General features: G+C 41.0%; 1 protein-coding gene across 1 annotated transcript; it reads right to left on the bottom strand.

The window, feature by feature from the left end:
- Positions 1–35506: 35506 nt before the first annotated feature.
- Positions 35507–58273, bottom strand: LOC147635608 (uncharacterized). The gene is made up of 13 exons (XM_086802977.1): positions 58121–58273; positions 56729–57041; positions 56347–56566; positions 41229–41429; positions 41075–41145; positions 38583–38745; positions 37799–38392; positions 36835–37215; positions 36667–36742; positions 36523–36586; positions 36236–36371; positions 36016–36129; positions 35507–35896 (listed from the first exon to the last, which is right to left on the bottom strand). Exons 1-13 carry the CDS (start codon positions 58161–58163, stop codon positions 35831–35833), a joined length of 2442 nt encoding a protein of 813 aa, XP_086659103.1. The 5' UTR covers positions 58164–58273; the 3' UTR covers positions 35507–35830.
- Between the last annotated feature and the right edge of the window lie 13816 nt (positions 58274–72089).

The raw sequence follows: 72089 nt of genomic DNA, 5'->3' as shown, positions 1-72089 counted from the left end.
GAGACTGTGTAAATAGAATGAAGCAGTACATTAATCGTTGCCCAGAAGATGAGAAGCCCACCCAAAGTCGATTAATTTCTCTCTTCTTAAAAGGCCTCAAAAATTCGACACTGCATACACATCTCTATGCGAAGAAGCATACAAGTTTCAATGAGTGTTGCCATGATGCTATGGATTTCACCGATAACTTCAAATTCCAAGATGGTTCTGGCCCTGAGGTGAAACCTAGAGATCCGTGGGGTGATGACCAAAGATCAGGGTCCAGCACGCTAGTAAATCCAGACCAGATAGCTAACCTAGTACTAAGGAGATTGGGACAGACCTATCGTCCACCCATGCAGCCACAACAACAGCAGCAGAGAATGAGGAGTGTACTTCCTACAGGCCCTCATCTTTGTGGAGCATGTGGCGGTGACCATAAAACAGAGGACTGTAATACCTTTTCTCCTCTAGTCACAAACCAACCCACAAAGAAGTGGTGCCAAGCCTGTGCTTGGAACTTTACTCATACCACACAGGAATGCACTCGCATTGCGAGAATGAGACAGGAACGTGAGCAGCCAAGAGGTGGAGTGGCTCCACAAATGTATCAACAATATACTAATTTTGAACGTAAGCCACCGATGGCACAAGAGCAAGCACGACCTGTTCTTGGTGCTCAACCTCCTGCTCCAGGGACTGCTCCTGTGAGGGTTGTCGACTACGACAATTCAAATATGTGTAGAGACTTGGTAAACCCAGGCTATGTGGAGGAAGAATATGTATCATATTCATCCAAAGAAAATATCTTTGAAAGTCCCGCATACCCAAGCCCAGCACTAGACGTTCAACCAGGGGAACAAAACTCTTTAATGTTGCTAGGCGGCTACCAACCTAGGACTCCAGGCCCCTCAGGTCAATGGCAGCCAAGGAAAGTAGAGGCCAAACCAATGGGCCCCTGTTATGAGTGCGGAGAACCCCATTGGGCTCGTGATTGTCCACATCGCTCAAGGCAAGCATCTCGGTCCAATACAACAGTACAACAGTTTCCACCAATTGAAAGATATTGTCTAGGGTGTTGTGTAGAACACTTCCCAAAAGACTGTCTGCTGAAACCACATGAGGAAGGCACCTCTCAACCAAAGGTCTCACTCAACCTTGTAGGCACAGTTCCATCACCACCTTCATCTGAGAATGAGGATGTTGTGCCACTTAGAGTCATGACTAGATCACAGACACGAAACGCCGAAATACAGACTGATGAGACACCTCGAACTAGGGATGCAAAAACAAATCTAGTGGATAAGACCCTACAGTCCAGTAGAAAAAAAACCACTCGGAGGAAGAAGAACCGAAGCAAACAAACTAAAAGTGCATCCACTAGTTCTCAGGAAACCTCTAAACAAAACATAAGGGATAAAACTTTTACATCCCAGGAAGTGCGTGAGGAACATCAACCTCAACCTGGGCCTAGTGTTAAACAAGATGAGGCTAGTATGACTGAGGTTAGTTCTGGGGGTTCTGTTTTTGTGGATAAAGTGAATGAGACTCTAGAGGCCATCATTGATGCTCATAGAAGTCGCATTGCAGCTTTATCTGAGCTACCCAAGAAGCTTCAAGAATACCCAAACCCTCGTGAGGAGAAGATCAATCTAGCTGTACATCAGCAACTCATTAGGGAAGCTCAGTCAATACTTGAGGGACCACCACCACCTATTCCTCGGGGCCCAGCCTCTCTTAAGCCAACATTAGAAACCATACCAGAAGGGTCATCAAGTCGGGAAATGAAAAGTGAGCTCATTTCACAAGCTCAGAGCGAAAGGTCTGCACCAATTGACACTCCATTGAAAGATGACATTCTGCCATCACCTAGCCTTGTCTTCCCATGCAATGATGAAGTTATTGATGCTAATGAGGACATGGCAAATGACATGTGGGCCGCAGTTCATGAGAAAGTTAATGAGAACATGTCTTCTATTAGTTTGCCTCCATTCTCTGAGGTGGATTTTACCAGAGACTCGGAAAACAACTTTGGACGCCCAAGCACCCAAGAGGAAGGTCAAACAATTGTTTCTCCTAGAAGTAAGTATACAATGAAAACATTACCATCATATCTGGGAGAATATGAGAACTGTTCTCAAACCTTGAGGATACCCTCCATGCATAAAAGGTTGACAAAGGAGAAAGATATGAGTATGGTGCAAGCTATTTTGTCAGCACCAGTGGCTTGTACCTTACCTTTGCTTGATTTGATAAAAATTCGACCTGAGTTGTGGAATGATATTGCCACATGTTTGTCAGAGCAGGTATTGCTACAAAAGGGTCACCATGAGTGTACTATACACCCTGAGACAAAGCATGTAATGCCAGTTCCTATCAACAAAGTAGGAAAATTTTGTGAAGACGATCAGGGAAATGCTACCCTCCCATTAGAAGTGCAAAAAGTATCTTCAACTGCAATACTTGATAGTGGCGCAGGAGTGGGCATTGTGACAAGGTCCATTTGGGAAAAGTGGGGCAAACCAGCTATTAGGAGTACAAGGATGCACTTGCAGCTAGCAGATGGAAGCTTAGAACATCCCCTTGGGTTGCTTGAGAACATATTGGTCACCACATGTGGGATTGAATATGAGCATACCTTTGCAGTAGTGGATTTTGGAAAACATCCAAACTATGAAGTGATATTGGGTAGACCATTCATGCGACAATTTCAAATGATTCAAGATTGGGGATACAATTACTTGTACCTCCGACATGATTCTGTCATCACCAGGGTCAACCTAAGAAATCACTCATATCGTGATGTAACAAGGTCTCCAATAGATGAGTTTGATTCTGCTTCATCCGAGGGCTCAAAAATTACATTGTCCGATGGGCAAGAAGATCTATGGATGTGCAGAGCCTCATGTAGGGATTTCAACACTGAGAGACTTAAGGGTAATCGAAGTGTATCAGACGAGGCATACATTCCACAACCCTTCCCTGAGCATTTAATTGATCCATTAGAATGGAGTCATGTCCTTACAACATTATCGACATGTGCTTTACCGAAGCCAATTCAATTTTGTGACTCAGATGGATATGATATTATTCCTATACGAATGGTACAACCACGTAATCTTCTAGATGATTTGTACTATAGGAATGCATCCACAACAGCACTGTATGTAGAGAAAGTCTCTGCTACTCAACAAGCTTTATCATGTCAAAAGGGCGGTGTTTCTACCCTACACAACCCACTTTCAAAATCTGCTCTTGAAGCTCCAAAACAAATGATGTGGATAATTGATGAGTACTCAAGTAAGGGCCATGGCTGGCATGTTCCAATTACTCTAGTGCTGCTCAAAGAAGGCCAGGTAAGAAGGAATTATCAATGTGGCTACCCAAAGATGCGTACAAACTTGTACCATCTAGTCCAGTTGCCAAAACTCCTATAAAGAACATCATTTCCAAGCCTAAACCTCGGATTGTTAATCGATGGGTTCCAAAACATGTTCTCAAAGCACAAGGCTATTATGAGGGTGCAACAGCAATTTGGCTTCCAAAATGCCATGCTTTGCTAGGGGTAATAGAGTCTTTCAGAAAGATTCCAAATACCACCCTTGATTTTCCAGATCAGTGGGTGCAAAAGAAATCAACACAAACTCTTCAAGAAAGGAAAGGTGGCTGTGATAGCACCTACAAATCTACTTGTGTTGATCTTCCCAAAACAAGTAATGAATCACCGGTTGTCCCGATTTCTCCTTGTTACACAATTCAACCATCAACTTGTGTACCTAAGACAAGTACAAAGGAGTCTCATTTGAGCATAGATTCTGGTACTTCAATGCCTAAATCCTCTTATCTTGCTCAAATTCCAAGACAATTGATAAAATTTCCACCCAAGAAGGACATACCTAAAACCAAAGATAAGGCATTAACACTACAAATGAAGCTCTTTGGTAGATCAATGTTTGAATAGTGTGGTTCCTTATGCCTTTTGAGAATTATGTTCTTTTTGAGATGATCTCCACCACCAGCGCAAGGGTAAGTTCAACGACTCTATAATAAGATCGACAAGCCAGGGCACTTTTCTCCCATTGGGTTTTTCCCCTCGGCTATATTCGGTGTTTGGCACCAATGGCAAATTTTATTTTTTTCTTTTCTTTTCTTGTTTGTTAATAAAAATTTTGCAGAGATCTTCGCTAAAACAAGAGCATCAAACACGCCCCACTAGTCCACCTACCTTGCACACAAATTAGGAAGGGGGGAGACATGCTACGCTTACAAAGATCAAGGAGGAGCAATCTGCACAAAATCAGCAATTCATCAATGCAAACGAACGACATCAACAGGGCACTACAACAGGTGTATTCAACTCTTAATCTTTATTTCTTTATGTGCTCTTATCTTTCGAATATATGGTTTGCATGTTCACACAATGTTGGCTGGTTTAAGTTTTTAATTAGTTGTTAAAATATGGTGAGTAAATTCTAGAGTCTTAGGGGACTTAGTAAAAGATATTTCTATCTAAAGACAGTGTAGGATATATACCAATGGAGTATGCCAAGTACTTATGCTTTCAAGGTATATTAGTTATCCCTAGTGGTAGCTACCTCTTAGATATGAGCTAGGTGCTAGGAGTAATAATAATTTATAAAAAAAATTATGCCCTAAAAAAAAAATATGTACAAAGTGAATTGAGACATGAAGTGTCTACCGCCATGTGAAATGCTTGGTAGGACCTAGGGTTGTCTTAGCACCTTGGGGCCGATGCCTTGGTTTCCATGGGGTGAACACTGATGTCTAAAAGCTTCAGAAAAAGACCTTTGAGGAATCTATCGCCTTGATAGATGTTGGTAGGACTCTGGGGTACACTATGGGCCCTCGAGACTGATGCCCTCATCTTCATGGGGTACTCCTTAGGTCATAAAAGAAAGAAAAAGGGTCTGTCGCCCTTGAGATACTTAGCGGTCTTTAGATTCTCTTGGCGGAGGTCTCTTGGCCATTGCTTGGGTCTCTTTGGGATGGAACCTTAATCTTTATCAACTTCTACACACATATCAAAAAAAAAAACAAGAGTTCCAATCACCTTTGCTCATATTTAGGAGTAGGCATGCCATTTAGGAGTAACTTACATACTGGTAGGACATTGAGACTACGGTCATAACCGGCGGTGTACAAAGCACACTTGCCTTTGCATAGCATTATCTACCATTTAAGTCTCATTTGGACTAGTCTTTACTCACCTATTTTAGTACTCATTAAAACTTTAATCAGTCTTGCACTTGTATGCTCACGTGTGAAATTATCATTGCTGGTTTTTCTTTTCTTTTCTTTTTTTCAATAAAGAACTTTACTTGTATCCATTGTTTTTTTTGTTGCAGCTCTTGCTACTACCGCGCTCGAGGACGTGCGCAAAATAGGAAGGGGGGAGTGTTGCATGACAAATGAAGATCAATACAAGGATGCAACAAAAAAGACACTTAGGGCTCTTGAAAAGAGTTCAAAGTTGTAGATGAATGTGGGAGGGGGCTTGACAATAATCCCACATGGGAACTTTTGGGAGTTCTAGAATTTTTGTATAAAAGGTGGCCCATTTGAGAGAGGGAGACACTTTTTGGTCATTTGGTTGAGAGGCTCATAGAGAGAGCTTGCTCCATAGCTCCTTCTCAAGTGCTCTCCCAAGGCTCTCCATCTCCATTCTTGTTTCAATCATGTACTTTCTATTCTTTACATTTTCAATGATATGAGGTTTTGGTCTACACTCTTGCTAATCTAGATTTCTTAATGATGTTTTGATTTGTGAGTTATAGAGTGCTTGTGATGAAGCTTGTGCTTGAAATAATGTGTAGTTGAGGCTTGTGTGATAGCTCTTTGCATATTAGGTTCCTTGCATAAGTTGCATTTGTGTGCTTAAGTGTAGCCTAATCTTGATGCTTTGATTATGTAAGATTGATTGCTTGAGTGTTGAGAAGGATTGAGTAGGACTAGAGGTCATTAGTGTGTGGTTAACTCTTCTTCTCCCATTCGGGATAGCCTCTATGCGCTAACCGGGTTGCATTCACGGATTGACAAGTGTGTGGGTTGGAGTGTAGCCTCCGCTATGCTATGATGTCCCAAACAGTGTGTTTATTGGGTATTTCCTTGAGAGAAAAAGGGATATAGCTGTTATAATCCTGCTACACGTGAATTGAAGGTAAGCAGGGATGTTGTATTTGATGACATGAGTAGCTGGTATGCTGCTGAAAAAGATGTTGTTAGGGCTAATGTAAGTGGAAATGTGGTTGTACAGAATGCAAGTCAACAATCATAGTCATTGAGTGGACCAGGAGAGTCCTCATGCAACGGTTGTGTTGATAAATCATAGAGTGGTGGGCTGCTTCATAATACTTGCATTGTATGGAAATGAGACTTGTGATTTGATGCCATTTCTTGAAGGCAAGAAATCTATTGGATGTAAGTGGGTGTATAGGGTGAAACATAACAATGATGGTAGCATAAGCAGATACAAGGCTAGATTGGTAGCCAAAGGATATGCGCAGACACATGGGATTGATTATGAGCAGATAATTGCCTCGGTTGCAAAGATGGCACTGTGACAGCTGTGATTGCGGTGGCTGCTAGGTAAAGGGTAGTTTTTACATCAAATGGATGTAAAAAATGCTAGGTAAAGGGTAGTTTTTACATCAAATGGATGTAAAAAATGTGTTCTTGCATAGTGACTTGCAAGAAGAAGTGTATATGGATCAACCACCTAGTTTTTAGGATACAGGTCACTCAGAGCATATATATAAGCTTCGTAAGGCCTTGTATGGGCTGAAGAAAGCTCCACAAGTATGGCATGACAAGCTTCGTAAGGCCTTGTATGGGCTGAAGAAAGCTCCACAAGTATGGCATGACAAGATTGTTGAGTATCTTGTCACTATTGGTTTTCATATGGCTGATGTAGATCACTCTTTGTATGTGTGCAAGAGTGATAAAGGTATTGTGATCATCACCATCTATGTAGATGATCTTATTGTTGGGGGTGACAACTTGGAAGAGATTAAGCATGTGAAAAGTCTTCTCAAAAGGAAGTTTGACATGAAGAATTTGGGGGATCTACGCTACTTTTTGGGCATTGAGGTCATTCACACACCTGATGGTATTTGACTATCACAAAGACAGTATGTATTGGACATGTCTAAGAATGGGATGGCTGGCTACTGCTGTAAGCCAATCTCAATGCCATTAGATCAAAATAGCAAGCTCCGTGCAAATGCACATTATGTGTTGGAGGACCCCACTATGTGTACAGGAAGACTGTGGGGAGTTTGATCTATGTCACGATCAGTAGGCCAGATTTGAGTTACATTGTTAGCTTAGAGAGCCAGTTTATGCAAGTTCCACACAAACCACATCTTGACAGTGTGCAATGCACACTTTGATATTTGAGGGCCACCATTTATTATGCATTGTTTTATGGTGTACCATAGGAGCTTTATGGGTACATACATCCAGATTGGGGAGGTAGCATCTCAGACAAGAGATCTACTAGTAGATTTATGTTTTCATTGGGGAGTGCTGCTGTGACATGGAGCAGCAAGAAGTAGCCCACAATTGCCTTGTCGAGTACATAGGCAGAGTACAGAGGAGTTGAGGTGGCAGCATGTGAGGTAGCTTGGTTAAGCAAGCTACTTTTGCTGATTTGAGGTTGCATGTGGAGAGAAAGGTTGTCATATATTGTGACAATCTTAGCAATATACAGTTGGCCAGGAACCCAGTTTTCCATTCGTCTCGCTGACGAAACACATTAAGGTACATTACCACTTCATCTCAAGGAGAGAGTCTTGGCAGGCAACATGGACTTGGCCTCCTATGTCAACACACAGGATCAGGTGGCTGACATCTTCATGAAGGCCTTGGGAGCTGAGAAGCTCCATAGATTTCAAGATACACTTGGAGTTCACGAGCTGGAGTTGAGCTTGAGGGGGAGTGTTGAGATGTCAAGCTCAACATGATCTGACACTCACGAGGCGCCTGCATAACTGTTCCGACATTTACATCACTGGCAAGTTTGGTAGGTGGCACTGACATATCTTTGCCAGAGATTCTACAGCTTGACTACACCGACTAGTCCACATCTACCCACTCCACTTTATCGTGTTCAAATTATGGACCACTTGTATACACTCTAGTATGTGTGTTAGTCACTTTATCTTTTTTGTGGACCTCTTTTGTTGAAGAAGAAGAACAACAATTTTCAGCCTCTCACCTTGTGTGTTCTCTACTAGGGTTTGTGAGAGTGTGTTTGTACTTGCAAGAGCTCAAGCTCCCTTCTCCTCTACATCTTTTCAATAACCATGGAGTACACATGTACACATGTACACATGAGGATGGAGTACGAGGCATGGATGTTATGGCTCACCCTAACCCTCCTTGAAACACATCCAACAAGAGATTACCTGGTGAACCGCAACTGTCATGAGGATCTTTCCAATGGCCGAGCTCATAACTCTTGAGGTCTCCAAGCTCCACAACTCCTTAAGAAGAAATTCCACCATGCCTCCCATCTCGCGATGAGCGTTGGTTACACTACGGGTACTCATCCCTCCTCTCACCTCACTTCATTCACACACACTCACACTAGCATGCATTAGGGAGAGAGATAATCAAGAGGATTAGCAAGAGCAAGACTCAATTGCATAATGGGAGAGTATATTGCATTATGAGAGATATTCACTTATATGCATGGCCATAAGTGTTCACACTCACTTAAACTATGGCCGGCCGGGTACTTTAGACTCATAAGAATCCTAATGCTATTACAATGACTACACTCATAATATATCCATGAAGTACATCACTTAGGACTTCATCCTTCCTTGCTACCACATGCTCTTGAAGTGGAAAGAATCGCCACATAAATACTCTGTCACACCATTACAGGCGCCCGTCTAAGTTGTAGCTTTGGACACTATTGCTTCATATCTTGAATATATGACCCTTTATTGTATCTATCGTGACTCCTTGATGTAAGATAATGGCAGTAGATCTTGTTAACCCTAGGAATGGGTTAACATTTCCCCCTTCCTCATGGCGATTACGTCCTCGTGTCACATTGAAGACCTTTGTGTACAAGCTTTGTCGATAGCTTTGATGTTAATGATGCTCAATGGTCTTAGTTTCTCTGGAAGAAATGAGAAAGGTCAGTTAGTGAATGAAAAGGTTAGTGGTTTGGGAATTCTTAATGGGGTGGGGGGGGTTTTTTGCGAGTGATTGCATTTTTTATATTTGTGTGAGCATGTTTTTTATTTTTTGCTCACTTTGTTTTTGGCAATCATAAGAAAGGTTACATGTGATTTGTGTGTTAGTGGGGATACTAAGAGATGTTAATAATGGGAGACAAGAGAAGGAAGGATCTGAAGGAACATAGACATAATCATCAGAACGAGATGGTGATTCTCACTTCCTCATTTGATTCATTGAATTCATTTGAAGAATTTGGCGATAAGATGATGTCCTTTTGTGTGGCAAGATTCTTGTCAAATGTTGTTGAGTAGGACCTGTTCTTCCTACATGCTTCTGCCCATGTGCTTTTTATGTTTTTATGTATGCTTAAGTGCTCTTATGAAGTAGATATACATGAAGTACAAGAAGTAAGTCATATAGACTCTTATTGAACTGCTCTATGTTGAAATAGCGACTTGTTGGCGAGGATTGAAAGAATTACGTCGACTTGCGAGACTAATATAGATATCTTCACTAAGGATTGAAGATCATTGATTTGTGAAGATGGTAGCATCGTTTGGAGAGGTTTGTATTTTGAAGGAAAATTCCAGGCGATGGGTCATACCATTGACTAGGCTTTTGCCCACCATGGCCCCTCCATCGAAAGATGCACCTAGAAGTTGTCGATGGTGAGGCTTTGGCACAAATGTCCTCCAGTGCATGAGTATGGATATATACTCATGGAGTAGCTATTACATTATCAGAGCCAAAATAAAAGTAAGCTATAATATTAATATAATGGCTACTTAAGATACTTTTTGGGAGTTGTTTGATAGGCCATATGTGTGACTCCCTTGCATTTGTGGGTGTGTTTTTTTTTTGTTACCACCTTGCGAGCAACAGGTTCTTGTGGCTACTCTCCTTTTTAAGAGAATAGGTCCGTATGTCTACCGCGTAGCTTCTACACTTATGCTTCACATCCAGAGGGGTGAAAAGAGCATTGTGAGTTTGTCTTTGATGCGCTCATAAGTCTCTGTTGTAGACGTGGGAAGTGATTCTTGAATTTTTGTCTCAAATGTTATCGAGGCAGTAGGTAAGACTGCTGGTTGGTTACCATTGGGGTTGTTCAAACACACAAGCTCTTGTGTAGGTGTTGAATACATGAGAGTGGTTGAGTGACTTGCTTGGTGTTGCTTGGGCCTCCATTCTTATCAAACTTAGGTGAAGCTGTTGGGGTTAAAGTCAGTGGTGGTGAGGCTTTCTTCACGTTGTTTGATTTTGGCAACCATATGATGGGATTACCATCATAGTATCCTTGTTGTTGAAGCACAGGCATAGGCATCCATCATTGATGAACATTATAAATTGGTGTGGCTGATGCACTTGGTGTTGTGGTTTCCTTCTTTGTGCATGCTTAGGGGGTTTTGTTATGTGCTTTGGGAATCCAAGTTTTGGTATTACTTTGGTAGTACCCTTGTGCTTGCAGTAATCTTTTTGATACCACACTTGCTAACTTGGTGGAGTTCTTTGAGGAACTCGCATAGGCTTTTATGGATGGTGTTGTGGAGTACTTTTCTTTTTGCTTGACCTCTAAGTGCTGCATTGAGGAAGAGGCTTTAACTGTCGAGGCACCCAAATTTAAATGGCACCTTCATAAAGTAGCCTTGAGCTAGAAGTAGTTGTTTCTCCACCCACATTTTGATACCATTAAGATACCTTAATGTGTTGTCTTGGTGGATTTTTCTTTTTGGTGGAAGTGGAAGGTTTTGGGATCTCCTTCACATTGGGTAGCGCTGAGACTACAGGTTTGAGACTTATGGGTAAATTTGACGATGATGAGGCGAGTCTCTTGTGGAGTGGCTGTCGATGTTGAGGCTTTCGAGCATGCGGTTGTCTTCTTTGGTGGGGTTTGTCGATGAAGAGGTAGAGGCTCTGGGGCTTTTCCTTTGAGTTCCTTGTTAGAGATAGATGGTTGCGCTGTGGGAACTTCTTCAGGAATAGCTGGTGATTGCAAGGTATTGGCATCTAACTTTGTTGGTGAGGATGGGGTTGAAGGAGTAGATGCTTTATCGGAGTCGGTCTCGTTGACGCAAATGGTAAGTTATTGTGTAGAGGGGCTTCTATGGAAGAGTCTTGTAACCTTTTGCATTCAACATCATAGAAATCCATTAAAGTTGGATCCTCTTCCTTGCAGTATGGTATTGTCAACATTTTGTTGTGTTGACCATCATGACTCTATTCACTAGCAAAGCACAATGGTGCTTGGGCAGCAATAGTCCATTTATGCCCCAATATCAAATCTACTTCCAACACATAACCACAAAAAACTTACAAGTAAGGGGGTTAGTTTCAATATACATTGTATGTTCAAAGTACCCCAAACATGGGATGTTCAAGTCTTGTGTAAACAGAATTCTTTCAGGATGAGCCGTGAGTGTTAGTTCACCTAACAAATCCCATAACTCGGGGGTTATGAGATTGTATTCTCATATTGGATAAATATATGCTTGAGCTATGGTGATTTTATTAGAAAGTTCCAATCCAACCAAAATCCTAGGGATCTTTTTAGTAAGATATGTTGGAAGATCTAGCTCCTCCAAGGTCTCTTCCTCCCGTAATAGCAATTATACAATGTCTGCAGGAGTGTTCAAGGTGACTGTTTGCATGGAATCATCTATTGAATATAATGAGTCACGTATCCAAGTTCCACTAAGGATGACATCATACTCAAGGGAATCTAGGGTAACATGGAATGTAAATTCCACATCTCCACCGATTGTTTGAGTAGCATAGCTAAAGTAAATGGAAACTTTAATGTTTTGTCCATTAGTTCCTCTTGCAAGACCATTTTATGTAGGGATAAGTTTAGGTTGTCCCAATGACACCCGTGTCTATTGTCATGATGTTATGACTAGCTTGAGGGGGCTAATCAATGCACGTTTGCGCTTAACATCATTACCTGTAGGGAAATCTAACCATACTATGAGAGAATATTCCAAAACCATGGATGTTTCATTTTTTTATTTTAGCTTCAGATCTCGTTTCTGTTTCATATTCCCATTCACTTTCATCCTCTTTTTTTGGCTCTCAACTTTTTCAAGAGTAGCCAATGTGTACACTGGTACACTTGGTCCCCTGATAATTCTAACTGAGTTCTATTTGGAAACTTGTGAATCCTTACAATCCTGTTCTATGGAGTTCTTTGTGTCTCAGTATAACTCATGTTGAGCTCTTAAAGGTGCAAATGCTGATGTTATGATGGTTTCACCACCATGAGAGAAGAGCATTTCTCCAAATGAGGTTTTGAGAGACTTCTTAAATTTTGTAAGAGAATTATTGAATTCCTCACATGCTTTCTCAATTGCACAATTCGTGCAATCTGTCGAATGACTCTTCTATAGAGAGTATGTCTTCCTCTTGAAAGTGGAAGCGGTACTCCTCTGGGCTTTGTATTTTGGTTGCTTTTTTAGGATTGGCATTATGAGGCTCAATCACAACCGATGATCTTGTAAGACATTCAACCATGCTAAGCATGCTCTCCTGAGCTTGCTTTTTGCGTTTCGCATGTCATATGATCATGATTTTCAATTCGGGGTGGCTGGGTGGGTTCTAGTTTCTTGATTGGTCTATGAGGTGCACTGAGTGAAGAGTCAAAACTTGTTTCATCCTCACTAAGTGACGTATTAGAACTTGTTTCATCTTCTGACTTTCTTTGGATCGTCAGGTTTTCTTTATGTTTTCCCATGCGACGAGATCAAATTTTCTTTTGGGCTTTTTTATCTTGTGTCACACATACGGGTTTTGTGGTTTGTGTAGTGGCCTTTGAGGTGGATGCTTATGCATCATGTGTAGCTTTCAGCTCTTTTGGGTTTATGTCCTCCATAGGCTCCTTTTCCCTGTCCTTTACTTTAACCTTGGTTTCGATAGTTTGTTGTCCCTTGTTTTTCTTGGATTTAGAAGGTTTTGTTTTCTGTTTTAGGTTCTACTTTAAAGCATGTTCTTCTATCCATGTTGAGGTATTATCTTTTGCGTTCTTTTTTACCGTCTCTAGTGCCTTGGCTTATAAGCGTGTAAGCACACTCAAGGGTACCATGGACAATTGGCCATTTTGTACACTTAAGATGTTAAGAGTTGTATTTTGGTAAGCACATTCAACGGTACCGTTCGACAATTGCCTGTTTTGTACACTTAAGATGTTAAGAGTTGTATTTTGTGAGACAAGTTGCATTGAAGCAACTCGTCTTGGTGGGCAATCTTGGAACACGTGATCAATGCCACATCGTTCACACAGGGATCGCAAAATGTCAATGACTATGGACATGGAAGCATTCCAAACTGTGTAGTCTGCCACTTTGTGAGGTCCACGACAATAGAAATACTGAAGTGTTCGATTAACTGCTGCTTCCTGAGCAGTTTCTACCCTTTGGACTATTTTTGTTTGGTGCATGGGACATGGGGGTTTTGAGTCAATTGTTAATGAATTAAGACACTTTTTTGTATCGTAATCAAAGGATTTACAATATATGTAGTACAGAAAACAGGTGCCTTGTATGCACAATGTGGATTGGGATGGTTGTAGTGATTGCACTAGACACAAGGCATTTCACTCCTCACTTGTAGAGGCATTAAAGATGGTTGATTTTGAAGGATCTCATCCTCTCTTAGAGATGTTGGTTGTAAGCTTTTAAGCAAGGCTGCATAGAATTTAGGGAATGACAATTCCGAGATCAGTCTTTCTTTTGCCATTGCTTCACTTGGTTTAGATGAGGAACATCTCGTAGCATGATCATCTTCCAACATGTTTTCATCTAAACGTACTGCTTATTTACAACATTGATCAAATGTTTTCGGGTTGGATATAATGATCAAGTTATGTAAGCTGTTTTTCTTTAATCCCATCATGAAACATCTCTTCAATTGAGAATCGTTTAATTTCTCCCATGACTCACATTGTGAGTCCAAGAGTTTAATCTGAAGGATAAAGTCTCTAATGGCTTCGTTTGGGTTACGCTCAATTGAATAGAGTTCTTTTGCCGCACTCCACCGATCACGTTGTCTTGAAAAAACGTGGATAAAGGTTGTTTTCAAGGTTCTGAAGTTGGTCTTGATCGCCGGCAGCATCAATTGGATGAACCATCGACTAGCCTTGCCCTCTAAGCATAAGTTCAACGCATGTACCTTGGTGGGACAGTTGGGATTTCCAAAGGCTTCGCAGCTCTATTTAAACATTTGAATGAATTGAACAAGGTCTGTTGTTCCATCGTATTTGCCCATAATTTTGAAAATTTGTACGACCGTATTTCTGTATGAGTCACTGAGGCCGTATGTGAGTACTCTTGTTGGGATAGACTCACTCAGTCCTTGGGCAACCCCCCTTCCTACACTAATCAGTATATATCTAAGGTGTAGGCATCTAGGGGTCGAAAAGGATTAGTACCTATAAGATTGGTGGGAATGTTAGGTAAGGGACAAAAGCCCGGTGCAATTGAAGTGACAGGCGGTGTAAAACCCAATGACACGCTTGTTATAGGCATGGCCAATGGTATTAGGAGGTGCATTTGTGGCATAGATCTTAATGCCTCGAAGATGTCAGCCATTGGGTTCAGTCCTTGTGTGATCCCTGGCAATCCCTCTATCGTTGCCATGTCTGATTGCCTAATTACTCCTTAATGAGCAAGCACACGTGTTTTTTTTTCTTTTTATATTTTCTCATAGCTTGTTACAGCCTCAACAAACAGGCCTGGCATTCTCTTCCTTGGGTCAAACGAGTGTCCCCATTCGCACCTAATTAGCTTAGGTGCTATATGCACGTGAACGACCTCTTAGAGATAATTCTCCAAAAAAAGTGCATGCTAGTAACTTCCAAGATAGAAGAGGAGGTTCTAAAACCTATTTTCCATCACTGTCTCAAGACGAAAAGAAATTCCATGATTTTTTTTCCTATTTCGTAGCACATTTTTTACGGTGTTCCAAAAGGAATTTTGAAAAACTCTAGCCGGAGGCCAAAACTATTGATTTTGACTTCGGACAACCAAGACCAAAGTTGAAGAGCTCAATGTCAGCTTTTCGGTGAGCTCTAGAGCACCTTCGTCGGATATATGGTTTAGGAGATACGAGTCTCCAAACAGGGATATTTTCTAGAATCTTTTTTTTGTGGCGTGAGGTCTTACGGCGTGAGACTCTTAATCCGTGAAAGGTTAGCTCATGAAATGGTTTAAACCCATGAAAGGTAATTCCGTGAAATAGTTTAAACCCATGAAAGGCTTAGCTGTGAAATGGTTAAACTCGTGAAAGATAATTCTGTGAAATGGTTTAAACCCGCGTGAAAGGTAATCCCGTTAAATGGCTTAGAACCGTGAAAGGTAATTCCATGAAATGGTTTAAACCCGTGAAATGGCTTAGAATCATGAAGAGTAATCCCGTGAAATGGCTTAGAACCGTGAAGGGTAATCATGTGAAATGGCTTGGAGCTGTGAAATGCGTGGACGTAAAACGCTTGCCGTGAAAGGCTTGGCTGTGAAACTCTTGGCCGTGAAAGACTTGTCTCATGTGTTTTTTCAATTTTTTTATAGTCTAATGGAAAATATGAATTTTCTTTTTTGGAGGGAGATTTTTTTGAATTTAAATTTAAGGAGATATTGGCATTTTTCTAAAAAGGTAAATGGGAATCAAAAAAGTCAACCTTTTTATGACACCCCTTACACCCTTCATAAATGACTCCCAAAATAAACAATTTGACAACTCATGAGCATCTACTCATTGAATGCTCATTAGCCTTAATGAATTATGTAAAATGGTAATAAAAACTAATCAAAGATTAATCCTTTCATTAATCTTTCTCTCTTTTACACTAATCAAGACCTCTAATTAACCACTGATTCCTAATTAATTCACACTTGAGAACATCATTGGATAGAGCAAGGAAATGCTAAGCTAGGTGCATCAACAAATGTGTAAATTAATCTAAAATAAGAGATTAATTAGACTCTTAATTTTGGTCTCTTCTTTTTTAAGGCAAAATTAAGCAAAGTCAAATTCCTTCAATTTGATGAAGAAATTGATATAATTAGGTGTTTTGATGCATCTAGATGCTCTCAAAACACTCAAAAACACTAATTTTGACTACTCACATGATCAACTTAGACTCCAAATAACACATTTTCTATATTTTTGGTCTCTTGAAGTGAATTAATTACTCTTAATGGTAAAAACCAGTCCATTAAGAGAAATTAGTTGAATTCAAGGGTTTTTTTATGGTTTTCAGATTTTTTTGAAATATTAAGCTACTCCTAATGCTTACTAACACTCTAATGCAAACAATTCCAACAAAAAACACATAATCAAGCTAAAATTAATGATTTTAGTTCCATGTTTAACACTAAAGAGAGCTAACATTCACTAAAAATTGCATTCTATTGCATTGTTTGATGCAATGGATACAAACTAAGCCTAATATAACCTATGTGCAAGCCCTAAGAATATGAAAAACCACAACAAAAACAACAAATTAAGCTAAAAATTAAGCAAAAAACATTCTTTACAAACAATCACACACAAATCACCATCAAATCCAAATCTTTTTCATGGAAAACCATTAATAAAGATAATGGGCAATGGGTAATGCGTAGATTAGAGGAAAAACAATGGAAAAAGCCAAGGGATGGCTCCCCGATATAGCGGCGCCAAAAATGTTATGGCTCACCCTAACCCTCCTTGAAACACATCCAATAAGAGATTACCTTGTGAACCGCAACTGTCGCGAGGATCTTTCCAATGGCCGAGCTCATAACCCTTGAGGTTTCCAAGCTCTAAAACTCTTTGAGAAAGCAATTTCACCGTGTCTCCCATGAGCATTGTCACACCGTCGTGTTGCACTACAGGTACTCGTCCCTCCTCTCACCTCACTTTACTCACACACACTCACTAGCATGCATTAGGGAGAGAGATTAGCAAGAGCAAGACTCAATTGTACAATAATGGGAGAGTATCTTGTATTATGAGAGATATTCACTTATATACATGACCATAAGTGTTCACACTCACTTAAACTATGGTCGGTCGGGCACTTTAGGCTCATAAGAGACCTAATGCTATTACAATGACTACTCTCGTAATATATCCATGAGTACATCACTTAGAACTTCATCCTTCCTTACTACCACACGCTCTTGAAGCGAGAATTGCCATAAATACTCCGTCACACCATTATGGGCGCCCGTCCAAGTTGTAGCTTTGGACACTATTGCTTCATATCTTGAATATATGACCCTTTGGTGTATCTATCGTGACTCCTTAATGTAAGATAATGGCAGTAGATCTTGTTAACTCTAGGAATGGGTTAACAATGGATCAAGAATAAGATAAAAGACACAAGATATACATACAAGCATAACAACATAACATCATAGTGTATTCCATATCCATGTATTAAATATTGTGTGTATTAGAATCATGTACATAAAATAGTCATCTCATATCATATATGTTCAATTTTCATATAAGAGGGGCTTTATATATCCATCCAACCACGTGACTCTTGGGATACCCATGTGACTATTGGGCTCCCATAACCTCCACAAGATCCTAACTCCCCACTAGCCCTCTTATAACCACTTCTTGATATGACATCTTGTAATAACCAAATCCCACAAGTCATTAGTCCAAGCTAATGCCAAAAATGCTAGGGGGTGTGCACACACATTAGCAGCTTGGAGATGTAATGTGAGCTTGGAGATGTAATGTGAGCTTGGACATGTGAACCTGCACACATGAGCTTGGACACATGAATCTAGAGGCAAGAATCTAGAGATGTAAGCCAAATAAAAATAAAAAATAAAAAAACTAACTCAAAACTTAAAAATTTAAAACTTTTAAAAAAACTATTTGTGTTACAAAAAAAAGAAACCTTTTTTGTAGCTTGAGCAAAACATATGTGTTTGAAATCAATGGCAGACCTACTTTAGGAAGCACTACCGAGACTAAAACCACGGTGAAAATGCTATAATTAGCTTGGCTTTTCATTGAGAATATCTATCGACTCTATGGGCTGCCCTAATATAGTCAATGATAGAGATCATAAGTTTAATAGTCACTTCTAGCAAGCAGTGTTCAAAAGGTTTGACACAATGCTCACTATGAGCACTGTTGACCACCCCTAGAGTGATGGTCAGAACGAAGGGGTCAACCAAGTACTCGAGGATATGCTAAGGGCATATGTGAGTAAATGACAAACCAATTGGAAAGATTACTTACAATTTTAGAATTTGCCTCTAATAGTGCGAAGCATGCTGCTACGAGCTTTAGTCCTTTCATGCTTATGTATGGTTTTCAACCTCAATCCCTAGTAGCTATGGAGTTAGCTACTGAAAAAATTCAAAAGGTTAAAGATTTTCTACAAGATCATAATGATATGCTGAAGATCGCTAAGGAAAATGTTAAACGGGCCCAAGATCATTACAAGCATTATGTGGACGAAGACCGTAGAGTGGTCACATTTAAAAATGGTAACCAAGTATTTCTCAAGGTTCCCCTGAGTTCGGAACCTTTGAGGAGGACGGGCAAAGTGCCCAAGTTGTCGCCTAGGTATTGTGGACCTTTTCATAATACTTAAGCGTGTAGCTGAAGTTACCTACAAGTTAGCTCTACCAGAACATTCCAAGTTTCACCTAGTTTTTCATGTTAGTCGTCTATGAAAACAACTAGGCAAAGATGCCAATGTGGTGGATACATGTGTTCTTGTAGATTTAATTGAGCCTCCGGTTTTACCACATGACCCAGAGCATATCTTGGATTTTCAAGAGAAGCAAACTCGTCATAGCATTAGGCAACAGTGTCTAGTTATGGAAGAAGGTTCAACTTGGGAGGACATTAGTACTCCCAAGTCCCAATACCCTACCTTTGTTTTTAGGACGAAAACTCTTCCAAAAGGGGGGAGTAATGTCAGGACAAGGGTAAGGCTAGGGGGAGTTGGGTGGTTTAGGGGAGTCCGAACTAATGTGGACGGCCACCCCACAACTATAGTTAGCCAGCTAGCATCTATATCCGGCGGTGGAGAGTTGCCCTATTCTCTTCTAGGAGGTCTCATATAGGTGATGTATCATCCAAAGCCTCAATAGCTAAGGAATCCCAAGCAACACCAACTAGAGTCCTAGTCAAGAACATGAGCGCACGAATGAGTTGGCAGAAAACTTTCTCTCATCATACAGTTTTTCTTAATGCCATCACGAGGCACCAAACTAAGACAAGGGCAATTACCAAGGAAACTTCCAAGGCAGCTAAGAAGTAGAAAGCTCGAGCTTTAATCTCGAAGCCAACAACCAAAGAGCGAGGCATAAGTCCCAAAGGAAATCCCTAAAGGCTACACATCCCCTAAAAATTCGAAACCAAAAAGAACAAAACATCGAAAAGCATGTGTGAAAATGTAACACACAATCAGTTATACATCATGACCATTGAAAGTGGTTCGAATGATAGCTCCGAAGTTGCCTCCTTCATGGAGATAACAATTGATTTCTCACTCAAATTAGCGATCTCTCACTCAAACCAACTCTTTTCAAAGAGAATAAACCCATTGACTACACAAACCTTATAAAGAAACTCAAAGAGTACCCTAACCCCGTGTTGGAGAAGGAGTGAATGAAACAAGTCCAAGTGTTTTGTAAGGAAGGTGTAGGGTAAACTAAAGCCAGTACTTAATTAAGTGGTCGAGTACAAACCTCTCACCTAAGCCTATCTCAGACCCTATTTTTAAGGTGTAGGTTGAACTAGAGCTAGTACTTAAGGTGTAGAGTGAACTAGAGCCAGTACTGAAGTAAGTGGTCAAGTACAAACCTCTAACTCTACCTAAGTATATCTCAGACCCTATTCTAGATTCAATCATACAACCATTACAGGAACCTCAGCACGTGCCACCATTTTTAAGAACCTATGGCCATTCTTCTTAAGAACCCATGATCATTCTTAAGAAGCTAAAAAGAGAAAGTTCCAAGGCCTCTATCTCCAAAACCAATCCAACCAAATTCCCCATTACTAGGTTTAGTGAAGGAGAGCTCAATGAAGTTAGCCTTCCGTGGGTCATTTCATAGCTACCATAATATTTCTCTGATGTGATAGATGAGGTCTTCATTTCAAAACCATCAAAGGCACTACCTATATTAGTGCACATCTTCTACACACAGTTCATCATAGTGAAGGAAGACTCATTGAAGTTAGCCTTTCATGGGTCATCATAATCATCATAATATTTTCTCTGCTGCGCTGCTGAACGAATTCATTTCAACCCCATCAAAGGCACCACCTGACATAAGTGCACATCCCCTACACATTGGTAGGTCCAAGCCCAAAACTTTGAGTGATATCCAAGTGAACATGAGTATAAGCCAAGCGAGCATGAATATTGCATGAGCCCTCACAGCCTTCTTATCCTCAGAAGTTTGAGTCCCAATAGGTTTTCTTCTTTTACAAGGAAAATCTCAACTTTAGAGAGACTTATCTGACTCTTGAATGCCAGTTCTTAAGCACATTAGCATAGCTGACATTTTGTTGGGTCGTCCCAAGAAGCACAAGGTGCACACACTTCCATGGCACCATCTCGCCGATGAGCAACCCCAAGTCTCAAAAAGATCGACCTCATTACACACGTGTGTGCCATGCTACAACATCAACTCCCCAGCTAGAACTGGAAAGGTGAAGCTCAATCAAGTGTGCCCACAAAGCCGACGACAACAGTGGCGTCAATGCTTTTGTCATGGATGGGCAAGTGACTCTCCGCCTTTGCTCAATGATGAGGCTACACGATAAGCCAAAACCATTATACATATTTAACGTAGCACTTCCTATTGATTGTACATATATATATATATATATATATATATATATATATATATATATATATATATATATATATATACATACATACATATATATATATATATATATATATATACATACATATATATATATATATATATATATATATATATATATATATATATATATATATATATACATACATACATATATATATATATATACATACATATATATATATATATATATATATACATACATACATATATATATATACTCAAGAATAATTAAAAATTTGAAACCCAAAATAAAACTAAAATCAACCAAAATTTAAAGGCATGCACACACAGTACATATGCACACCCATTATTGCACATGCATACTCTCTACACATGGTAACAAATGCACACACACACACACACACACACACACACACACACACACACAACCCTTCTCTAAAACCCACCCCCTTGAAAAATTACCCTCATAGGTCCTTTTTTCTTCCCCATAAATTTTCGAAACACCCCCTTCCTTCCAGAAAAATTCCCCACACCTCCATGCGCGTACATAAACACAAATTAGGGTTACATATGCCACATGGTAAAGAGCCCAATGGTGCCACAACATCACTATTTTAAAAGAAATCTTGAGAATATTTATTTATTTATCTATCTATTTGTACACACACACGCACACACACACACGTGTGTGTGTGTGTGTGTGTGTGTGTGTGTGTGTGTGTGTGTGTGTGTGTGTGTGTGTACTTTCCTTTCTCGCGTATGGATACCGTTGATGACAGATAGGCCCGTAAAGGTGAAAGACTAGATTTCTGGCAAGATTTTGAATGGGCCGAATAACCCAAAACATTCAATTTTCTTTCATTCAAGTTTGTGGCATATCTGGTTAACTACTAGGAATGCCTTTATATTTGATGCAACAGTTGGTATTATAGCTCATATAGGTCATATAAAAGGGCTACGATTGTGGCAAGTCTCTTCCTCTTGCAGTCAGCTCATTTGGTGGAGAGTGACACAGCTATATATTGGATGAGGGTACTCTGAGCTACACCTGTGGTTCGGAGTAATTAGTGAGGGAAAGCTAGTACATCACATGGCGGCCATGTGGCCATTTGTAAAGTAATTTTGGTAATATATCTTCTATTACGAGAGAGAGAGAGAGAGAAAGAGAGAGAGAGAGAGAGAGAGAGAGCATTAAAACCTCCCGTAAGAAGAGAACCTATCAAGGAGAAGAGTCGACAACCCAACCAAAGCGAACAAAAGCCCAAGATTCAACTTGGTGCATCTCTCTCCATAGCGCAAAACACTTCTCCAACCATGCTAAAATCAAGAAATACGCAACTCCATTCAACCATGTGTGATAAGCATAGCTGGTAGCTTACCAACGTACATGCCATACAGGGTGTCCTAAATTCTTCCATTCTCATGGACAACCTAGCCTTATTCCCACCTACCTTATCGGTAAACCTCATTACACATCAACACTCATTTCCCCATGTGTAAGATTTAAAGAAAGGAGACAAATAAGTGTCGAAGAAAGCAGTGTGTTGGAGTCTTCATCAGAAGGAGCTTCTACACTGGCACACCTTTTGCCCCATACCTATGCACACGGGCTCTACATGTAGTAGACACATGAATAGGCACCGATATCTCAAGAACCTCCATTAAGACTCATCATTAGCAGCCACATTTCTAGATAGGGGACCATGGCCGCGACTGTGGCCCATGGTATAACCCATCACCTTGACCTTCCTCAATTCAGCAAGGACTTCCATAGCCTCTTCTTCGACTCCACCACCCATTGATCCACAATACCTCTATCCCTAATGCTGTATAATGCTAAAACCCTCGAGCTACAGAGGTCGCCCCAATGGGCAAACTGGTGTGCCTAAAACAATGTAATAATCTTGACTCCCTAAGAAAAGGGATGTCAAGGAAAGCAATAAAGAGAGTTGAAGAAAGCAATGAGTTTGAGAAAATCTTCAAGTTTGGAGGAGTACAGACACACGGCACACCTTTTGCCTATTTCCCATGCACATCACCTGCATATTTTCCTATGGGTATCACGTTTTTTCCCAATTCTCAGCACACACAAGCATATCCACCTGCAACTAACCTCGTCAACACCATATCTCTCTAGATGGTGGGACCATGGCAAGCACAAGCTTGGTCAATGTTAATGACCCATTATGTAGAGCAGGTTCCTCCAAAGAGTTTGAATGCATGCAACCCTCATTCCTGCAAACACAGGGTGAGGACTGCTTCTATCAACTACCTAATTTTGAAGGCTTCCAGCCTTTTCCACAACAAAAGGAGGCCTCGCATGAACTTCTACATCGCCTATACCTTTCATGCTACCTCGACAAGTTGCCTCCAAGGCTACCCAAATCTTATCACTAATAATCAGGGAAAAAAACTAATAAAATAGTATAAGTATAGAAGGGTTGGTGTGAATGTTTTTATATGTAAACCTAAAACTTTAAAAACTTGGGAATCTTTGAAATTTTCCATCTTATATGGTAGTATGTATACTTTGGCGAATTTGTCTCCACCAGAAACCACTAAAAACTAGAAAATTTTGATGATTTTTCCTTTAAATAGCCCAACAATATCAAAGACCCCTCTAAAATAGCCCTTGGGCTAAAAATAGACCCTAGTTTTTTACTTGTCACCAATATGCCCTGCAGATTGGTCCCGAACTATGCCACTTAATCTCGCACACCAAGTTCATGTCATATCATGGACTCTCCACACATTTCCACTCCGGCAACTCAACTTCACCACCATTGACTTAGGTGATGCGAGAACGCGATCACCATTATAAAGGGGGGTATGTAACCACTCCATAGGTTAACATGGTTTCACCTGCCCAACCTACAGTAAGGCCCTTTGCCATCCTTACCCGCCTTGAATGGACACTTACCTTTTGTAAGGCAACACTTGAACATATAAAGTGGCCTTTTCTTGAGCTTTACATCAAATAGGGAAACTCTAAGGACATTGTGTATATACTTGCTTAAGACTAGTAATAGAGGTCGTACCATTTTTAAGTTTGTTCGGCCTAGTGCAAAAATGATTCACTTGTATCTAAGTCATTTTTTACACTAAGCAATACACAATCATTCCCTTGCAACAAAATACTTATGAGCTCTTCTCTATGGTACACCTTGCTCTATAAAGGCCCTCATACAACCATGCTTCCTCATACTGTAGAAATTGCAAATGTCCTTTCTCCCTATAACACACAAGTTGCGATGGAAAACTTTTACACTCAATCACTAGGAAACTAATGCTCAAACTATCCATTAGTCATTCAAGAACTAAAAATCATTTTAAGTCAATCCATGGGCACGCAATTAGATTTCTTTGAAAGTTCCCTTCCTCCTCCGCACAACGAATTCAGGGGTGCTAGCAGCGAAAGTAGCACTTCTTGCGCAGGAGGGCAGAGCCTCTCGCTTGGGGCCTCGCCCACGGATATCCGGACAAGAGACTAATCCCTCGGTTCTTCCAAAGCCAAACCCGAAAAAACTTCCCTCATCCCAGAAAGCACGGGCGATTCCTCCAGGATATTTTATTCAAACGTAGTCAAGGTCTTTTCACTAATCCGACCGAACTCGTAAGTCTCATGGTCAGATCAAGGAAGAGACTTGCACTTGGATCATAGAGTCCAACGCTTTTTTCCTCAAAGAGACACAGCCGTTAATTCTTTTCCATAGAACAAGGGTTATCCAGGGTTTACTTCAACTATCGTAACTTAACAAAATTGAGTCTCATTTTAGGGATCTATCAGTCCAGCCTAACCCCATCCAATCCCATGGGTTAACCAACCGCCCAACCACTGTAGTGATAGGATCCATTTAGGAATTTGGTTATGTTTTTTCCTAGGTGTACCAGGGAAAAGAGTCCCAGGGCCCCTAGCCAGCGCTTCAAACAAACTTCAAGATAGTCACACCACTTACACACCCAATATGAAATTGCCTGTTTCACAGATTCTGTTATCTTTAAAACAATCTTTTTAATGAAACCATAGTATCATTGATCATAATCCTACAAAATATCTAGCTTGAATTCTAATTTTCAATCATTCCTTCATCGGTGTACATATGGCATCATTGGCACAACCAAAACGCTCACCACCTGTCCACTCAAGGGCCTTTTCAATAGTTCCTAGCTCATAGTATCCAGAAATATATTCACTTAAGAAAATCCATATGGATTCTCTGCTTGAAGATCAGCAAGATCAACCAACAGATCCATATAAAAGAACCATGGACTCATCCGTTGAGAACCAGCAAGGCCAATCAACCAGATCCATGCCCGAGTTCAGAACAACTCTAACACCTTGTTCCATTTTCTTCCCCGATGCACGCGTGGATATCTTCGGCGACCCAGAACCCGAGCACCGTATGGTCAACACCCTCTAGGCTCCTTCTTCGCAGGTCACCTAGCGCTTCACTCCCAGGCCGCTTCCTTAGTCCCTCATCCACTGTACCGGAAGCTCACCATTTAAATCGAACCTAGGCTGGTCAAGACCTCGGCCGACCTTGCTACGCGAGATGTCCTCCATTGGCTCTCCATTAGTTGTTGCAACTTTATCACTTAGGTCTCCACGATCTCATTTACAAGATGGTTAAAATTCTTCTCCAGCATTCTTGACATAATACAGTCATTTAAAAACAAGTTTCATAAATACAGTTTCTAACGAACTCTCATCTTTCCACATTGTTCCACATCATTTCTCGTTATTCCACATTCTTCTACATCAGTTCACATTGCTTATTCCACATCTAGTCATATGTATTCCCATCGTCCTTCATCCATTCTTATCCAATCACATCATATTACATCTCACCACATCTATCCTCATCACATCACATCACAACATGTCCACATCACATCTCATCCATTCATATCACATCACACCCATCTACATTCATTCAGATCCACATCACATCCACATATCGTTACATTATGTTCACATCTATTTACATCACTTCACATCCATTCACATTTACCCAAGTCCACATCACATCACATCTCATCTATCCATATCATCTCATCCATTCATATCTAACCACATCCACATCACATCACATCCATTCACATCTCATTATATCACATTCATATCTCACCATATCTCACCACATCCACTCACATCTCATCACATCCATTGCTCATTCACATCTCATCACATCTATCCTCATCTTATCACATCTCGTTCACATCCATCCACATCACATCTCATTCATTCCATCTACATTACATCACATCCACATCTATCCATATCACACCACATCCATTCGCAGCTCATCACATTCATCCACATCCATTCGTTCATTTACATTCACATCTATCCACATCCATTCATTCATTCACATGCATATCTATCACATCACATCTCATTCTCATCCATTTACATCACATCACATCCTTTCACATATCATCACATCTCATCACATTCACATCCACATCCATTTACATCACTTCACATTCTATCCACATCTCATCACATCCACTCACATCTTATTACATCTTATCTCATCGCATTCACATTTAGTACCGTTTTCTACTTTCGTTACCGATGGAACTTTTCTAAGTTTCTGCCAATTGCTTAGCCTAAAACCTACTTAAAGATACTTTTTTTCGATGGATATTTTCATATTCTTTCTCAAATTTCTCAAGTGAAATATATTCAATATTCTTCTTTTTTATTAAAAGATTCATGGATTTACAAAAATCAATTCTACCCATATTTTCTAATAAAATTAAAAATGCTCAAAATTTCACTTTTGATAAATACTCATAATTTGAATTATGCCAAAAATTTCTCTTTTACCATTTAATTACTGGAATCTCAAATATCATGAAAATTTTTATTTTTGTATAAAAAGAAATTTACCAATAATTTCTCTTTTATAAATAAATTTACCAAAAAAACCTCTTTTTGCATAAAAATAAATTTACTAAAAATTTTTCTTTTTACATAAAAATAAATTTATCAAAAATTCTTCTTTTACCATTTAATTACTTGGATCTCAAATATCATGGGAATTCCTCTTTTTGCATAGAAGTAAATTTATCAAAATTTACTCTTTTCTCATAATCAATTAATTATGCATAATTACAAAAGAATTATTTCTCATGAATATAATAAAAATCATTCTCATGAATATAATAAAAATCATTCTTTTTGCATAGGATTTACAATCCTACAATATGGTAGGAAGTTCTCTTTTAGCATTATGCATAAAAATAAGATATATATTATTTTCTAAAAATTTACCATAATTTTACTACTATTACTGATGATTCTTAATTTTTTTCTAAAGAATAAAAGCTTGTAATGAAAATAATTACAAAGGACTAAGGATCTATTTATAGGTGAGAGAGGCCACTAACCAAGTCCAACTGGGTTCCAGAATTTTCCAAGTTCAGTTTGACTCAATTTGGACCAGATTTGAACCAATTTCGCTCCCTTTTTTATTTGGTTTGATCCAGGAGAGAGGAGAGATAAAAATATCACAATTTTTTGTCCAAATCCTTGATAGTTATATCATTTCACTTCTTTGTTCAAGGGTGGAACTTCTGAAGTTGAAGGTTCATTCAGTCCCTGAATGAACCTGGCCATCAACTGTTCTTCATCCAGCGGTGGCGAGTACTTGAGGAGGAGAGCGAACGCTTGGTGATACACTTTGATAGTTCTGCTCCCCTGGATTAACTCTAAGAATTCATTCATCTTAGTTTCCAAAAATCCGGACATAATCTCTTCCTTAGGTAAATCTTAAGATCATTCCATGTCTGGGTGTTCCGATCCAAACGATTTGTCTCGCACTGGTATCTCCATGCCACTTTGGCTGTTTCTACTATCTTCAGCCTTGCAAGAGCCATTTTACTCTTCTCATTGCACCCGGTGACATCGAAGTATTCTTCCATTGCTTCGATCCACTTCTCCACAGCCTCGCCCAAGTTTTTTCCTTCACCCTTGAAAGGTCCAAGCTGCGATCTGTAAAGAGTTTTACAAACATCCGAGTCGAGCTCTTCCTCATCGAGCTGGGGATTAACATTCCTACCAAGACGACCTCGACCCATGATCTTATCAATACGAAAAATCTTGTTAAGTCCCTTTATTTATAATTCAAATCCAACTTTAGATCCAACTGATTCTGGGGTTCTTTAGATTGGTCAACCCCCCACAGAATCCTGGGATAAAGATCCCTTCTACAAGAAGAACATACAAAACTCATTACAAGAGAATAATTCATTCATATTCTTAACACAATAATGGTCCATCAGACCAAAAAATTCATCTGATCATTCCTCCACGGGAATTTCAGTTATGCACGTTTTCAATTTGTCATCCCTTAATTAGAGCCACTGGGTCAAAGGTCAAACAGCAAAAATCTGTCAGCACAATCCAGTAATCTCATAGTGATTTGCTAAAGTCATAATCGTCATTCTAGTTACTAACATCATCACTGGGATTCGTCCCATTCGTCCTCATTGTGGCTTTGTTTAACTTATCTCCTTTCAACTAGAATTCAGGAATCATCATCTTTCAATCAGAATCCAAATCAACTCATCAATTCTCAACCAGAATTCTAAAATCATAGCATTTTTGCTTCTAATTTCAAGGTCTTAGATTTACTCATATATATTTTCTATAAAGAGCGACCCACGGTATATACTAGTCGTCACGGTCCTTGGAGTTATAAGGTAAATACCATCATATCTAGGCCTCAAGCAAGTCAGGGATTCCATATAATTGCGGTACTTCCATCTGAAGACCCAATTTCTAGTTTATGAATCTTCATTCTGAATATCAATTTATATGAATTTCATCACACAATTACAATCTTTTACTGGTACTTCATAAATTTTTGACATTTCTTGCTTCTCGTTTGATCCACTTTAGCCAATTCGCTCTGATACCAGCTGAAAGATCCCTGCTCCCTCCGCGCAATGAATTCGAGGGTGCTGGCAGCAGCGGAAGTAGCACTTCTTGCACAGGACAGAGCCTCTCACTCGAGGCCTCGCCCACCACGGATATCCGGACAAGAGACTAATCCCTCGGTTCTTCCAAAACCGAACCCAAAAAAACTTTCCTCGCCCAAAAAGCACGGGCGATACCTCCAGGATATTTTATTCTAACGTAGTCAAGGTCTTCACTAACGAAACTAATCCGACCGAACTCGTAAGTCTCATGGTCAGATCAAGGAAGAGACTTGCACTTGGATCATAGAGTCCAACGCTTTTTTCCCTTTATCAAGAGGCACAGCCATTGATTCTTCTCCATAGAACAAGGGTTATCCGGGGTTTACTTCAACTATCATAACTTAACATAATTGAGTCTCATTTTAGGAATCCATCAGTCCAGCCTAACCCCATCCAATCCCATGGGTTAGCCAACCACTGTACTGATAGGATCCATTTAGGAATTTGGTTATGTTTTGCCCCGAGTACCAGGAAAAAGAGTTCCCAGACCCCCTAGCCGGCGATTTAAGCAAACTTCAAAATAGTCACACCACTTACACACCCAATATGAAATTGCATGTTTCATAGATTCAGCTGTCTTTAAAATAATCTTTTTAATGAAACCATAGTATCACTAATCATAATCCTCAATAATATCTAGCTTGAATTCTAATTTCCAATCATTCCTTCATCAGTGTACCTATGGCATCACTGGCAACTAGAACACTCACCACCTGTCCACTCAAGGGCCTTTTCAATAGTTCTTAGCTCATAGTACCCGAAAATATATTCACTTAAGAAAATCCATATGGATTCTCCGTTGAAGATTAGCAAGATCAACCAACAGATCTATATAAAAGAACCATGGACTCATCCGTTTAGAACCAGCAAGGCCAATCAACCAGATCCATGCCCTTGTTCAGAAAACAACTCTAATACCTTGTTCCATTTTCTTCCCCGATGCACGTGTGGGTATCTTCGACGACCCAGAGCCCGAGCACCGTAGCACCCTCTCTAGGCTCCTTCGCAGGTCACCTAACGCTTCACTCATAGGCCGCTTCCTTGGTCCCTCATCCACCGTATCGGAAGCTCACCATTTAAATCATGGTCAAGACCTCGGCCGACCTTGCTACGCGAGACGTTCTCCATTGACTCTCCGTCAGCTGTTGCAACTTTATCACTTAGGTCTCCACGATCTCATTTACAAGATGATCAGAATTCTTTCCCAGCATTCTTGACATAAAACAGTCATTTAAAAACATGTTTCATAAATACAGTTTCTAACGAACTCTCATCTTTCCACATTGTTCCACATCATTTCTCGTTATTCCACATTCTTTTACCTCTTTTCACATTGCTTATTCCATATCTAGTCATATGTATTCCCATCGTTCATCCATTCTTATCCAATCACATCATATTATATCTCATCACATCTATCCACATCTATCCTCATCATCACATCACATCACAACATATCCACATCACATCTCATCCATTCATATCATATCACATCCATCTACATTCGTTCTCAGATCCACATCATATCCACATATCGTCACATCACGTTCACATTTATTTACATCACTTCACATCCATTCACATTTACCCAAGTCCACATCACATCACATCTCATCTATCCACATCATATCTCATCCATTCATATCTAACCAAATCCACATCACATCACATCCATTCACATCACATTCTTCACATATCATCACATCTCATTCTCATCCATTTACATCACATCAAATCCTTTCACATATCATCACATTCACATCCACATCCATTTACATCTCATCACATCCACATCTATTTACATATATCACATCTCATCCTCATCTCATCACATCCATATCCACATCTATTTACATCCCATCCACATCTCATCACATCCACTCACATCTTATCACATCTTATCTAATCGCATTTACATTTAGTACCGTTTTCTACCTTCGTTACCAATGGGACGTTTCTAAGTTTCTGCAATTGCTTGACCTAGTTAAAGGTACTTTTTCTCGATGGATATTTTCATATTCTTTCTGAAATTTCTCAAGTAAAATATATTCAATATTCTTCTTTTTGAGTAAAAGATTTATGAAATTTACAAAAATCAATTTTATTCATATTTTTTAATAAAATTAATAATGCTCAAAATTTCACTTTTAAAATTTCTCTTTTACCATTTAATTACTTGAATCTCAAATATCATGGGAATTTCTCTTTTTGCATAAAAATAAATTTACCAAAAATTTCTTTTTACATAAAAATAAATTTATCAAAAATTTCTCTTTTTGCATAAAAGTAAATTTATCTAAAATTTCTCTTTTACCTTTTAATTACTTGAATCTCAAATATCATGAGAATTTCTCTTTTTGCATAGATATAAATTTACCAAAATTTACTCTTTTTTCATAATCAATTAATTATGCATAATTACAAAAGAATTATTTCTCGTGAATATGATGAAAATCATTCTTTTTGCATAGGATGTCCAATCCTAGAATATGGTAGGAAGTCCTCTTTTAGCATTATGCATAAAAAGAAGATATATATTATTTTCTAAAAATTTTACCATAGCTTTGCTGCTATTACTGATGATTTTTAATTTTTTTCTAAAGAATAAAAGCTTGTAATGAGAATATGATAGTAGTTTCTCTTTTATGCTTAAAATCAAACTATGAATTTAAATCATAATTTTAATCATAATCATAATTATCTCACTAGATTAAGCTAACTCCATTATTTCTCTTTTTTCAGATTGATAAGATAATCTATTTCTCATTTAGAATCAATCAAAGTAGTTTTTAACTACTTATAAATAATCTAAAAGAATTAACCATTATTTTGTTAATACAAAATCATAAAAATACCTAGAGTTTAGCTTTGAATTAAGAGACTATCATTGAAAAGCATCCTTTTTCAAGAGATTTAGCCATAAAGATGATTATTATTTTAGAGAGAGATTTACTTAAAGAAAGCATTACAAATAAGCACAAAAATTAACTTTCTCTTAATTAAATATTAAGACTTTAAAGAAAAGTTTGATTTAAATTAAAACAATTATTTAGAAAGCTTCTCAAGCTTGAGAAGGATTGAGAAGAAGAAAATTGTTGAGATAAATTTAAAAAAAAACCATAAAATTTGATTTTACTTCCAAGTTTGGCTTGATTCTCTATTTATGAAGCCCCCGACTAATCAATTGGTCCAACAAGAGGAGAAGAGCAACTCTAAGAGTTGTAGAGAGAGAGCTCCAAGCTCCCAAGAGAAAAAAATTAAAAGATAATATAAAATATGATTATTTTAATATAATACTTGCATGGTATAGCACCAATATTCCATTACAAAGGACTGAGAGTCTATTTATAGGTGAGGGAGGCTACTAACCAAGTCCAACTGGGTTCTAAAATTTTTCAAGTTCAGTTTGACTCAATTTGAATCAGTTTCGCTCCCTTTTTTATTTGATTTGATCCAGGAGAGAGGAGAGAGAAAAACATTACAATTTTTATGAATTAAAAACCCTTTCACATGCGAAAGAGACACCTACCTCAAAAGTCTCCCTTTCCTTACCAAGGTGTCAAAAATACATCATTATTCTAAAATATTTTATTTTTTTAATAATATCTCATAATTTTTAACTAAAACCTTATACTCAATCAACTCTTCATGTTATGTGAGCATTTACTCATTTTTTAGTATTTTCTTTTATTCTTTGAATTTATCTAATCCCAACACTTGGATTAATCCAATTGACCCATTGAAATCTTAATTAGACCATAATCTAAAAATTTCTGAAAATATAAACCTTTAGACTAAGGTCCCTTATACACATTTTCAATCAATTCCTAATGCACATTAAAAAGTTCATTTTGAACTTCTGTTTCAAGGGAATCTATTTTAGACACTATAAAGATTTTTATATCCAATGATATCTCAATTTTGGATTCTCTCTCTAGACATTTTGTCGCTCTAGACCTTTCAAAGAGGAAAATAATTTCAAGAACAAAAAAGGAGGTTCTTACACCTTACACTTCCAAAGCTGGAAGGAGGAATCTTACATTCTCCATGTTTACACTCGCCAACTACATGGTCAACTACTTTTATGAGGTGGATTAAACATGTTGGTGGGTCAATATGTTCCTCCCTCTTCTAGTTGTCGCCTAGAAGAGCTAGCACATGACTAACAAGGTGATAATACAACAATTCTACCACTTCTATTGTTCTCCTTCTCACTCTTGATCCTATCTAAACCAACCGACGACAGCTAGTCTACCATTTGGGAGCTTGTTCGCTTAGGTGGTCATTGTCAAAAGATGAATACACCAAGATCCAAGCTCCCCATACTTATCTCTTGTTTGTAAAGACAAGAGGTCAAGTAAAAGGTGGTTGCAAGTGCAAGTGTGAGTGTGAGTGCAATTATGAGCACAAGTGAAGTGAAAAGAGTTGTTTCCCAAGCCTGAGGAGAACACGATCTACTTTCCTCTATTCTTCTCCTTGAAGTACCATGTCTCCTCTTGTGCCTACTCCTCCAAGAAACATAAGGATAAATGCAAAATGGAAGTTCTCTCTTCCCTTGGACTTCATAACCCTTTCAATAATCCTACTCATCCTCGTCCATTATCATCTTCCTCTCGCAAGCCCATCTCTTTGTTCTTCTCCTAGCTCTACTCTGTTCCCCATACTCAAGCTTCACTCCACCCAAGTCTGAGATTTCAACTAAGAGCTTGCTCCTTCACTCAAGAGAACCCTATGGAGACCCCATGAAACATTCCCACACTCGCACATCTCAAATCTAAAGAAAATCTACGAAGTCTTACAAAAATCAACATGACATCTCATATGAGATCTAGAGCACTAACAAGTACCATGAAACAAAAAAAACCAAGACGAGTAATGAGGAGCACATACAAGAGTGAAAGAAAGCCAGAGAGCTCCCAAAACTGCAAATGCTCCCAAAGTGAAAGAAAGCCAAAGAGCTCCCAAAACTGCAAATGAACTTGAGTCATGGGCATTCACACTTATCCAAATGCATAAAGTATAAATGACAAAAGCTTGTAATAGGATGAGAGTGGTGAAGATAGAAAAAGTAAGAGAAAGTACCCTTTATGATGACATGTAAAATTATGGTCCCGCTTATCCACCATCCCTTCCACCTCTTCCTACACACCCCCTCTCGCATAGGGAGGCATAGGGAGGCATGTCGTATGGGACCTAGCAAACACGCTGCGTGTATGTTGAAGAAAATCGCAATGTATACCCATGGAACAAAGGCGTAGGCCTAGAAGAAATTGTGTAGGATGCAAATGTAATACTACCTATAGAAACATGTGAAACGCAAATAACCCCTACCACAAGGATATGTATAATGTACAATCCATGTGTTGGCCTTGCAAGGAAACCCAAGGAAGAGGGAATGGCGGTTTTCCATGTATGATCAATTGGACTCTGATGCTAAGCTAGACCATAACCACTCATTTGCAGAGCTATAAGGGGGATGTGGTTGTCCTGGGTGACATGAATTAGCATATTGCCACACTACATCAATAACTCACTAGAGACAAAATCTTCAAGGACACCATAAAATTTCGCTTGAGATGCTCTCACCAAAAAATGGTTTGACATAGAAGACCAAAATGCACGACAAGTGATCAACCTTGATTTGTATAGGAGATGAGAAAGCTTATCAGCAACACACCATTCGCGAGTTCCGTACCCCCACTAGAAGAAAGAAAAGGCAGCATGAAGTCCAAGAAGGAATCAAACAAGCACAACAAAGGCAAAAGAATGTGGGTAGTTTTATTGACCCTACATATTAGCTTACTTTCTTTTCAGAGAAAAGTTGTAGGACACCCCCATGTGTGCGAGAGCCAGTACCATAGTATGTTATCTGCAGCATTGTTGCCTTTCAACTGAGCTCCAACAACTTACAGTGCAAGACATTGCTCTCTTGATGTAAGGGAGACAAAACAGTATGTTCTCTTGGAATGCCCAGCCTACACTACCATTCGCACACATTTTCCTCACTTATTCGAAGAACACAATATTCACACCCAATCTTGAACAAGTATCTTGTTCACACCATCATTGACGACTCAATGAATCACACCAGCTCACAAACCTATTGATAACTTGCAACAATGCTTTGATAGGAAAAAAAAGTTTTGAACCTCAAAACACAGTACAAAACCAAACAATCTTAAGAGTCTAGTCCAGTGGAAATACTAGACTTTGAATCTCCTCAAGTTGAGTTTGTAAGAAAGCACAATCTACACAAAATGTAAAAATCCCAGTGTATGAAGAGCCTTCACTGCTATATGAGGGTGAGCTTGACACCCGTTTTGTGGAATTATTTGTCAACATTGTTAGACAGGTGCTTGGCTTTATCCACACGTGGCAGGCTTCTCTCAAGAACTGCCCAGACTCGTCAGACCTTGGCCCCACCACATGGAAAATGAAGAAATGACAGTGGACACGTGCTAGATTGGCTTCCACTGGCTTGAAAAAAGCAGTGTTCACCCACTTTTACACAAATCGGCAGACAGGGAAGGCTTTACTCATCATTAGAAAGCTTTGACAAAATCTCTAGTCCACCTTATCAGGAGACGGAGAGAGCAAAGCAAGGAAAAACATAATTATGTATGATACTATATTTCTCAAAGTAATCCATCAACATAAAGATGTGCCCACAATTATCAATGCTTAAACCTTGACATGATTTCACGATGTCCTGTGCCAAAAGTTAATTAAGTATCCAACAGCTTTGTTATACTGCCATGTTGTAGGACCATTATCATTCCTTCATCACCTAAGCCCATGTTGTAGCACTGCTTTTTCAGAATCAAAAAAAGCAGTATACTTACTCAGTCAAGCCATTGAGCATCCAGCATCTTCGCTAAGAATGCGAACTTATCCGTCGCCTCATCAATCTGCAACATGTAGCGAAGTTTAAATCACAACATTAGATCATTCTCCTCACATGAAGATAGATAGATCATATAAAACTCCAAATTGAATACCCAACCAATGACAAAAGATATCAACGGACCATCTTCTGTGTCGGCCGTCCAGCTCCATGTCCAGCTTTGGTGTCCAGGCGACCAATAATCGGATTTGTTTGTTTGCTTTGCTTCACACTTGTGCAGAGCTCATATTGCAATGTCTGCAAAAGGACCAGTGAATCAATATTTATGCACTTAGCCCGCTTTGGACCATGAATGACAACATCATGTCATTGGAGGGTAACATTAGTCAACAATGCAACTTACAGCAAGAAGCTTCAAAGAGTGAAGCGGAACCACTCGATCATCATGATCTGCCGTGAGCAACATCGTTGCTGGATACTGAACTCCTTCACTACCATGACTTTCCCAAGGCCTCCTTACATTGTGAAGAGGAGAGTACCTGCATGTTGCGTAAGGCAAACTTTTAGCAAATTCTTCTGTAATATGGAAGCTTCTAAACAAACAAGCAAGTACCAACAGGGTCAATCCCCCATTGAACACACCGCCAGAAAGCTGTATCAAACGGCATACTTCATATGCTAACGCCTTACTTAATTAACCACTTGAATTCTTCTTCTTTCTCTGAGCAGCCGTAATCCGTGGTCCAAGCATGCCCTAGCAGATTTACCAGCTAGTATCAGCCTAGGTTTAAGCACAAGCATGAAAAAAACTCAGGAGAAAAGAAAAGATACTACCAATGGTAAATTTGTGGAACCGCAACATATCCATCACGCCAACATGCGCTAGAGCGCATCCAAAAAGATCCGGTCTCTGAAACATTATATGGTGTACCTCTTTAATTTGAAGCCTAGAAAAGGGGTGTTGCGTTTCCTTGACACATTAACGAATGCATGGCATCTCACCTGATTGATACAAGCAGCAACAAGAAGCCCTCCATTGCTGCCTCCCTCAATAGATAGTTTCTTAGACTGCGTGTAGCCTGTATTGATTAGAAATTCCCCACAAGATATGAAATCATCAAAGCAGTTCTGCTTGTTGGCTAACGACCCTGCCTTGTGCCATTCTTCACCATATTCACCACCACCTCGAATGTTTGCAAATGCAAGCACCCCCCCACAATGCCGAGCAAAAACTATCCGTGAAACACTGAACGATGGAGTTATACTGATATTAAAACCTCCGTAACCATAGAGTAAAGCAGGATTCTGGCCATTAAGTTCTATGCCTTTCTTTGACACGATAAACATCGGTATCTTGGTCCCATCCTTACTTGCCACAAAAACCTATGCCAATACTCAAAACAGCTTAGAATTGTCCATGAAAAAGAGCAGTATGGTGTGAACTGATATGGTAAACATGAAAAAGATGAATGGTGTAGTGTGGTATCGACACGACCCATACTATAGCTCTGGTTTACTTGCTCTATTGCATGGGATATACTACCTGCCAAGATATGTGCATGGAGTATACAACCTGCTATGACATACTCACATCATCCACGATAAGAACCCAAGAGTAGGTGCAGTTTAAGTCTACCTTAGCCTTCAATTATTCATACACACCAACATGCAACCACACATGTATGCACGAATGCACTGCCTGGGCACACACTACACACGTGTGGATGCATGCACACATAAACCATCAAGATAAGATTTATCAATCATTGCTTCTACAGAAATGAAGGGCAAACATGAAAGCTGACAACGACACCAGGCCCAGGCATATACAGGCACTAAGCCTAAAGCTAACAGAGATCCAGACTAACATACAAACCAAACAACATGGCAATTGTTGGTCCTAAGAAATTACCCTTCATCATTAACTAAAAGCCAGATATCAATCGTGTGTAAGGGCAAAAAATACCTGTGACGTTTCAAACGCAGTCCTATCAAAGTCTTTCACAACACTTTCCCGAAACACTTCTAGCACTGGGGTCTCTGCTTCCAAATCACATCGATAAATGATGCCCGGAGTCAGAAAGCTTGTAAAACTGAAAAACACCTCTTTGTCTTCTCTTCTTCCAGAAACACTATAAATTGAACCAATGTCAAGGGGCAGCTGCTGCATTAAATTGCCAGTTTCCAAATCCCGGAGCTGCAGCACATATTTGACATCGCTAAGGTAACAAACGATGAGCTGCCTCTCATTGACGCACTGTACCGACTCCAAGACGTCAATATCCGACTCTGGGATGACATCGGACCATACATCTGGCTTTTCGAGGTCAACTCGAACAAGTTTATACCTTGGGGCATTTTTATTTGTTCGAAAAGTGAATGATGTGCCATCATTTGCCACCAAATCATACTGTGCATCGAAGTTGTCCACCAACTTTTCTAGTGGTAACAGGTCATTGCCACCTTTGAAGCCAAGTAGCCCATTTGCAAGAGATGAAAGATCACAGTAGTACAACCTGTTCACGGGATCACATCCCTCCGTGATGCACATCACCAAGTACTGAAACAGAAAAGCATATTGTTAGTTAAAGATAGCGAGTATACGATTTCGGTGTCCCCATCAGCATGGGCCCATCCAGGCCGCCCATGCACAAGGCATGGGCAGTCTTCTTGTCCATCCCACAGGCAGGGGATTGTGTATCCAGCCTCGGGAACAGGCTCAACCAAAAAAAACAATCCAAAAGAATTACCTTGCCATCCTCGGTAACTGCCGATTCAAAGATCCACTTAGGATTCGTAGAGTCCTTCCAGCATAGAATGTCTTCAGCTTGATCAGTGCCCATGACATGATAATACAGCTGATGATTGAGGTTGATATCGGTTTCCGTTCCCGCATCTACAGACCCGTCCAAACTACGAAGAATCAAGTTGTTAAAAAATGAGTGTTAGTTGTTAACAACATATACTGCATTCATTTTCATATGAGCCACTACACATAAGATTGACTAGAAGATGAGAGAAAGGAAAAGGAATCGAACAAAGATGGTCATTTAACAAAGAACATGCAATACCGCAATGAATGGAACTTTTTTTTAGAGTAGAGAAAACAGGTTGACTATAAAAAGAGGTCCGGTCCAGCTGACTTGACCAAGAATTTTAAATGTAGATTGCCCAGCTTCGCGAATGCCCTCATGGAAGGTTGCAGAATGGGATAAAAAACGTGTAACGTCGATTAGAGCTCCCTTAGGTGCAAACATAGGTCAAAAAGAGATTTAGAACAGCTGCCTTAGGGCTCAGAACAGGTCTTGTGAATAGCAAGAAGGTATAGCCTCCAAACGCACTGGTGAACACATTGTTTTTAACTTTTGAGCTCTAAATAAACCCTTGAAATACAATGCATCTTCTTTGGCAGCACAGAAAAGAGAGGAATTGGTAGAGATATACGTAGATGAATCCAAGAACATGCCCAAATTCACCTTATAAGAAAGCGCAATTTATAACCTCATGGTAGTCATCCACAAGACAATAAACCATCAACTCCATCATGCATAGTATGGACTAGATACCACGACATCTCCAGTAACGTCATCAGTGCCCAATAGTGGGTGTAGAACTTGGCATCAATATATGCTCCCACACACACACACCCCATGCACACACACAACATACATTCATACAGAGGTCTGTGTACTGAGTTTCTATCAAAGCTCCGGAGATACAGGGCAGACTCAGCCATAACGAAGCCTAGCACCAAGGATCATAACAAATAGAGGAATTGGTAGAGATGTTTACAATGTTACTGAAAACAAACTTGCTGCATCTTTGGAGAAAAATAGAGATGGAATTGGTAGAGTCATGCATCCATGAATCATCAATGTTCATCAGCTGAAATTCTAATCGGACTTCCATATGCCATGAAGTCCAACACAATTGTGTTTACTCTCTCTCTCTCTCATGTTTCATGTTTCATGCTCTTGGTGTTTCCATGATGAGATTTCCATGGACAGTTTTGTATTACCCCGGTGAGATAGTTTTGATTTGTTCTATTTTATTTTCTGTTCCATGATGAGATATGCCATGGACATTATTGTATCACTTTGGTCTCATAGGCCCAATTGGGTCTTTAGTAGATGCTTAATATATATATATCTCTCTCTCTCTCACACACACACACACTCTTCCCCCCCTCCATTGGCCATAGTTGAGGGAAACGGGGAAACGGAAACAGAAACGAAAATTTTGAGAGGCGAAATGGAAACAGAAACGCCATGTCAGCAAGGAGGGTAAGAACAGGGAGGGGTTGAAAGTTCATGATTGTTTGTACGCACATGTGATACCATATGACATGAATTTTATGGTTTATAAGAATAAAAGGGGGATAAAATGGATATCAGTTGTTGTAGTGTGACATTTTCTTACTAGTTCATGTTGATTTGGGTGGAAAGATCTCCGAAACGTGTGGTGTTGTGGGAAACAACAAGCTAAAACGTTTCGCGCAGCCGTTTCGGGGTTACCGAACGCATTTCAGCCCTCTATCTACCCTGAAACACGTTTCAGCCTTTAAAAACAGCCATTTCAGGCCATCTTTTGCTTGTACATGGTGGATCCAGCACTTGAATTCTCCATCAAAGAGTACAAAAATTGGCAGAAACTTTTGGTAAAGGACCAATGAGTTCATTTTGGGGATACAAAGTTATGAGCAATCATGCCTCATCTCGTTACCAGAAAGTGTTGTAACCCGCCCCACCACCCCCCCCCCCACACACACACACACACACACACATCAGACAGGCGACGTCCAGGGTTGACAGCGGGCATTTCCAGGTGATTCTTCCCATCCATGTGCAATGAGCAGTACCTGTAAATTCCTATTATAATGGCAGAAACTTTGAGTACATGGCCAATATAAATCCATTTGATAATTGGTTAGTTCAAGCCTGCCCAAATTATCAGGCATTTGTTTTGGCTGCCAAATTATCAGTACGCCAAGAGTTATGAGAGGTCAGTCAAGTATATTCAGGGGCTTGCCCTTCACAAAGCTAATTCATCAAAGGCATTCCTACACTAGCAAACCCTAGTCCTTTTCTCAGTCAAAGAGGAAGCCATGTTCCTCAACCCCACTGTCGGCATGCACATAACAACTTTTAGTTGAACTCCTTGCATTCAAATCTGTGATGAATCCATTTGTGTCTGGAACATCATAAAGCTGATGGAAAACAACAGAACAAGAAGAGGTCTTTACTTTGGTGCAGGATAGCGGCTGTAGAAAAATCCTTTATCATCATGGGTCCACGCGATTGAAGAGAACTTAACCTGCAGAATTCAACTAGACTTCCGTTAAAATAATATGCAGATAAAACAAACATTTAGGAACCTCAGACCAACTAAAGACCAACCCATGAGAGTGAATCTCGTTCCCAAGCTTTATCGGCCACTCGCATCACTTTGATGCTCATCCAATCGCTGCCACTGGAGCTAAGGCCAACTGCCAAAAACTCTGCATTCTCACTAAAAGCTGAAGTTGATAATGCAATGGTCCCATCGTCGCTGAGCTTGTTTGGATCCAGAAGAACATCCGCTTCTCCTTTCAGATTGTCCTGGAATTGGAAAAATACAGCCCAAATTTCAAACAAACATGTGAGAAACCTTCAACAAATTGGAGATCTTGCTTTTTGAATGGATTCCAGTAAAATGAAGCAAAAAGACACCTTAATTAGAGTACATTGAACAACCAAAATATCATTAGTAACAGAAAGCAAGGTCACCGAGCAGTCAAGTAAGGAAGACATGGATTCCAGTAAAATAAAACAAAGAGACACCTTAATTAGAGTACATTGAACAACCAACATATAGTAACAGAAAGCAATGTCACCCAGCAGTCAAGTAAGGAAGACACAGACATCTGATACATGACTCAGTTTCCACGTAGCCAGTGAGAAGTAAGTACGACAAGTAAATACACCTGCAGACCATCCAGCTAGTTTCCAGAATCTGTCAAAATGTTGCAAATTTCAGCAAGTCTACTTTCCATTTATACTCACACATGCATTGCTGTTGTGTCCCAATGGCCAGCTGCCCCCTTTTAGCCTGCCCAATTGAGTGTAGATGTTGGACACCCCTTGTGGGCTGTTCTGGCTCAGAACATGTTCTGGAGACTGGGCTGGATAATCTTCCACACTTAGGTAATCTATGTTTGCTACTTCCTGTAAATCTACCCTCCTTCATTTAGTTCACCCTCAGCAGGTCTTTATATTTTCAAAGCAGGTCTTTATATTTTCAAACCAGAAGTCCAATCTTGATTTTGCTACACATGGAAATACCACGATCAAGCCATCCATGAACAAAAAATCCTCCCCTCAAGAAAGGTCAAGTCCTCTCAAAGATATGGGGTCCAACCCATCCAAAAACAAAGTCCAACTCCTCTTGATCCACTACGATCAAAGAGCAAGATTTGCTCACAAGCCATGATACCAAATCTGTCCAGTCCCTCCAAAAATGGAGTCCACCTCCTAATCTACTACAACCAAGGAGCAAGTCCACCTCCTAATCTACTACAATCAAGGAGCAAGACTTGATTGCAGGCCACAATACCAAATCTATGTTGCAAGCCATTACTATGTCAACGATTGATGACACCCATAGTTCTATTGCTCACAACTGGTGGATTTAACTCAGACCTCCATTATTCAACTTAGAAACCGGCCTCTAAAATGATTTTCAGCAAATATTGGAGTCGAACTTAGAAATGCTCATTGGTGCTTCTCTCGTGCGTGAATTGGTCAATTGCAGAGATCGATCCGCAATTTTCTCTGGTCGGGTTTGGATGGCACCTCAAACACTCGTGCCAGGGTAGCTTGGCTCACAATTATTCAGCCCAAACAAGAGGGGGGCTTGAATATTATCGATCCGGATGTTCAGTGCAGGGCGTTGCTCTACAAACTTGTGGTCAAAGGTTTCCTACCAGGCACTCAACCTCGGAAGGATTTTTTCTTGTCTCAGATTTCTGGATGTACACCCCGGGTCGGGAGAGACTGGATGCCCAGCACACGATTTTTGTTCGCAGAGGTTCATATCGGGACACCATCTTCACCTCTTATTGCAACCATTGTCAAAGCATGGAGAAGCATGAGATCTTTTTTGCAACAAGGCTTCAAGGTCTTTGGATAAGGCTGACCGACAACCTATTATGTGGAACGAGCTCATCAGGGATGAGGCTGGTCGGCCACTTGGTGTATCTTGTTATATGCAGTGGTCAGGATGGGAGAGATGTGCATACACAGTTCTTGCTTGGAAGACCTTTAAGAGTCTTCCGGAGGATCGGAGAGCTGCATCCATTCAGCATCTTAGGGGCTCTCGCATTTGTATTGATCAGATTGATGTAGCTATTCCGCATGAGTGGCTCTCTAGGACCTTTCATGGAGACTATCATCCGAGTTGGCTGGGAATTATTTCAAGGATAGGCATACCTCTGTAGGTCATTGCTCTCCCGGGCCAGGAGGCTACAGATTGCATCATTTACTCTATCATGCCTGGAGGGAGATTGAGGAGATGTATGGAGGAGATCATCCCGAATACTAGGCTTAGTCCAGTGAGGATTGTTGGTCATTCAAGGAAGCATTGGTTCATTGACCCTTCTCCTCCGATAGTGACTCATGGCTCTTGGTGTTTGTGGTTATATGGTGGCAGTCCTATCAAATACATCATTTACTGTAACACTACTAGCGGAAGCTCTGGGGGTCTTCTTTCAGCCCTAAACACTACTAGCGGAAGCTCTGGGGGCTTCTTTCAGTCCTAAACACTACTAGAAACATGCTGATGCAAAACACAGACATGAAGAGAGAGTAGAGAGAGAGAGATATGCTGGAAATTCAGAATATTCTGATGGTACAAAAAGGTACCTCTTACTACAGCCCTAGGCTGCCTTATACAAAAGGTGATAGACACCCAAAATCTGTCCTAGACTAAGGACCCTAAGGTTCCACTCCGTAAAGGAATGAATGACTAACACAACATCTTATGCTATTTATAGTCTCTTGAATAATTGGAGGAGCTGGCCGACTGGACCAGCCGACTAGTGCTTGGACCCCAATAATTCTTGGTCCGGCTGCGCCTCTTCATGACCTGAATCGCCTGCAGCCGCCATGTTCTGGTACAGCCGACAGGCTCTTGTCTTCAGCCGACATCTTCTGGGTGCAGCAAACTGTCCCATACTGGCCACTTCAGCACCCTATGCTCCATCTTCTGGTTCTGCTGGTTGCCCCTTCTGGATTAGCCCTGAGAAGGTACATGAACTACTGAGAACATGCTGATGCAAAACGCAGACATGAAGAGAGAGTAGAGAGAGAGAGATATGCTGGAAATTCAGTATATTCATATAGTACAAAAAGGTACTCCTAATCTACAGCCATAGGCTGCCTTGAACATCACCAAAATCTGGTCCCTACTTGGACCCTAAGGACCCATCCCCATAAAGGAATGAGTGACTAACACAATGAGCATCTTATGCTATTTATAGCCTCTTGAATAATTGGAGGAGCTGGCCGACTGCTGTCGGACCAGCCGACTGGTGCTTGGACCCCAATAATTCCTGGTCGGGCTGTGCCTCTTCATGACCTGAATCACCTGCTGCAGCCGCCATGTTCTGGTACAGCCGACAGGCTCTTGTCTTCAGCCGACATCTTCTAGGTGCAGCAAACTGTCCCATACTGGCCACTTCAGCACCCTATGCTCCATCTTCTGGTTCTACTGCTCTTTTGCTGGTTGCCCCTTCTAGATTAGCCCTGAGAAGGCACATGAACATGTCATGCACATGACATTTACTCTATCATGCCTCGAGGGAGATTGATTGAGATGTAGTATGGAGGAGATCATCCCAGATACTAGGCTTAGTCCAATGAGGATTGTTGGTCGTTCAAAGAAGCATTGGTTCATTGACCCTTCTCCTCAAATAGTGACTCATGGCTCTTGGTGTTTGTGGTTATATGGTGGCAGTCCTATCAAATATCTTCAATGGGATCCAGGAGAATGGGAGTGGATTGATGCCTTCGATCCTTTGAAAAGCCTTCCTTTTTTCAATTTCACCATCCGGAATGCCAGGCTTCTCCTCACTCAACAAATGCATAGGATCCCTACTCTCAGGCCTCATTGGGAGAGCTATGATATTTCTCCAGTGATACAATGCAGATATTGGCATAGACTTTGGCACTCATACAGAGGGAGCCAGATCTCTCAATTCTTTTGGTATTCTTACATGGTGGTCTCCCCACCAATCAATGGAGATCGGTTTTCGGTGTAGCACCTTCCTGTCCTAGGTGTGCGGCATCTTCTTTTCCTCTAGTACCACAAGTCTTGCATGGCATCATGATGCTCCTCAGTGGTTGAAATCACCTTACATATTGGGGTGATTCTATTCTTTTCCGGCTTATAGTTGTGATTGTTGTATATTTTTTTCATACTTAATAGAAGTCTCTTTCTGGAAAGAAAAAAAAAAGAACTTAGAAATGCTCTTGTTTCAAGTCTGGACTAAGACTTTCTTGCTCCAACTTAGGAACATGCCGAATCCAACTTGGGATCAATTCTTCATAACTTGGACAACACAATTTTGGGCCAACTAGCCCTGGGCACCTACACTTGTGAAGCAAAAGTAGTATCATAAGGTCAACAAATAACGATTTGAAGCCCAAGATTTGACCAGCTCCGACCCCTAGTGTGGTTTCTTCTCTCTTGACTCTCTCTCTTTTGTTTATTTTCAGATTTTCTCAAGGTTTTATGCATGAATTTGTTGTTTTCTTGAAGATAAGCTAGGTACCTGTGCCACGACACTTACGAAGGCCTGTTATAGTGGGGTATCAAAGCAAAGGTTAGAAGAGGACCAAGCCACCAAAAAAGGAAAGCAATCACCCAATCCTCCACCTTCTCGTGGAAGGAATGAGGAGCAAATCAGCCCACTCTCATCGTGGGAAAAGCCAATATAGTCGGAAAAGGTCCAATAACCCATCTTCTTCTTCTTCCCCTTCTTCTTCTTCCTCCTCTTCTTCTTCCCCTTCTTCTTCTTCTTCCTCTTCTTCCTCTTCTTCTTCTTCTTCTTCTTCCCCCTCTTCTTCTTCTTCTTCTTCATGGCATGGAAAGAAAGGGAAGAAAAGTAAGCGCAAAGCTAAGGAGTTCAAAGAAGTAAGTGTTAAAATATTGCATCTCTCATGCTGTCGTGGAGCTGTCGGCCTGTTTCCTACAGCCGACTGTGCTTCATGCATAAGTATATAAGAGTTGCTCCCTTTATTCATTCCATCATATCATTCATTGCCCTATTTGCTGGCTCTTGTACTCTGTAACCTCAAGCTAATAAAGCTCAGTTCTTGCTTGCAATCTTTCTCTCTCTCATGTTCATTGCTTCCGCTTGTGCACATTCTTTGATGGTATCATTCGCCTAGGCTCTAGCTGCTGGTCAATCTGTTCCTCTACATTTTCTGCTTCCCTAGAAGCTCCAGGCTGTAGATCCTTCAAAACAGTGGCTGCGTTTCTCTTTCTTAGCTGCGTTTTTGCTCTACAAGCTCTCCAACTGCTGTCGGCCAGCCCCCAGGCTGCGTTTTCTTCTACAGAGGCAAGTGGAGGAGTTCTAGCTGCAGATTCAATGAGTGCATCAGACACGTGGCACATCAGCTCTTCTCCCTCCAAGTTCCCCTCCCTCTTTTGGTAGGAGGTTCCTAGTGGAGTGTTTTTTTTTGGGGGGTTTCTTTTGCTGCTGTCCAGCCTGCATCTTCAGAGGGGGCTATTAGTCCCTAGTTGGATCCTGTGGAAAGGTGCTTGAGAGAGCAAGCTACAGAGGTTGTTTGAGACATAGCTTCTTTGAGGCAGACATGGGTCCCCCCTGCACGAACAAGGACAAGCTCAGTGGTACAAACTATGATCACTGGAAGCTGCAGATGAAGGTCTGGTTCACACACAAGGGTCTCTGGGAGATTGTTCAGGGCCACGAACAAAGCCCGAATGCCCTACCAGCTCTAGGAAGTGGACTCAACCCCAGGAGGATGCCTTTCTCGCCGAACTTTCAGCTTGGGAGAATCAAGACTCAAAAGCTCACTCTGCACTTGTACGAGCCATCTCACCAGAGGTCTCCCCCGCTGTGCAAACAATGGATTGTGCTGCTTCTGTTTGGAGAAAGCTGACAGATCTATATGCACGGGACTCTACAATGCGGTCTGTCAACCTATTGGGTCAGCTCTTTTCTCTAGAGTTTACAGCAAGAACTTCCATGCGGTTAAGGTAATTCATGACCAATTAGTGGCAATGGGTACTACCCTGACCTCTTCTCAGTTGGCTGCTCTCCTCCTCATCAGGCTTCCTGCAGATTATAACATGGTTTCCCGAGCTTTGCAGGTTCAGATCACAATACGTTCCCTCAAGTTTGATGATCTTTGTACTCTCCTCTTGGAAGAGGAATCCATCCTAGTTTCTCAAGGGAAATTGAAAGTTTCATTGTCTATTGGACCTGATCAGGCACTCTCGACGGTGCAGAAGAAAGTTTGGAGTCGGTGTTACAAGTGTGGGAAGAAAGGCCACTTGTCAAAGGATTGTCAGTCCAAGGACAAAGGCAAAGCCAAGGACAAGGGCAAGTCTTCAAAGAAGGGCAAAGACAAGTCACATGACACTGACACAGACTCGTCTAGTGACAACCCCAGCTCTCCCAAGGCCTTACAGTCTGGAGAGAACATGACTGGTGTCCTGCTCTGATCCTAAGGGCATCCCCCGCGTGCTGTCTTCCAGAAACGGCTTGTGGGCGGGTGAGGGAGCTTTCAAAAGCTCTCTTATATTAAATCTGGAGCATGGGACCCGTGTGTCAGAGTTCCAAGTATAAAGACAGGCAAGTTCACTTGATGGTCCGGATGAGTTCCAGGATCAACCAAGTTTCCTTCATAGTTCGGATGAGTTCCAGAACTATTGATTTACAGAGACTATGGACAAGATGTGTTCCATGTTCATTTGTTCGAGGTTATTGGATGTGATGTGTTCACAGTTCTACTTTGAGTTTGGAGCCAAGCAGATTTTCTTTTGCTCTTTATAGTGGCATTATGTTTTCTGAAGACAAGCAGCTGACATGTGCATTTTCCGAGGTGTACTCAGTACTGGCCATGCTGAGGTGTCCATGGTCGCACCTTCGTCATCAAATTTCTTCTGATTTTTTTGCACACTTCAAGATGCAGAGGGGGTGTTAAAATATTGCATCTCTCATGCTGTCGTGGAGCGCATCTCTCATGCTGTTGTGGAGCTGTCGGCCTGTTTCCTAGAGCCGACTGTGCTTCATGCATAAGTATATAAGAGTTGCTCCCTTTATTCATTCCATCATATCATTCATTGCCCTATTTGCTGGCTCTTGTACTCTGTAACCTCAAGCTAATAAAGCTCAATTCTTGCTTGCAATCTTTCTCTCTCTCATGTTCATTGCTTCCGCTTGTGCACATTCTTTCAGTATAAGGACAGTGCGATTTACACCATATGATGGAGCTTATGGTTACACACACAAGCCCTCACTTTTATCCACCAATTTGATATTGCTTTTGGTTCCGAAAACTATTCGGAGTCATCCAAGATTCGCATGGCTGGTTTACATCTTACGGAAACAGCCAATGCATGGAGGGTTGCACTCATGGTTGAGGGAACATCTCCCAAGAAAAACTCCGACTACCGGCTACCTTCAACCGCATGATGGATCCAATCTTTAGGAAGTATGCAAGCACTTTCTTCAATGACATCATTGTGTTTTCCAAGACTAAAGAGGAACACAGAAAGCATAGCTAAGGTATTCCAAGAGTTGCGGGAGCACAAGTTGTTAATCAATGGAAAGAACAGTGAGTTTTTCGTAGAAGAGATACATTACCTTGGACACACAGTGTCTAAGAAAGGAGTGTGGATGGACCCAGCAAAGCTTGAGACCATCAAGAATTAGCCAGAGTTGAAATCCGTACATGAGGTGCGTAGTTTCTTGGGGTTATGCTCCTATTACAAGAGGTTCATTAGAAACTTTGCCACCGCCGCCACTCCATTGCATGATCTAACCAAGAAGAAAGTAGTGTTCAAATTGGATGAGCATTAGAGACATGCCTTCAACCTATTGAAGGAGAAGCTTACTACTGGACCGGTATTGGTCATTCCAAACAAGAAGGCCATGTGGTTGCCTTTCAGAGCCGAAGGTTGCAACATGCCAAGAAACACTTGCAGGTTTATGAGAAAGAACTTCTAACCGTGATTCATGCCCTTACTTCATGGAAGCATTATTTACTTGGGACTGATTTCAAGGTGAAGACAAATCATGAAAGTTTGAGACATTTTCTGACCCAAACTAAGCTTTCCGAGAAGCATATGAGGTAGGCAAACTTTTGGTCCATGTTTCATTTCGAGATTATCCATACATCTAGAAAGAAGAATGTGGTTGCAAATGCTCTATCTGGGAGACCACAGGTACATTCAGTGACCATTGCCTATCATAGAGAGTTGGATTCCATGAGAGATCACTATGTGCATGATGAGGAATTTGGTGGGGTTATGTGGAAGCTAGGAAGATGGTTAGACAGTTAATCCCTATTCCTTTAAAGAGGGATATTTGAAGATGGATACACGATTATGCATAACCAAGGATTTGAGGCAAAAAGTGATTAAGGAGTCACATGCACCACCTTTTGCAGGGCATAGAGGTATTTCTCCTACTGCGCAGGCGTTGGAACCGGTACTTCTATTGGCCTAGCATGAGAAAGGATAATGACAAGTATGTATCCGTCAAAAGGTCAAGGATAATCGTCAAAAGACTCCAGGACTACTTATATCTCTACCCGTGCCGGAGAGGCCATGGGAAAGTACACCAATGGACTTTATTTTTTACTTGCCAAAGTCAAAGTTTACTATTTGAACCATTGTGGACACGTTCAGTAAGCAAGCTCATTTCATTCCAATGAGGAAGACCATCAAGGCAAAACACATGGCATCGATTTTTCTAGCACAGAATGCCCAAGTCTATTGTTGGTGATCAAGATCCCAAGACCACCAGTTTGTTTTGGAGGGCATTGTTTGATAATATGTGGACAAATTTGGATTTTCTTTCTCGTATCATCTAGAGACGGATGGCCAAAGTGAGATAGCAAATTCAGCCATATTGGATTTGTTAAAGTACTATGTGGCAAAACAGAAAACGGAGTGGGAGAAGTATCTTCCACTAGTAGAGTTTGCCTACAACATTATATTGCATAGTTCCATAGGAAAGACTCTGTTCGAGGTTATTTATAGCAAAGTTATACTACCCCCACTTCTAATGACTAAGGATAAGATCTTTGCAACAGATGAGTACATAAGAAATCTAGATACGGCTTTTGCACAGGTGCAAACAGCCATAGAGAGGTCAACGACTAAGCAAAAAAAGACTGTGGATAAATATAGAAGGACAGTGGAGCACAAGGAAGGTGATTGGGTATTGTTGAAGTTTGAGAAAGCAAGGCTTCGAAAGCAGGACAAAGAGAAGGTTTATCCTAAGTTGTCCTGCAGGTACCATGGACCTTTCCAAATATTGAAAAAAAATCAACAATGTGGCTTTCAAACTAGCATTACTTGATCATTGGAGGATTCACGATGCTGTTCATGTGAGTCTCCTAAGAGACTATAAGGGTCTCGAACCTTTGAAACCAGTGAACAAGGATCCACAGGAAGTTGAAGAGCTAGAGGAAGTTCTTCAACCAGAGCAGATTGTCTTTCATTTTTAGAAAAGAAGGGGATCGCATGGCGAGGTTACTAGAAAGTACCTTGTCAAGTTCAAGAATTATTCAACTCTAGATGCAAAAAGAATGGATGAAAACTTCTTTGCGGGCATGCCAAGAAGCTTTTTAGTTCAGAACAACTGATTAAAAGCCGAGAGGATGTCACCAACCTTTGATCTTGTCCAACTCTCTCAATCTCCTTTGCAGTTTACTATTTATGCTTCCACCTGTGCTATCTCCTTCATGGTATCATACGCTTAGGTCTAGGCTGCTCCAAGCTCTGCAAATCTGCCCGCCATCACATCTTTGCCTTGCGTTTCCTGCCCTATCTCCTCCTGGCTGAAGATCAGCCCCAAACAGTGGCTGCGTTTTCACACACTGCTACGTTTTCTGGTCCAGCCAGCCCTTCTTGCTGCCGACCAATTTGTTGGCTGTGTTTTCTTCTACAGAGGCAAGCCGGCCTGGTTTTCTAGCTGTGTTTTCTTCTACAAAGGCAAGCGTTGTAGTTTTGGCTGCAAATTCTGCTCCGGCATCAAATTTGGTGAGTTCTCTTGCATGTGGAGTTGCCAAACAAGTGGCTATACATTTCCTTCTTCCTCCACGAGTCTCTGCCCTTCTGGTAGGAGGTTCCCAGTGGTTTCTTGGACTGTTTTGCCGCTGTCCAGCCTCCTTCTCTCTCTGGTTTGAGAGGGGGCTGATTGTTCCCGATGCCTCACTTCGTTGGAAAGCACTTGAGAGAAGTGTTTGAGAGCTGAGATTTGTTCTTTGCTACTATGGATATGGCTTCCCCCTCTAAGAACAAGGATGACAAGTTGAAAGGACCCAACTATGCTCATTGGAAGCTTCAGATGCGGATCTGGTTCATCCACAAGGGTTTGTGGGACATTGTTCAAGGCACTGAAAGGAAGCCCGAGCATCCTCAAAACTCTAGGCGGTGGACTCAAGATCAAGAGGATGAATTTGCTATGGAATTACAAGACTGGGAGAATCGGGACTCGAAGGCACATTCTGTGCTCTTGTGCGGACCATCACCGAAGAGGTCTCACCGGCAGTGCAAACTCTCACCAGTACTCACCAAGTATCGTCAAAATTGGAGGATCTCTTTGCTCGAGATTCATCGATGAGGGCAGTTACCTTGCAGGGACAGCTCTACGGCTTGTTATTTCCTGAAGGCAATTCAATGCAGTCTTTTCTCATGAAGGCCAAGGTTATCCATGACCAGTTACTGGCTATGGGTGTTACTTTGTCCCCTTCTCACTTGGCTGCTCTTATCCTCACCAAGCTTCCTCCGGACTATGATGTGATTTCTCGATCTTTGCAGTAACAGGTCACATCCACTCAGTTGGATTTTGATGATCTTAGCTCCCTACTTTTGGAGAAGTTTGCTCTCGTCTCACAAGGTAAATTGAAGGTGTCATTCAACAGTTTTGACCAGGCACTTTCCTCAGTTCAAAAGAAAGATCGGAGTCGCTGCTTTACTTGTGGAAAAAGAGGCCATCTGTCCAAAGATTGTTTGTAAGGACAAGACCAAGGGCAAGGCTTCATCTCAGAGAAAAGGCAAAGACACGACACAACATAGTGATACAGATTCTAGTACCAATTCTAGGGCTCCCAGGGCGCTTTCGGCTCAGGAGAACCTAGATGGTGTACTTCTCTAGTACACATGTAGTTTCCCCCCATGTGCTTCTAGCCAAAAGAGGCTTGTGGGCAGGAGAGGGGACTGATAGGAGAGGGGACTGATTGCAGCTCCACTTACTGGTGCATGGGGACCGTGATTTGGAGTTCCAAGCATTAGACATATGGCAGGACATGGTTATCTTTGGTACAGCAAAGATTATGAAATGGATCTATTCCAAGTTCATTGTTCGCGGCTTTTGGAACGTGATGTGTTCCATCCACTGTTGGGGATTATGGGCGCGGTGTGTCCAACAGCTCATCATCTATTCTTGGAGTTCACTGCACACTTGTGTAGGAATTCATGGCCAAGCAAAGTTCTTTGCTGTTCGTGGTAGCATCTTGTTTCGAGAAAACAGGTTGGTGGGTGCTCTCTCCGAGGTGATTCCAGTATTCGTCGTGCTGGAGGATCCATGGTTGCATCTTCATCGACTTATCTTCTTCCGACTCTTGCACACTATGAGCTGCAGAGGGGATGTTAGAATTTGTGCATCTCTGTGTTTTGGGTGTCACGTGCATCCCGCACTTGGATGCCACGTAGACATATATGTACAGAAGGTGCAAGACCTAGGGTGGAAAACTGGTCCCATGTGAGCCCAGTCCGGGACAAGTCAACCAAGGTTCCACTCCAGTCATCCGAGGTCAGCATTGTCCTGCACATGAAACAATGCCAGTCCACGCTGTGAGTCTCCCTCTGGAATGATGTCAGGTGCTCTGTGTGTTTGGTCGGCGACCAGGTGCAAGACATTTGTGTTGACATGTTGGGTTTTGCATGTAAAGATGGGGCCAGCCCATAAGGCTACCCCAAGACCATTGATGTGGGCATGGGGGAGGTGTAGACCCACCCCCAAGGGGTCAGGAGGGCCCCGGCTGTGCCCACCAGTGTGATGGGCTGGAAGGGGCTGTCGGCCAGCATTGCAGGCCTCGGCAGCCCAGTTGGCCAGCCTCAAGGCTTGGCCAAACTGTGGGCTAGCCATGGGCAGCCAGCCAACCTGGCTGGGCAGCCCAAACAGGCTGCGCAGGACTGCCCAGCAGTCCATTTAATGGGCAGCCAGGCCAGCCATTAAAAGCACTGTGAACACACATGAATACCAGCATTTAATGCTAGATAAAACAGGTCGTGGAGAGAAAATTAGCCAGCCGACCAGCATACTGAAGGGGTATAAATACCCAAGGTATAATTCAGTTCATTCATCTCATATTTCATCAAGGTGCTGAAGCTAACTCAAGGGCCAGGACAGCCAAGGAGAAGCTAACGCAAAGCGGTGAAGGATTGAAGGTCAAGGGCAAAGGATTCTCCTCAACCAAGAAGGTTCAGGTTTAGTCTTTTATTTTCAGATTTGCATCATTCTAATAAAAGCAAATACACCATGGCATTCTAGGCATTTCATAAGCATTAAGCAGAGCATTCTTGGCATTAAGCAAAGGCATTCAAGCATTATCCAGACATTTACAACAGTGAACACGTGTACCCAAGCATAGATCATTGGCATAAGCATCCTAAGCACTAGACATCCCAGTCGGCCAGTCCTTTGGTGGCTTAGGTGTCTAGTCGGCCAGGCCAAGGCCAGCAGCCGCCGACCATGCCCTTCAGCCAACTCATCATCTACATCAATCATGGGCATATTAGCAGCACCCAACAGCATCTACATCAGTCATGGGCATATTAGCAACAGCCGACAGCATCTATATCAGCCAACTAACAGCATAAATCATATATAAGCAAGGTCACATCATTCAGTTCATTCATCTCATCATCTCTCTACTCCTCAGTGTTTCCAACCTCTGGAGCAAGAGAGATCATCAGCATATTCAGCATACAGTCGGTAGACAGCATTGCAGTCATCTCCTACCTCCTACATAGAGGAAAGCCAGCATCTCAAGGGTGGACCTCAGCATCGGAGAAGTGAACATTCAATCAACATCAACATTCAGCATCTCTCTCTTCCCGAGATAGATATTCACCTATGACACACATAGATCTATTTATAGATCGTCTTTGTAACCATTGCATTTAATATAGCTGCATTGCATTGCATTGACACCACTGTCTATCCCTTCAATATAATTAAGTGAAGTTTAGTTAAGCCTAAGGTTGTTTTACTACGATCAATCCCCCGCATGTCACATTGGTATCAAAGCTTTACAAGGTAAGCAACCTTAGTTCATGTTCATTCCATAAGTCATTCAAAAAGTCGACATGTTAGTCACTTCCGCTAAGTTAAATCCAATTCTCAAGATCTTGCAAGCCATGCGTAGGGTTTTCCCCTTAGGCATGCATCAGTGACCCATCCATATGCATTCTTGCATAGCATATAGGGTTGCATAGTGGTTTCAGTGGAGGGGGATCAGCAAAGGAGGCAAAAGGTTGCCAGGTGTGCCATCCAGCAACAGTTTAGCAAAGGGGAATGTCACGTGCACACCCAGTAGGTGTACAAGTGACATGGCATTCTAGGCATTTCATAAGCATTCAACAAAGCATTCTTAGCATTAAGCAAAGACATTCAAGCATTATCCAGGCATTTACAGCAATCAACACATATACCCAAGCATAGATCATTGGCATAAGCACCCTAAGCACTAGACATCCCAGTCAGCAAGCCCTTTGGTGGCTTAGATGTCTAGTCGACTAGGCCGAGACCAGCAGCTGACCATGCCCTTCAACCATGGCACGGGCACATACGTGACATCCCCTCCTACTAAACTTGATGACGTGGTGGACACTTTGTCATCCTCCCTAGAGTTCTAACTGACCTAGTACTTTCACTTTAATATTTTTGTCTGAACACCTTCCACTTCTGATCTCCACTTCCAAGTCTTGCTGAAGAACCGAGCATCTGTTTCACTGTTGCCCCCATGCTTGCTATCCCTTACCCTTAACACAACAGTGGGTCACCTTTCAGGACTGATCATGCCGTTGCTAGGCCTTTGGAACAGACCTCAGACGTTAATGATGTACTGGTTCTACATGCGTACCCTCAGGGAATGCTTTCCTCTAGCTTCGCCTATTGCAGACCACTCCATTTGCTACCTTGTTGGATTCTTCTGTTGGATCTGTGCACCTTCTGGGGACTTATGCTTAGTGGCTGAGGAGGAATGCTCTCATACCAATGTTGCATGCACCGAGGCCTTGCTATAGCCTGCACTAATCCACAGCCCTAAGCCTGATTAAGAACAAGATGTTGATTTAAACATGATTAAGATAGAGGAGAGAGAAGAAGAGAGAGATGGTTGGTGTCACGTTTTCTTGTATTTATATGGTACCAAAAGGTGATTGAAAAGTCTGTACATGATTGAGCCCTTGGTTAGCCCCTTAGGGGTTGATCTCTGGCCCCTACATATAATGCTAATGCTGATGACACTGATGATGGTGATGCTGATGATGCTACTGATGCTCTAAATGCTGTCCTAACTACTCTCCTAATCAGGGATTATGAAGTTCCTGCTGGAGATTAAGCCACGGCACGGGCGTGCACGTGACACATCGAGCTCGTACATATTGTTTGGCCTTCCCTCTAAATGCTGTCATAACTACTGTCCTAATCAGGGATTATGAAGTTCCTGCTGGAAATTAAGCCACGGCACGGGCATGCACGTGACACATCGAGCTGTTTGGCCTTCCCTCCAAGTCAACCGGGCTGGTCTAGAGCTGTTGACCAATGTTTGGATCAGTAGTTCTTGACTACAATGTTTGTTATTCGGCTGTTGTGTGTCTGTGGTTGTGAACTCTAGATGCTGGGACGTGTTCTCTAAGCCATTTGGTCACTCCTATAAAACAGCAATAACCTGCTCAAGGTCACCAGTTCTATGGTTGACAGTGGGGGAATCGCTAGCCATCATCACCTGCCACTTGCGAGCAGCATTGAGTGACGGCTGACATGCAAAATGCATAGCATGCAGTACTACATGAATACCCGTGACCAAATATCATGGTTATTAGCACATGATGGCTTGACAGCAAAGCAATAATGGCTGCCACATTCAGTAAAGGCTGAGATGCAGCGCGTGCATGCATGCACACATGTTATTGAATTAAAATGCTCAGTGCTCTATGAACAAACCTAAATATACAGCACAGACAGGAAAAAAAAAAGGAGAAACAAACCTGAATATACAATACACTTTGGGCTTGCAGTCCTGTGTTATGGAAATAAAAGTATTTATTCCCTCTTTTAAAAGGGCAATCATATTTTGGATAATCAAAGAGAGCTGTAATTCGCTCACTCAGCTTTTCCCTTAGATTACACGTGCTCAGCACGGCCTTCGTTAATATTCTCTGTGTTTCAACAAACTCCTTCACATCATCAGCATCTGCATCTTCCAACCTGCCCACGAAAACCAAGATAGCCCATCATCAGCCAAAATCTGCCGGAAAAAGATCTAAGATAGCATATGAGATCATCTGTGCCCAACAAAAGAGACTTTCTAGTGTTTAAATGTTGGTATACAAGGTCACAAGAGCATTAAGAAGATTTTAAAAGGTATACCAGCGGTAGGGATCAGCAACAAGCATGCCATGGTAATTGTCGACCACTGAGACATCTCTCTTAATTGACGGATATTCAAGCTGCTCTGATACCTCAGGTAAAGAGCCCATGGTGGCCAAAGCTTTAAAACCTTGTGACAAACTTTTAAGATCTAATGACAATGACGATGGACAAGTGGTGTAAGATGAAAATGAAGAACCTCCTTCAGAAACAACTGCTTTCCTCGAACATGAATATTTAGCACTACTGAATCCCAACAGGGGGGGGAAAACAGGTATCAATGGAGCCCTTGAAGGAGTTCGTGCAATCAAATCTGCACAAAGAACACGTTGCAGGAATTGTTTGCTTTGTGAAAACCGTGCGATTTGTTAGCATTACTTTTTCAAATCGAAAAAAAAAAAAAAAAGATATCACACAGGTGCATTTGATCCACTTTTTGTAATTTGGAAAAGCAACCAATCAAAGACCACAAACAGCGTGTCTGTCTTTCTCTTCAAGATAGGCAGTGGCTCATTAGAGGTTCTTATGCTATATAACATCTCTCTCTCTCAAGTATGCAGATATTCGCTGTAACACCAACAATCACATGGAATATGCCACACGTATCTAGGGTTGATCATAGTGACAACCAGGCAGTAATCACATACAACAGAGCGGACAAAATCGGGATCCTGAAGGAGTCAAAACTTTAAGGGTGCAAAACTATGGATAGCTGAAGAGTTAATTCCAGCATGAGAGTTAGATCGAACAGGTGCAAAATCAGACAAAGTTCACAAGACTCGCAAAGCAAGCAAAATGGGCAGCTTTCCGTGATGGAAGAGCCCTCATTCAAGAATTCAACATATCTACTCTAACTAATGAGACTCTGTTTTGCTTTTCAATATGATTTACAAGACTCGCAAAGCAAGCAAAATGGGCAGCTTTCCGTGATGGAAGAGCCCTCATTCAAGAATTCAACATATCTACTCTAACTAATGAGACTCTGTTTTGCTTTTCAATATGATTTAATGCTTCTTTCTTAGCGCTTCGTACTCAGTTGAAGAGGCTTAACGTCGATATTACTCCATGGCATAGGTTGGGAGAAACACACACACACAAACACGGATATGTTATTAACTGCAAGCGGGATCTCTCTCTCTCTCTCTCTCTCTCAAACACACACAGAGATATGTACTACCAACCTCCCCCCAAAACACCAAAAACCCAACACATACACACAGGTATGCATACTGACCGCGACGATCTCTCTCTCTCTCTCTCTCTCTCTCTCTCTCTCTCTCTCTCTCTCGGTATGTGTCTCTGCGGGGGTAAAGAGATTGTTTGATGAATGCCCAGTGAGGGACAAACACAAAGACAGGAAGAGGAAGAGGTTCGAGTAAGAAATAAACATACCACCAATAGCACGTCCAGGCCAGAGAAGAAGCTCCCGCATCATGTCCGGAGAGCGAGGGAAGGCAATTTATACAGGAGGATGCTCTGAGGGTTGTTTACACACCTTGGGCGGAAAGAAGTCCCGGACTCTGGCTTCCACACGAAGGCAGTACTGCTATATCCTTGAATTAAGGATGGGCATTGGCAATCATTGCCCAAGATGCAAGTTCGAACCCTGGTGCATTTTGTTTTTGTTTTTCGAGCCGGGGTGAGAAACAAGCACGCTCATTCTGAGACTCGAACAGAGAACCCACAAGGTGTCAAGTTCATTGCCCAAGACACAAGTTCGAATCCTGCTACACTACACCCATGAGGTGTCAAGTCTGAACCCTACTACACCATACCCATTAAATGTAGTTAGGTCCGAACCCTATTGTACCACACCCATAAGGTGTAGTCAAAAAGGATTAATTTCAGTATCAAACGCAAAAACAAAAAAAAACTCAACATACCTCTTCGTCTTATCTCACTAATGCTAGAAAACCTCCAGATGCAGTGTATTTATCTTCACCTCTCGCTTTTTGGCTTGGCACACATGATCTTTGGGCTACTTTCTGTTAGTGTTTCTAAGCACCTGAGCTCGCAACCAGGCATGTCCTCTTGTTTATCTTGCAACAAGTATGTGTACATTTACCATTACCCTTGATTTTTTGACTTTTCGGTAAATTGGTCAGTAGTATCTCTTCTTGCACCTCTTCCTTTTATGCCTAACTCCTAAAGTGTAGTAAGTAGTATGCCAACAAGCACATCCATGGCCCAAGTCCCTAATCCCTTGCTTAAATCGTCTTGATGCTCTTGTATGGATTTTTTGTTTTTGTTTTTGTTTGCTTGTGTTTTTTCCCTTTCATTGTATGACTTATGGCAAAATTTCTCTTACATTGGGATCATATTTTAGAAACTTCTTTTTTTATGTCTTATTAGCATGCCCAAAAAGGGGGTTTTAAAATAGACCTTGTCAATGGCATTTTGATTATTTTGTAACTTACATGTGGCTTCCTTGGGAAAGCATGCAAAGGGGTTGACAAGATTTTAGTCAAAGAATCACCTTACAAAGGTAATAATTTAGGATATGCCAAACACGTGATAAAGAAACAAACATGGTAACTTGTATCCTCTCTTTTTTTTATGACGATTTGGTACTGAAATTAAACCTTGCTGGCAGACACCTTGTGATTGTAGTGCAACAAGGTTTGAACTCACGCCCCTAGGCCACTACAGAGCGAACCCATTTTGCCACTACACTACACGCCCTGCAGGTTTGTATCCATTTGTTGAATGCTTGAAACCATGAAATCAATATGGAAGAGGGGCTAAGATATATAAAAATTGCCAAAATGGGGATTGAATAGGTGACCTCCTAGCTAGCACGACCTTGGTTTCTTTGCATTTTACTCTTCACTAGTCTACATGTAATCCCAACGTATGGCAATGTACTATTTTTAGAGGCATACAACAAAATGATGTCACTCTAAATGCTTCTATATTTGTTTGCATCTTAACAGCATGGGCGCCATGTAAGAAAATACAATATGTGTATTCACACAAACACAACAGAATCTTCCACGAGATAAAGAATTTAGTGTAAGAGAGATGGAGAACAATATTCAATTATTGTTGCAAACTGAATTACAAAATTAATGCCATCTATCCAATCATATGCTCCATCAAAGAGCTTTGATAGCAATCTATGTAGACTCTGAGGCAAACTAGCAAGGGTGCACAACCTAGTGAAGATATATCTAAACTCGATGATCTCAATACAATAGATATATCTAAATTCGATGATCTCAATACAACAGATATATCTAAACTCGAGGATCTCAATGCAACATATATATCTAAACTTGAGGATCTAAAGATATATAGATCTAACCTCGAGGATCTTGAGATATATAGATCTAAACTTGAGGTTGCTAGCATCTATATATAGTACCCAAGGTTGGTCGTATCATAGGGGTCACCCTACAATTGTTGATCTATATAGTACCTAGGGTTGGTCGTACCATAGGGGTTCAGCCTACAACTACTGGTCTATATAGATTGAACTACCCACATCACCCGCATTGGGATGATATTAGACTAAACACTCTTTCTTAAGTCTTAGCATAGCTTGCTTCGAAGCCCATTATAGGTCATCTGGGCACTTGCTTGGAGGACAAGGTGTTTAGGAAGATCTCCTTCTACCCTTGAGTGTGGTCTATCAACCCACACTTACATTCATAGTGCCAAGTCTACATAAGTTATCTTACGACCATTCGACACCTATGGCCAAACCCTAATGTCTAAACCATGCATTGTCAGACATCCACGCATGCTCAAGTCACAGTGACTACTCAACGTAAAGAAGCCTTACAAAACAAAGCAACCCGTTTTTCTCGTATAGTAACAATGATGAGGGTGGAGTATTGACTCCCCCCCCAATGTTTACCCATAGATAAACTACCTCTATAGTCCAACGTCAAGATGATGAAGATGTCGCTATCTAGCAAATCTCTCCCAAGGGACTTTGTGAAGATATCAATACAATTCTCCATTATTAGGTAGTAGACAAACTCAATCCACCATCATCAGCTTATGCACAAAGTGATATTGTATCTCAATGTGCTTATGCCAGCATGGACCATTTAATTATTTTTTATTCCCATGCAACTTTGATTATTGCACAACTTTATTGGTTGCTCACGTGAAGTCCTCCCCTAAAGTTTTGCTTCGTATGAAGCAAAGCAAGTTACCTTGTCCTCACCCTCCTCAGTAGAAGAAAGGGCCATTGTAGGGTGTTTCTTAATGATCCAAGAGGTGACTCTAGATCCAAGTGAAAAACTATAAACATAAATTGATTTTTTGCTATCACAATCTCTTGCCCAATCTGAGTCACAATATCCAATCAAGGTCATGACCAACACCATACAATGTACCTCAGATATATTTCAACACCCATATTTATTTGCTTGACAATATTTCCTTAAGTGACATATGCATCATAATATGGGAACCTTTACAAGAAATTGAAAAGCTATTGATGCACTCAAATAGTCATCAATAACATAATTTAAAGGGGGCATCCCTTTGAGTCCTTTACTTATAATTTAATCATCGCATTCTCCAAAGTGCCTTTATAAATACTTGTAAGTCATACTTATGTGTGAAGTAAAAGATAATTTAAAGGATAATATTAGTTTGCAAGAAAAGATCAAAACAATCAAGACTGAAATGAGATAATACTTGTAAGTCGTACTTTTGTATAAAGTAAAACATAATATTATTCTGTAAGAAAAGATCAAAACAAAGCAAGAATGAAATGAGATAAGATAAGAATTCCAAGGTCACATAGGTTTTCTTTTAAGAGAGATGTACTTTGTTTAGTGATAGTAGGCAACATTGCATTCACAACAACTATAGCTAATTGGATTAAATTCACCTAAAGAGTTTGACCCCTTAACCAAGTGGGGGCTATAGAGTCTCTTTTGCCACATCTAAGCATATATGCACGATTGATTATTATTAGATGTAATAAAGTAGGAACTTTATTCAATAGGGTTAATAATGGGACAAGTCCATGTATAAAAGAGGGGACTTGGACCATGGTTGTAACTTTTGATGATCATTTTTAGAAATGGAAATTTATGTTTCTTGGAGCTCATGGCTTCTCTCTTGGCTTGTGGAAGGCTATTTCCATTCTCTTGGTGAGAGACTAAACACACTTAGGCATCATGTTTACATGGTGATTACTCATATTTTTCATGCATTACATCCCTTCATTCCAATTGGTATCAGAGCTCTTGATTTTGATCATGGGCATGCATGGGTTGTTGGGAAAATTTGCTTGAAAATTTGAGTTTCTTTCATTTTTTTTTCTCATTTTCTTGTAATCCTTGAGTGATTCTTGACAAATCTTCTCTAATCTTGCTTAATCTCATGGAGATGGTGAGCATTTCATGGAAATTGCTTGAATTTTGAGTGATTTTGGCCAATTTTGCCATTTTTGGACCAAATTTTGGACCTCTGGACCAAAAATTTGGGGCAGTCGGGCCAAAACTTAGGGCAAGTGACTAATTGCAATTAACTTTTCTGCTAATCACATTTAGTAATCATCTTCTTCTTCCTCAAGCTTTCCATAGCCATGGGATGCTCTTCCTTTACCCGTTTTGATGCCAAACCTTAGGGTTTTTGTAGAGCTCCTTGAGATCTTTCATTTGAGCCTCTTTCTTGCAAATTTTTCTCAAGATTGGAGAGCTTTTGTTCATTCTTCCATGGCTGTGAGAAATCTTGCATTGCTAAGCTCTTAGACACTTGATAAGCATCATATTATGGTGATTTCTTCTCTCAATGAGCATGGAGACTAGCAATGGGACTGATTTTCACTTCCACGCTGAATTTTGGGCTGATTTTCGCTGATTTTCGTCGCCTCTTCCATGCCTCCTCCAAGCTATGAAGCTTAGCCACAAGCTTCATGAAGGATTGCTAAGTGTTTTAGCCCTTTTTGGTGAGATTTTGGGGAGCATTTCATGGCCAATGGAGAGGGAGAAATGGTGTTCTTTAATGGCTGCAAATCAGGGAGCAAAAAAGGGGCCACGTTTTTCTTCAACAAGAGGCTTCTTCAACATTTTCTACCATTGAAGCTTTCCGGATGACATTGGTGAGTGGTTTGATCAATCCCTTGCAAGTTTGAAGCATTTGGTGGAGCTTGGGAATGGATTAGGGTTGGACACATTCAAACTCCCCTAATTTTCAGAAATTAACCATTAAAGCTTGACCATTCACATGCCAATATTGCTTCTCCATGCATTATTGATGGCAATGGTGAAAGGAATTGATTCCACATGAGCTTGGCCAATTCATAGATCACATTTTGGGGGATTTTCTTCATTATGTCTCATTTGGCATGCCATTGATGGAATAGCAAGTTTATGCAATGTTTTTGGAGTCCCTCATGCTCATCTTGATGCCATATGGACACTATGGATGCTATACATAGCCATGCCAATGCTATGTTTTACACATGGGCATAAGAGAGCATAAGTTTTGGAAGCATGCATTTGTCAATATGATGTGAAAGGGATTGTTGGAATGCAATTGCAAATGCCTTGATTGTGGTTAACAAATGCTTATGCAAATGCCATGGTGAGGGCATTGTGAATTGTTGGTTTGTGTTGGAGCTTTTGGATGATGGATTGAGGCATGAGTCCATGCTTTATTGATGAGTTCTAAATTGTAAAAGGGCATGAGTCATGCTCAATACTTGTAAGCCAACAAACTTGTTCTATCATTTGATATTATCCACATCATTTTGTACCTACACTCACCATTGCTACCACTTCAAGTTTCTATAGAATCTAGCAATGTGTGAGGGTACCTTGGCATTGGTTGGAGAGGCCAAGGGGAGAATGGCTTGAACTCTTTGTGCCGTGATTGCTTGGTAAAGCGGTACAAAGGGGGATTAGGTACACCGGTGTGAAGAAATGGCCTCAACCTTCACCTTGGAGGAAAACTCGGTGAAGGGGTGAGAAGAGCTTGGCCGGGAGATCGGCAAGCTTCAACGCGCGTCCTCAACAATCCTCACCATCGACTTTGTGGATGCATTTGGGCAATGGAGCCCCTTTTCCGTCATATTGTGTGGATATTGCAAATGCTTTGATGGACAAAGAGTGCATATGATCTTTCATGACATTGTGGGATACAAAGAGTATTGCATTGTGATTTGAGAAGTTGCATTTTCATTTGAGATTTGGTTCCAATTACAAAGGAGACTCTGGCGGAATTTTTCCAACAAGGGAGCCAAACAAGCTTATTGATTGGAGATTTACCCCATGGATACACTTGAAGAGTTATTCACAACTACCAAGGGGAGAAACACCAATCATTTGTAGCCGGATTGAGCTTTGGGACCGAATTTTGGGAATTTCTGGGATTTTACAAAACCCTAATTCAGTCCTAGGGTTTTTGGGATTAGGTCCGAGTGATTACACGACTCTATTCTACTCCTTGAGAGTTTTCAAATGAGCCATAGAACCCCTTAATCGGATATCACAATCTCGGTCAAAGTAGTCATGTTGACTTTCTGGTCAAAGTCAAACAGAATATACTTCCACTTTGACTGAATCAAAATGCTTTTAGGGGTAGGTTCTATCTTCCGTTAGCTTTCTATAGAGCCGTCAAAATCCTAATTCCAACATATATTTTGCGTTTTAGAGCCAAATTACTACTTTCAGCTGTCCCGCACAAACCCTAAAACAGAGAGTACTTGCCCACACCTAATTCTTACTGTGTTCATTTGGGAGGATAGTAGACACCATTACCTACCCATAGAACCTTCTTTTGTCCAATTCTGACATCATTTGGGCATTCTACCAACATCTTGCATTTCTTCACTATACCGAAGGGAAGACCACGCAAGGGTGGGGATGTTGTGCAAGAAATGATCATTGGTGATGAGGACATGGAAGGTAATATGGATGCAAGGGATGCATTCATCAATGAAGACAATGGGGGCAATGTACATAATCAAATTTCTCAAGGGACACAAGCGCGGCGGTTAACCATGACACCCTCATGCAAATGCTTAACGGTTGGAGACCTTAGACTCCAAGCTTGATTCTCATTTTGAAACATTATCCTCACGGATTGGTGTGATGGAGGACAAGTTTGGGAAGTCTCAAGCACAAGAAAAGCATGGGAATTATGGTGACTATGAGCAAAGAAAAGGCAAGGGCATCTTGAATGAGGATTCCATGAAGGCCGTACAAGAGGATCCATTGGGAGCATCCACTCGGGGATTCATGGCGGATGCACGGAGACCTCTTGTCAAGGACATGTTTCCTCCTCCTTTTCATTCGGGTTTGTCTCACCTCAATGCATCAAAGGGTCCTACCTTTTCTAGGGCAATGCATTCAAGGGAAGAGGATGAGGTGTTTGTGAATGATGAGGAGATTGCACTCGATTGGAATCAAATGTCCTTTGCCCAAAGACAAAGAGATGCTCACGAGAAGTGGATGGAATTGTCGAATATCATCAAGAGGGATTACAAAGACTTTGCACAATTTATGGAGTCATACTCGAAGATGCAAAGATTCAAGCCCTCTACCCAACATGATAACCCATCCCACATATCTTCCAAGGATGTCAAAGACAAAATCTCACTATCAAAGTTCAAAGGTGACGGGTCATCTCCGCAAGAGTTGGAGGAGTGGGCTACCAAGCTTGACACCTATTTCCAACTTTACCCAAAAAGTGAGCGTGATATGGTACAATTTTCTTCCTTACATCTTGAAGATTATGCTCATCAATGGTGGAGGCACTTGGTCAAACAAGGGAACACGCCATCAACTTGGGAAGGATTGAAGCGGGAGATGAACTTGGCCTTCGATACCATGAAGAATGGTATGAGCTTTCTCAAAAGGGGATGATGGTGAGAGGTTACATCAAGAGATTTTTGAAGCTTTCAATGTACGTGGAAGGCTTGAGTGAAGACATGAAGATGAAAAAGTTTGTGCATGGGTTTGAACACTTCATCAAGGTGGATGTGTCGGCTCAAAGGCCTAGCTCTCTCAAAGAAGCTATGAGGTTAGCCGAACTCTATGAGCCAAAGTACAAGAGGTCTCAGCCCATGACCTTCACCAAAGACACACTCAAACCAACCACTACTTCTTACAATTTTGGGAAAGGTCCTACCTCTACATTACCATCCTCTAATCCAAGAACTCCTACATCATTTGGGGGTGGACAGCCAAAGAATGAGATACATCAATTTGATGCCAAAAAGGGTAGTGACTTCATGAAGAAGAAGCCCTTTCAACCCTTCAAGAAGACTCAAAGAATGGATGATCCAAAGATTGAGGAGTTGAGAAGCAAAGGGCTATGTTTCAAGTGCAAAGAGAGGTGGTCACCCGGGCATGTGTGCAAATCAAAGAAGATTGTGGCCACTATGATCCTCATGGATGAGGAAGAGAACAAGGATGACTCTCATGACATTGAGGAATGGGAGGATTGCAACGAAGAAGCACATGAGGAGTCACTTGAAGACCATTCTTTCATCATGGAGGATGGTGAGTTTCCGTTTGATCCGGGAGGTGGAGTTAAGGAAAGCCTTGTGGACGGAGACATGCCTACCAATGCAGAAATTTCAGCTTGCATATGCTCTATCTCACAAGAGTTGTTGGCGGGTTGCAAGAACCCAAGCACACTAAGGTTGGTGGGGACCATCAATGGGAGGGTTGCACATATTCTTGTGGATTCCGGGAGCACTCATAGCTTCATCAACTCTAAATCCATCAACTCTCTCAAACTCAACACAAAGAAGTATACATGCTGTAATTTCTGGACAGCTTTGGGAAGGTCTACTATTGGGCCTATTTTTCTACTCCAACAAGCTTCATGGCGTATCCTAATGAAAGATTATGATGTGGGCTACATATGGCTGAGTGTACATATCATTTTCAGCCCAATATATGGAGTCTAAATGAAGGATTTTCAAGGGTCTTCATCGACTAGAAGGGCTGTCATAACAGTCCCACTCATACACTTTGGGCTTGAAGCTTTGTGGACTTGTATACATCCGGATTTTCATTGTATATGTGCTTTGGATGTACTTGAGAACTCTTAACCACTTCCCATTGATTACATTAGAGTCTCATACTTTGAGATTGTACATGTTATTGATTTTGAGGACAAAATCTTTGGGAAGGGATGGTTTGTAATAAAGTAGGAACTTTATTCAATAGGGTTAATAATGGGACAAGTCCATGTATAAAAGAGGGGACTTGGACCATGGTTGTAACTTTTGATGATCATTTTTAGAAATGGAAATTTATGTTTCTTGGAGCTCATGGCTTCTCTCTTGGCTTGTGGAAGGCTATTTCCATTCTCTTAGTGAGAGACTAAACACACTTAGGCATCATGTTTACATGGTGATTACTCATATTTTTCATGCATTACATCCCTTCATTCCATTAGATTGCATCCTAAATGATATGGCAAAAAAAGATAATTCCATGGTTGATATGGAAATTTGAGAACACCAAATGTGAAATTTTTTTACTATTATTTTCAAACACAAACACATGGTGTACTCATTTTTTTAACAAGTTTTCACCTTAGTTATTGCCATTTGCTTCTTGCTTTTGGCATCAAAATGGAACCAACTACAAAACATCCCCCCATACCTTGTCCCAAATCAATTATGAGTCATCCATTATGTTGCTAGAATTAACGACAAGAAGTTATGTGTGTTACAAAATTCAAAAGCTATGGACTAAATTCGTACAAAATCAAGATATTATGTATGCTACAAAATGCAAGAGTCATAGACTAAATTCTTGTTTCTAAAAGTGTAGGTCAAGTGTCACAAGCCTTCAAAATCTTATATCTAAGTGAAAAAAGATGTTGGTATGACTAATACAACCACTCATGATCCCCTCTCAAGGTGCATACATATATAAGTTTTTGTTTTAAAGCCCAAAGCTAATGTATGGGTATTATTAGAGGTGTGTCAAAGGTGCCTGCTTTCACAAAGGCATAGGCACACCACTTGGAAAAAGCAAAACACACACGCTCAAAATGCCTACACATACATGTCGACATGAAAACACCACATTTGCTCACACGTAAGGAGCACAAGTAGGACGTTTGCATATGTGGGAACGGTTACTAGGGGAGTACCGTAGTAATATATTGAAATTTTAGAATAATGTCGACAGATTGCGTTAAGAATGTGGCCATATGCAAAGCGTGATTGGGCGGTTACCAGTTTTTCGAGCCTGCTGAGACTGACCGTTAGCGCTCTAACTGTAGCCTTTTCTCCTTTATTTGAAACAGATCGTGAGCCCGTAAGTAAAAAAAAGCAGGCCTGCCAGTGCTCATGTGACCCCGGTCCTCAGCGCGTGCGAAGCACGCCTGCCAGTGTTCATGTGACCCCGGTCCTCAGCGCGTGCGCCAGTAGAAGAAAATTTTGCGAAAAAAGATTCTCTCGTCTTTGAAATTTGCCGAAAGATTTGAAAAAGATGGGAATCTCATTTTCAAAAATAAATTTTCACCTTTAAAAAGTTTGCAGGACTTCGACAATATTTGTAATGCTAAAAAAGACACATCCCTCAACAGTTTTCTCTTAGGCCCATTACACATCACCATACCCTGCCTGCGCATGCTGATGTGGTGGGGGTATCCACCGCCCATAATTCATGGGCAGGCAATCTCCCCCGCCCATACATGGGTGGGCGGTGGGGTATGTGTAACGGGCCTTAGGAGGTGTTCAGGCGCACAAGTTGGAGCGGGCCTCCAATGGTCAAGTCAATACTATGGACACTCGTTCCTCTCGCACTCTAGTATCCGTCGCATGTGAACCTCTTAACACACTCTACCCCGTTACGTGTGCCTGAACGTGCTCTTAGGCAATGGAAAGTGCTACCTTCAAATGCACACGCTTGTGATGGTGGGCTAGAAATTCACATGTATAATTTGGCCCTCACTAAAGCCTTTAGTACAATTTATTCACATGTATAATTTGGCCCTCATCACCAAAGCCTTTAGTAAGCCGATATCCAACTTCAAGGGTAGAGTTGAAGGTAATTCCTTTTTAAAAAAGGGAAAAAATATTACTAGTACCTTGAATTTGATGATATGCAAAAGTTATGTCCTTTAATTTATGTAAAAAAATGGACAGATCTTGTTATTATTTTTAGGTTTTCTCATGTACAAAAGCATATACATAGTTATGAGTCTCCCTCTGGAATGATGTCACGCGTTATGAGTATTTGGTTTGCAACTAGATGCCATGCATCTATGTAGAAGCATCAAAAGAGGAAGATAATTTTTAAAACTAAATGTATGTACTTTTATATCACTGCAGTATTTTCATTCATATAGTTTATTGCATATTTAGATTTCTAGCCAAAATAAAATGAAGAAAAAAGTGGTTTGCCTAAAAATCGGACACAATTCTATGATGTCCTTTTTCAATAGATGATTGTGAAATATCTCGGTTGTATTTTTCAATAAGGAGTTTTTCCATTTAGAAAATAGTTTTTTCGCGACCGAGCAGTGGTCACAACAATTGGATGTGGAAACTTAAAAGGAAAAGCTTGCAATTGCATGTGCAAAAGCTTGCAATTGGATGTGGAAACTTAAAAGGAAAAGCTTGCAACTAATACTCACTTTCTATTGGCTCTACTCTATTGTCTTCCAAAATACAATATCATGGAAAAAATGCATCCATAGAAAGCTCGCCCTAAAAATTCATGTGGATTTTTTTTTCTTGTTCAAGATGACAAAGAAGAAGAGAAATTCATTCTACAAAAGATAGATTTTCAAGATGACAAAGAAGAAGAGAAATTCAATCTACAAAAGATAGATTTTCTATGGTCTTAGAGAGAGAGAGAGAGAGAGAGAGAGAGAGAGAGAGAGAGAGAGAGAGAGAGAGAGAGAGAGAGAGAGAGAGAGAGAGAGAGAGATCTTTGCATGGTGAGAGAAATTTTCTCTATGCAAAGAGTAAGCGTCTATATGTGTGTGTCTTAGCATCTACATCAACCATAATAGCTCGCAAAACAGTATTTAGATAAGCACTGTACTTAGCCTAATGGAAGAGTGAAGCAATAACCAGAAAGTGGAATGCCTGGTGTCCTGATCACATGCCCAATTAGTGTTAGATTATTTAATAAACCCAACGCCTCCTCTGAAAGAGAGACCATAGTCCAAGGTACTAGATAAGTATCAAAGAAGCTTGAGAATGTCCTGCCAATGACAATGCCAAAGAGTGGAAGAGAACTGATTGAGAACACTGACACTGTAAGAAATGTCGGGCCTAGTATAAGTCAAGTGAATAAGGAAACCCACAAGCCTTTGATACTGCATACTACCCTCAAAGATAGGAGTAGAATCTTCTCGGGAAAGCTCAAAGTTAGGATCCATCGGATAGAGTGTTTGGATAGTGGTGTATCTGGTTGTAGTAGGGGAAAAAGGTTCCTTATAGTCGATACCCTCAATCTGAGAATACCATTTTGCAACCAATCTGGCTTTGTGTTTGTCCAAAGAACCATCAGCATAAACTTGGTTTTATAGACCCACTTGACACCAATGACATGCTTATGCAAAGGCTGGTCCCCACAAGCTCCCTATACCATTCCTTTCAATGGAATCAATCTTGGCTTCCATGGTTGCCCACCACTCAGGAAGAGCAACAACCTCTTTAGCTATAGTAGGCTCATATGATTGCACCACTTTACTCATCAAAGAGAGGTTACAAGAATGACGAAGCTATTGTAATCTCTATGCTTGTGTCAAAGGTGTTGTTAAGGAGTTAGCAAACTAATGAAGATCAACATTTGAGAATCCTCCGTCACATAGATGTGGGAGGAGTAGGAGAAGCTGAGGGCGGTGGGGGTGCCAGGGAAGAAGAGGAAAAAGCAGAAGGATGAGAAACCTCTATGATAAGCTCGGGGTGAGATCGAGAATCATCAGACAAGGGTTCAACAAAGTGAACATCGCGAGAAATCACCAAGGACTTCATCTCCCGAAAAATTGCACTTCCTGGATTTGGGATCAAATTTGGACCTGGCAGAATCAGGGATATGAGCATAGGCATCACAACCGAAGACCTTGAGATGTGAACAAATTTGGACCTAGCAGAATCAGGGATATGAGCATAGGCATCACAACCGAAGACCTTGAGATGTGAAACTGAAGGTTTTTGTCGTGTAAAAGCCTCCTTCAGTGTTATATTAGCAACCGCCTTTATGAGAGAACGGTTGATGATGTAGATAGCAATGATCACATTTCTCCCTAAAAAAAGGGGGGAAGATCGAAAGAAGAAAGCATGGTATGGGCCATCTCCTAATTAGTCATGTTTTTTGCGTTCAACCATACCATTCTGTTGTGGAGTGCTAGGTGTGGAGAACTCATGGCCAATACCTTTCTATGAACAAAAGTTGTGGAAGGCTTTGGAGATGAATTCACCTCCATTGGCCGAATGGACTTGTCGAACCTTCTATGTGGTTGCATTCTTGACCAGAGCCACCACTCTTGAAAGCAAGAGAAATTCTGAGATTTTTCTTCCAAGAGATTCACCCAAACTTTATGTGAGAAATCATTAATAAGCATGAAGTACCTGGCAACACTCTAGGTAGTAAACCGCATGGGACAACACAAATCCATATGGATAAGCTCCAGGATATGAGAAGCCTGATGAGTAGCCTCAAAAGGGAAAGGCTCTTGGTGTTGCCTGCCATGCAAACAAGCCACATAAGTGGAGTGGGAGGGCTATGGATTTTATGGCTCACCCTAACCCTCCTTGAAACACGTCCAACAAGAGATTACCTCTGGTGAACCGCAATTGTCGTGAGGATCTTTCCAATGGCCGAGCTTGTAACCCTTGAGGTCTCTAAGCTCTACAACTCCTTGAGAAACAATTCCACCACGTCTCCCGCAAATGTTGTCACACCATCGCGTTGAACTACGTGTACTCGTCTCTCCTCTCACCTCACATCACTCACACACACTCATTAGCATGCATTAGAGAGAGAGATTAGCAAGAGTAAGACTCTACTGCACAATGGGAGAGTCTCCTTGTATAATGAGAGAAATTCACTTATATACATGGTCATAAGTGTTCACACTCACTTAAACTGTGGCCAACAGGACACTTTAGGCTCATAAGAGGCCTAATGATATTACAATGACTACTCTCATAATATATACATGAAGTAAATCAATTAGGACTTCATCCCCTGACTTACTACTATATGCTCTTGAAGTGGGAACCGCCATAAGTATTCCATCACACCATTATGAGCGCCCGTCCGAGTTGTAACTTTGGACACCATTGCTTTATATCTTGAATGTATGACCTTTTGGTGTATCTACCTTGACTCCTTGATATAAGATAATGGTAGTAGCTCTTGTTAACCCTAGGAATGGGTTAACATTCCCCCCTTCCAAATGTCGA

This window comes from Cibotium barometz, chromosome 9, assembly GCF_041138505.1.
Source record: "Cibotium barometz isolate CiBa-2024 chromosome 9, ASM4113850v1, whole genome shotgun sequence".
Classification (NCBI taxonomy): domain Eukaryota; kingdom Viridiplantae; phylum Streptophyta; class Polypodiopsida; order Cyatheales; family Cibotiaceae; genus Cibotium; species Cibotium barometz.
This window is presented reverse-complemented; position numbering and strand designations above follow the sequence as displayed.

Excerpts from the sequence above, each read along its gene's own strand:
- LOC147635608 (XM_086802977.1), bottom strand. The coding sequence starts at position 58,163 with ATGATGCGGGAGCTTCTTCTCTGGCCTGGACGTGCTATTGGTG. Across the intron at positions 57,042-58,120 it reads GCCTGGACGTGCTATTGGTG|ATTTGATTGCACGAACTCCT; the intron begins GTATGTTTATTT and ends TTCTTTGTGCAG. Across the intron at positions 38,393-38,582 it reads CAGTTACCGAGGATGGCAAG|TACTTGGTGATGTGCATCAC; the intron begins GTAATTCTTTTG and ends TTTCTGTTTCAG.